Here is a 71,890-nt window from a genome sequence, read left to right on the forward strand (position 1 = left end):
TGATATCACTAATTTGGCAAGCTTTGATGGTATATTGCTCTTCGATTTATCCACCTTGCCTCATGGTATTGTCTTCACCTCTACAAAGTCAGCCAGGGCAGCCATGAACGTTTTTCTTCCATCATTTCTGGGCTTCTTCCATCATCATCAGACATGAGGTGAGAATTTTTGTTGTTGTTGGAGATCATTTTAAAAAAAACCTTTCAGGTTGCACATGCTTTCCCGCACTCTTTCTCTCTCACACACACACATTTTCTCACATGCCACCATCACATCTTCCTATGTTCAACTTTTCTACCTCCCTCTCCCTAAAACACAAAAGAACACACAGAATGTGTTTATGCTATTCAGTTTATAGTAGTGTGAAACCACTTTAACTGCCATGGCTCCATCCTACAGAGTTGTGAGATCTGTAGTTTAACATCGTACTTAGAATTTTCTGATAGGGAGCTCTGATCCATTCCACCTGAACATTCCCAAGGCAGCCTGACTTAATCTTTAGTCTCTCTTCTCCTGGCCCCTTAGGAATTGTGGATTAAGAGAAAGATGATAATGCACTTTGGGAGCAAATTCCAATTCCTTCACCAAATGACAAATCCCAGATTCTGTAGGGTGAAGCCATAGCCATAGTCATAGGGTTGCCATATGTTTTCTGAGTCATTGTACCTTCTCCATCACACAGTTCTGGTGCCACAATAAACAATTCCCAGGATTCCCTAGCACTGAGCCAAGGCAGTTAAAGTGGACTCAAACTGGATTATTTCTGCAGTGTGTTTGGACCTCTGACATCTTCTTGTTGCTGTTGTGTGCCTTCAAGGCATTTCTGACTTATGGCAACCCTGAATGTAAAAGACCTTAAGTTTTGTATGTATGTTACAGATTACAGAATGACAAGGCTGTTATTTTGAGGCTGAAGTGTTTGCATGTCTCTCTGTCAGTCTATGCCTATACATTTCTTTTCATTTCCCTCCTGCTGTTCCAGAGTGCCAACTTATCCCCAAGTAGTGTTGTTGTGGTTGTTTTAAAAGTAACAGAGGCTTTGGAGAGGCTTGCAAAACATAAGCTTGAAAATAATAGCAAAAATCTAGGGAAAAACAAGAGGACTGAATACACTCATGGATAACATCACCACCCAAATCACAAGCAAAGACTTCTAAAAATGAAATGAAATGTGCCATTCTTATGAACCACATGAGCTGAACAGCCTGGAAAATATTGAAATTTCTTAAAAGTCACTTGTTAGAGCAAGATGTCAGAAAATTAGGCAGATGCATTTGAAGAAACCTACAACTGGCACAATGTCATTTGGTTAACAGGGAAATGAGGCTGAGATTCTGTGAGTTGCCCAAGCTTATCCAGTGAGTTTGCATGACTGAAAAGGTGGTTAGAACCCCTTAGAATGCTATGAATAAAGCAACTCAAATGGTTATCTAGACAGAACTTTTTTTACAGTGTACTTGATAAAGCTGTCAAGGTTTTGGTTCCAGGACTCCCAAGGATACCAAAATCCATAGGTGCTCAAGTCCTATTATAGACAGTGGCATAGTACAATGGTGTCGCTTCTATAAAATGGCAAAAATCAAAGTTTGCTTTGAAAAAAAAAAACCCCAAGGTTTGCAACAACAACAACAACAACAACAACTAAATGGAATGCAGTAATTTACATTAAAAAAACAGTTTCAAGCCATGGATGGTTGAATTTATGGATGCAGACTCTGTGGATAAGGTGACTCTGTGGCAAAATGATTAAAGAATTACATTTCAGGAGTTGCTGAGTGCGATATAGAGAAATCTCCAGGAATTTCACGAAATCATGTACTTTCTGGTTGAAGTAACCATAATGATTTTACTGTTGTATCAAAATCAGTTCTGACTTATGGTGACCCTAAGACAAACATATTCTACAGTTTTCCTGGCAACATTTGTTCAGAGGGGTTTGCCTTTGCCTTCCTATGAGGCTGAGATTGTGTGAGTTGCCCAAGTTTATCCAGTGGGTTTGCATGACTGAGCATTCGAACGCTGATCTCCAGAACTATAGTCCAATCAATAATCAAACAACTATGCCACATAGCTTTTTCTTTCTTTCTTTCTTTCTTTCTTTCTTTCTTTCTTCTTTCTTTTTGCACAATATAAACCTCTCCACCACTTGAGGTGATGGCAGCGCACACTGATAGCATCCTTCTTCATCTGGAATAGAATACTCCACTGGGAATAACTTTAGGTCATTCATTTTATCTGACTGACAAAAACCTTTGAAAAGTTAAGGATTCTAGCAAAGGACCCTAAAAATCTCTCAATTTCCACGGGGGATTGAATGTCCCCAATAAAAAATTGGAGGGGAGAGATTTAAATCCCAATTCTATTGCAAGGTACATTGTCAAAGCAATTCCAACTCAATGCTCTTTAGAAGTATGACTTTTAAAAATGTTCACAGCTCTCTACTGCCCCCACCAGTATCAAGTTGGCTTCAAAGATAAACCAAAGGTCCAGAATTTACACAGACTTTTAAGCCATGCTGCTTATTGCCTGGTGAAGGAGAAAAGATGGGGGAAATGTCCTTTTGAGTTTCAACTCCTGAAGTCCTGGAAGGTGTACCCATCAAGGAATGGATACATATTCCTCCCTTTCCCACAAAACTCAAAGTGTGACATAGATACTTCATGTAAAGGTCTCTATAAATCAGTTTCATGTAATGTTTCTCCAAACCAACCATGAGGTGGATTTTGTGTAAACTGGATCACCAAATGGAACACATGTGCTTGGATTATGAATTTATCATGCTACAATTTTGTTGATTCATTGGTGAACATTTTGACATCTAGGGCCTCTTATGGTTTGGGATACAGCGCCTCTTCTCATGTAAAACAATGCAATGTTAACATCTTCATCACAGACTGTTCTCAGTAAGTGTGGTATGGTGGATGACCAGAAGGGAAACAGATTTTTTTAGTAATGCTCCTTCCACTGCGGAATGTGAAGAAGGACATACCTGGCATTTGGCAAGAAAATACCTCTTTTTGCACCCAGGCCGGGGGGGGGGGGGGGGCAGGGAAGAGGGGCCACCATTGGGTACATTGAGACATATCACCAATCTAGATGGCTTTAAAAAGGTCGTCCAGATGGATCTCTTCTGAGAGGCCTTACCTGACTGATCATCCCACTTCCACTGATATGAATTGCCCATGACTACCCAAGATGTCTCACCCCAAATATGACTGTATTTTATGTTGTTGTTATAATTATGTAGTTTAGTTTTAAGGAAGGGGTTAAGAGTTTATGTACTGTAATTTTATTTTGTTTCTAATTATGTAGTTTGTGTATTTTACTATTGTAACCCGCCTCAATCCTATGAGAGTGGCGGGATAAAAATAAAACTTATTATTATTATTATTGGTGATGGTTGCCACTATCCTGAAAATTCACTTTGCTCCCTTGGTAATGCGATGCTGTGGATTCTTGGGTCCTGAAGCATGCCACTGGGGTACATCCCCCCCTCGAATGTATTAGGAAGTGATATCATCTCTTATTTCCTGTATATGCTCAGTAGGATCACCCCAAAATGTTAGGACTGACTCATCACACTATGCAACAAGTGAAGTAATGCACACATTACCAACTAAAGAAGGAGCCTCCACAAAGACTATTATGTCCAAAGTCTAAAATTGCCCAACTATGCCACTCCTCAATACTATGCCTTGGGTTATGACCAACATATCATTTTTACATATCCCTCTGAAATGTGCCAAGGCATATCATCAGGACAGCAGATATGAAGAGAGATAATATTCTGTTTCCTATCGGCTTGGTTTTCTGCTGATGCTTTCCACTCTCAGTGCTGCGAACGTGCTTAGCTAGCCGTCTCCAGATTGTCTAGGCAGAAATGTTTTCCTATAAAACGACTCATCTCCATGCATTATATAAAGTTTTAAGTTGTGAAATGGGGACAGACTCATAAATATCCTGTTGTAATGACTGCATGTACAAAAGGGTACACGTGCTCAATAAAAAAAGAGGGGGGCATTATTCAGTACTTCCAGATAATGAGTACAATCAGGAATACTAGAATTGCCATTAAAGTCAGTTTGCCACTGGCTGTGAAGCAACACTGGAGGCACAATTTGTACAGATTAACACTTGTTTCTTTTTGTGTCATGTTTTTTGTGCTTGAAAATAAATGAGGACAAGCTTGACAGAATCTCAAAAGCAAAATGTTGTTTATTTTATAATACTGGCATATACAAAAAATACACACATTTCAATCCTAAATATGTCTCCTCAGACAGAAGCTCTTTTGAGTCCTAACATACTACTCCCAATTCAGTCTGTATAGCAGGGGTGAGGAACATGTAACCCTCCTGGTGTTGTTGAATTCAAACTCTTATCCCCCATAGCCAAGATTATCAGCCTCAGTCAAGGATGATAGGAGCTGATATCCAGCAACTGCGAAACGATGAGTGGTTTCACAGTTCTATATATATAGAGAGAGAACTGAGGTGTTAATAATGTTCTTCTAAACTAGGACAGATTCATCAAATTACCTAAATAACTACTGCTTCCATACCTCACAAAAATAAGATGTATACATATGAGGATTCCATACACAGAGAGTTAAATGTGCTTCCAAGTTTCACTGTTTAAAAGTAACATGACAAGTTAGCTGCAATGGCTAAGTCCCATTGACATTTGGAGGGTAACTTTTCCTGGGTGAGATTTCAAATGAATGAAGTGCTAAAAAAATCATGATAAGGATGCTTTTGGTGAGAGGAAGTGATGGAATCCATTCTGCAAAATGCTTGTATTAGTAAATAATTTCAGCCACCCCTGAAATATCAGGGATTTTTATTTCCTTTTAAATCAAAATCCACTGAAAAAATCCTTCACAGAATTGCCTGAGAATGTATATTTGGAAATTTCAACTAGCCACTTGATACAAAACATATGTACAGTGGATCCTTGTTATACGCTGGGGTTTGGTTCCAAGATCCCCCATGTATAACAAAATCCGTGTATGCTCAAGTCTCATTAAGTATAATGACATAGCAAAATGGTGTCCCTAATAAAAAATGGAACATCAAGGTAAATTTATACTTTTTTGGAACATTTTCAAACCCTGTTTGCTTAAATCTGTGTATAAAAAATCCGTGTATAAGAAGGGCCGACTGTAATTTGTATTTATTTATAGCCTACCTTTCTCCCATGTGTCAGACAGAACTCAGTTATTTATTTGTATAATAGTGTCAACAATATGAAAAGAATATATTTTCTTGCTTTCATAATAATTTGGGGTCATAGTCTAAAACTTTTTTTTAGCTATAATGTCAATGGAAGGAGGAACTCAGTTTCCCAAGATATATACTATACTAGTGGGCATGATCCAAAGCCGAAGGCACAGTCATGTCATGAAATTTTGGAGTCCTCCAGAACTCCAGAGGGCAGTAGGTGTGTCATTGCAGTCACCACTTTGGCATCCAGAAGTAATGACATGTCATTTCTAGTACCATTGAAAATGTGTGAAAATGGCATTGTTTTTTGGATGTAACCTTCAAAATGCCTGCCTCTTTGACTGGGGCTGCACAGCAACCACAATGAAAGTGGAAGTCCTGTGATGGTGAAGTGGATTATACCTCTTCAAACTAGAAGTGAGTGCCAGATAGGCAAGATATATTCATGCCATTAGCAATTATGTGAATGATGTCTTAAAAATAAAATGTAGTTGCAAGACTTCATCCAGATTGGAACCATGGAGGAAATCACAGGAAGGCTTTAACCCAATGTGGATCCATCATGAAATGTTGATACCATTCTTCTTTAAAAATGTGACATCTCACTCTGAAGAGGCACAATCTCTTCTGGAAGAATGGAAGAATCAGCCTGAAAGTAAAAAAGCACTGGAGCAACCTAGTAGAAAGCATTCAGCTGCAGAACATAGAAAAGTTATGTTTCTGGGCCAGTTCTCAAAGATGTAGTCCCAAAATGCCACTATTACAAATGCTGCTCTACCATCCATTATTTAAAGCAGTTGGAGGGGGAAAACACACATAAAGATTCCTTAAAGTCCCTTTGAGACATCAAGATTCCTTAAAATGATAAACACTTAAAGAATATAGACCAAGAATGGGAATAATGTGCCCCTCCAGATGTTGTTGGGCTACATGTCCCAGCATCCCTCATGAGGAATGCTGCTAGTTGCAGTCCAATGTTATCAGGACTCCATTGTCCCACCCAAATTTAGACAAACTTATGCAGATATCAGAATGGCTTGAATTTTCCTTGGTTCTGGTTAAGCTTTTGATGATTGCTTGAATTTTTGATTTTTGATTTTTTAAAATTTGTTCTTCTAAGTCAGATGGCTCTTAACATCCCAAATCTGACTATACAGTGGTACCCCGGGTTACGAAATTAATTCGTTCCGCGGTTAATTTCGTAACCCGAAATACCTTCGTAAGCCGAATTCCCATAGGCGCTAATGGAAAAATAGCTCTCTGCTGCCCTCCGGTGGCGGAAAATAGCGCCGCGGTTTTTTCGTAACCCGAAGAAACCTTCGTAAGCCGAAGCAATAAATCCCTATGGGATTTTTTCGTATCCCGAAAAATTCGTAACCCGGCGCATTCGTATCCCGGGGTACCACTGTAATATGAACTCAAAATGCAGTTGTAACGACAGAGCAACTGACAGTTATTAACTGAACTCCGCTGGGTGGTACAGCTATAAATCCATCCTTGCCAGGCTTTCCCCAGCCTCCCAAAGTTTTGGATTACCATTGCCCTAAACCTAGATAGCATGGCATATCTGTGGAAGGATGTACATGAAGAGGACTCCAAAATTATTTTCATTTTTCAAAGCATCAACTGATATTCCAGGTAGCACAATAGTGGCATGATGTGTGGAGTAAAAGAATAATCCCCAAGTTTTGCTCCCTATGTAGAGATCCTCACTAAACATTCCTTTAATGGAGGTTTCTGGGAAATTCTATGCTTTGGGGGATATTACTATAATGGGGAGATTGCAAATGATCATCATTTACAGAACATTGCACTGTTAATACATAAAACACATTCAAGGCTAAAAGGATGCAACTTTCAGTGTTGCAATCTGGACACTGTCTGCAGTATATGAGTTGCACCTAATTATACTACATAAATGCAGTATATGTAATAATCTATGATAATTACATTGGATGATTGCAAATGTCCAGTTTATGCATTACAGTGTTTTCATTATGTAAATTATATTTAATCAAACTGTTGCAGATTTAGAAGTGCAAGCATTTTTAATGGCAGTGGGGGTGTCCAAAGATCAGTATAAATACCTGCACCTCACAGCAGGAGAGGATCATACTCAGCTGGAAGTCTCTGATCATCTCTGCTGAGGTCCAGGTAAAGAACATACCCTGCAACCCTTTAGGTATCCTTGTGTTTGGTGATTTATCTGTTGATGCAAAATTAAATTTCTTTTATCTTAGGTACTTCAAAATTGTGTCATAGAGTGATGACTAGATTATTGCAGGGTGCATCTAACCTATAGTATGCTTCATGTCAGTGGTTCAAGATGTAAAAATAGGAATGAAAGAATGTCGACAGATTGTGAAGTACTGAATGGTTCTTTTCTTCTCGTAGACCTTGTGAACAACATCATGACTACCTTGTCTGAAGCCAATGCTAAATTTGCTATTGAGTGCTACCAGTCAATAAGGAAGGAGCACCCATGTGAGAACCTCCTGTTTGCTCCTGTGAATGCTACCTCTGCTCTGGGTCTGCTTGCCTTAGGATCTGGATGTGAACAGGCAGCTGAGATTGAGAAGGTAAGTGTCACCAAGTGGAAGGGACAGCGCCTTCAAACTGACTTGATTGAAAAACCAGCTTGCCACCATTGCTTATCACTGTATTATACTCTTTTTGAATTACAGTTTGTCCATCTTAGGAGTTTATCACATTACTTACCTTCCGCCATGCTTCCGTCACCCCGATCTGCAATGGGAGCCTCCTGGTGGGATCACGGATGGTGCTATTAAAGGGGAACACTTCTGTTTTCATCATGGAAGCGTTCTCGTAATTGTTTTAAAAAGAGCCCTTTTTAAAATAACAATTTAATCCACTTGTAGTCAGTATATGTATAAATATATAGAATATGCCCCCTTCTCCTATTTCTTACACAACATGGGTTATTGCTGGTAGATGTCTACCTTGCCTAAAGAGTTCTCCATCAATGTGGATTATCAAATTGGAATGATTCAGATCAAGTATCATAAACGTGTTGAATCATTCCCCAGGATTGGAATACTGTAGCATCCACTTTGTGGTTGACTGGAATAGCCACTTTTTACTACAAGAGAGATAGGAATGAAACAATCATATTAAGGTAACAAATGTTGTTTTATATGACTGGAGTTTCTGAAGCAATGTTACAATTTTAATCAAGGTTCTGCACTGGGATGAAGTGAAAGAGTGTGTTGGAACCAGAAACAGAAGATACATTGGAGCAGTCAGAAGCTTTGGACGATCAGCAACCAAACTAAAGGTAGCTACATGAAAGCATGAAAATAACATTCGTGTATATCATCCCTCCTGCCACCAACAAGCCTACTTGTGCATTATCATGTAACTCAGCATTAAACTCCATGCCAGTTGTGGAAAAATATATCTCATAGAAGGCAGAAGAGCCAAAATATCTTACTCAGAATGGTAAACATCATTTTGACTGGCATGTTCCCAACAAAACATTCATGTAAGGAATTGACTTGCCTGCCCTTTCTGATGCATGCATATTAGATGGTGAGGGTGCATTTGCATCCCTTCAGTTACATTATGCAGGGCACATATCAGACATATTAGATATTTTGAAAAAATAATGTTGCTTTATGCAAATAGGATTTCTTAGCCCTTTGCTTTAAACAACTTGAATTTTGTGCATCTATTAATTTCTATTAATATCATGGCAGGCACAACAACAGGTACAACAAAGAAGTGCAACCTGCCCCAAGGCAAGACCGCGTCCTGCTCAAGTCTGTCCTGAACCATGCCCCAGACCAAGACCACGTCCTGAGCCAACCTGCCCTACTGAACGGCCTTGTCCTGATAGAGTAAGTAAAATTTATTAAATATTTACTAAATGTTAGTAAACATATAGTAAACAGTAAACATTTAATAAAAGGTTTGGTAAGTTTAATGTTCAGATTTGGCCGTTCTCAATAAGTGTATCAAAAAGTCTTATTTAAGAGCTAGTTCTACCATGGGAAAAGGAACATCAAAGCATGTTTTAAGAATTAAATCATGTTTAAGAGCAATTACAGCTAACTTTTCCCTTTTCATTATTAGTGTGTTCCAGATTATGAGTGTGAGACACCTGAAGGAGTCCACACTGCATTCAGCAAAATCCTTGCCACTCTGAATGCACCCAGCACCAACTACACTCTGAGCTTTGCCAACAAGCTGTATGGGGACCATGATGTTGCCTTCATCCAGGTACCAGTCTGATTTTAAACTACATGATGGGTCCACTGCTGCATGCAGACCAAAAACATTGAACATAAGAGCTTGATTGAACTCTACTATCAGTGTGCTCTTCTACTTCCCACAACAAACACTTTATCTCATTCCCCAATATCACTGGAGCAAGCTATTAGTGTACAGTATTGTAGGAAACTAAACTGTACAGTGAATCTTTTTTCTACAAAGTGTTCCACCAGCAAAAGCTGATATTCTGAAGTCTTTTGGAAGATTAGTAGGAATCTGAGATAGTTAGAAAGTAGTCATACATTTTCTCTGGCTGCTCCTGCTTTCTGGAGCCCTCTGTCCAGAGAGGCCCATCGAGCTTTCTGGGCTTTTAGGAAGCTGACAAAAACACTTCTATTTTGCAAAGTCATTCGGAGCAGTCAGCTGTATTCTCAATAATTCTGAAGTCTGAGAGGGTTTCTGTATTTTATTTATAAATGTACTGATCTCTTTTCTCTCCCCCTCCCCTTCTCTCCAGAAATTCATTTACTGTGCTCTGAAACTCTACTGGTCAGAAGTAGCAAATGCTGATCTGAAGAATTCTCCAGAGGAAGTGAGGAGAATCATAAACCTTTGGGTTGAGATCCAGACACATGGTAAGAGCACATCATCCACTCACTGTTTCCTCCTGATGTTTAGCGAAATCTTTGAAAGAAAGATCTTTTACTGTACTGAGCTGTTTCTTAAAAATAAATAAATAATAGAATCTTTCCTGGAACAGAAACTGAAACAAAGACCAAGCAAATCATATATTCAATAACAGGATGTTTTCTGCATAAATCTAATGCAAGAATTCCTTGTGAAATGATCTACCATATATACTTGACTATAAGTTGACCTCATGTATAAGTCGAGGGCAGATTTTGGGGGGGAAATTATGGATTTTGATATGACCCATAGATAAGTCAAGGGTAAAACTTAAGGGTATGCAAAGAAAGAAGTAGAAGTTGAAGCAAAAGGAAACAATGCCTAAAAACTTACAAAATTCCAGCAGGCATAACTATTTGTGCTTATAGTAAAGGCTGGATGGTTGAGAGAGCAGAAGGGGGTCAGTCCTTCCAGGGCAGATTAAACTTGCCTTTCACCAGGGGATGGTTTTATGTGTGTGTGTGTCTGTGAGTGAGTTAAAGTACAGTACTTACATTGACCCATGGATAAATCAAGTCAGGTTTTTGGGTCACTTTTCCAACCTAAATTTCTAGACTTATATATGAGTATATACAGTACATCATTTTTCACCAACGAAGTTCCCCACACGATTTTGTTGGACGAAAATTTCCAACTCCATGCCTAGCACAATGTCTTGACTGAAGATGATAGTGTCAAACATCTCATGGGCATGAGCCTGATTTATGCTTTCCTCAAAACATAGAAAAGGAAAGTTAGTTTGATAGATTTGGAGTGATACAGCCCAGGTGTATGGCTAAAAATGCAGGAAACTAAAAGTGTTGTATTCATTTCTTTGCAAGGTAAAATCAAGAATCTCCTTCCCAAGGACAGCTTTGACTGTCTTGCTCAGCTCCTGAAAGTAAATGCTCTCTACTTCAAGGGACAATGGCAAGTGAAATTTGACAAAGAACTCACAGTTGAAGCCCCATTCTACCCACATTACGCAGATCAGGTGAGTTATATATTATGTATATGCATAGCTTTCATCTTCCAGTTTTGCAGAGCAAAAGATAATGTAATTGTAGCAGTGGTTACCTTGGAACAGGCATGCTTTCAGACCTTGTTGATATGGAGAAGCAACTGGATTTTATGCTTGGTTTATCAAACTCAGCATTTTGACCTATGACTCATAGGTTCATAGTCTCCAAAATAATACAGCTTGCAAAATAAATAAAAAAGCTGGCTCCCTTCATGCTACATTCATCTGTTTTCCCTCTAACTCTTTTCAGAGAGATTGCTACACTGTGCAGCTGATGAACAGGAAGGGGGTTTACAACACAGGCACCATTGATTTCTGTGACACTGAAGTGCAAGTGCTTGAGGTCCCCTACAAAGACAATGAATTCAGCTTCTTCATTCTGCTCCCAACAGACTGCAGTCCAGAAGCTCTTGAACAGGTAAGGCATCTTCTCACACTTCTCACTGTATCCATTTGTTGGGTTAAACTTTTTATAAATCCAGCCACTCATCTCTGGCCATCAAATAATCAGACAATGTTTTTGAAAAACTATTTCTTATCAGCTGTGGGTTGCAACCATCATTCTTTGAATCTGGGTCTATCTTGAGTTGAAATGTTCTCACCACCATTTTATGCTTGTTCTTCTAGCTGGAGGATGGTCTGAGCCATGAGCACCTGCTTGACTTGTCCTGTTATCTGAAGCCTGAAGAGGTGGATGTCTTCATTCCCAAGTTCAATGCAGAGAAGAGCTTTTATCTCATTGAATACCTGGATTTGCCTGATGTTTCCGATCCTGAAAAGGCTGATTTCTCTCAAGCAACAACCACAGAAGGAGTTGCTCTTACCCAGCTGGTCCATGATGCTTTCATTGAGATTGATGAGGAAGGTGGTGAGGAACCAGAGGCCCGCCGTTGTCCCCGGGATAGGCGTCCCCGTCGGGAGGCCCTGGAGTTTGTGGCTGACCATCCCTTCGTGTATTTTGCCCGCCACAATTGCACCCAGAGCATCATTGCTTTTGGCAGATTTGCTACACCACAATAAAGGGACCCTTGTGATCCATGCAATGAAACCAACGGAACATGTATACGGAAAACCTGTTTTTGAAGATTTCAGTACTCTGTATCTTCTTCCTCTTTGGCTCATTCTCTGGAATTCTGGTGTTTATAGAGATTGGGGCAAAGAGACTTTCTATTTGGTGGTGGGCCTGATTCTCAAGTCAGGACAAGTATGCTTTAAAGGCTTCATTCTTTGTCTGTCTACAATTCCCTTCTCTGACAATTTACTCCTGTTCAGCTTTTTAAAGCATAGCATTTCTCCTCACCTCTGAAAATGATGCCAGCTTTTTGACATGGCTGCTGACTATTTTTCAATGTTTGCAGTTTGAGAAAGAGAGAGAGATTCTTTTCCTTAAAGATAACTGAAGGAGGGCAATATCCAGGGATGTAGTTTTCCCTATTACTGTTGCCTAGTTCTGAGAGATGTGGGGATTTTAATTTGTCTTGGGATGAGATTGTAGTGAAATAGGAAAACTGATGTCATATGTCACTCACTCTGAAATCTTCTCCTCTGAATTGTACTGCTCTCCGTTGCCCAACTGCAATTTGTGTGTGGGTATGTGTGTCTTAATTCCTATTTTGGGGGAGTGTGTGTGAAATTCCATCCATCCTGGACCGTTAACTGCCCCTATGATTGCCTTAAGTCAGCATTAGACTGCTCTTAGACTGCCAGGAATAAGTCTGATTGAACTGAATGTGACTTTCTTCTCTATAGACATATATGTAATTGTGCTCTTAAGCTGTTGACTATAGTATAAATTTTTAACAGGGAAAACATCATCAGTGAAAATCTTTCTGTATATCAGGAGACTGTTGCTTTTCTTTGAAATATGTGAACCTCTATTGTCTCTCTCCCCTCTTCCCCCACTCAAACTGTATCTTACCAATAGTATCTTAATAAAGAAAGCATTTAATAAAATGTACAGTATGACTAGCATTTTTTGGTTTGCAAAGTAAGAATTCACAAGCATTCTACTAACAAGGCTGTCCAAGGAACTGAAACCATAAGTGAAGTGTCACCTTGTGTAGAAAAGCCAGTGATGTATTTAAGTCTCTCACATCAAGTCTCAAGTCTTCACCTTCAAATCTTGAGACTCAAGCCTGGGAACCAACTTTAACAAAAAAGGAGACAGTGGGAGTGGCAGTGGGAGTCCAGTTTCAATAACTAGGGGGTCATTCTCACTGGCAGGATTAATCACTTCATGATTCGCTCCTGTCCCAGTTTGGAAAACGATTTCAAAAGACCCCTAGTTCCCATTATGAAAGAGTTTTTCCCCCTTACCCTGTGTGATCAGGGCTTTTTTTTAGGTGATTGTGGTTCCCATTGGCAGCACAGCTTTAAACTCCCCTGTCAATCATCTGACGTAAGCCTGGCTTGGAAATTGGGGAGGGGGGGTGGAGTGTGAGAGAGTGTAAGGCTGAGATAGTGTGACAAAGAGGATGACAATGGAGCAAGGCAAGGCGGGGGAGAGTGGAGAAGAAGAGGAGGATGAGAAGGGAGCTTGGGGGCCGGGGAAGGGACATCACCAGGCTGGGAAGGGAGAAAGAGGAGGAGGAGGATGGAAATGGAGGGCACCGGGACCCAGGGAGGCTTGTGAGAAGGAGGGCAGGGCATGTTTTCTTTTTTTTTTTTCTTTTTTTTTGGGGGGGGGGTAAATACAATTAAGCGCTTAAGCGACAGGGTGGTTTGGCACCTTTGCAAGTAGTTGTTAAACCAATCTGTCGCTTCATTGCTTAGTTTTATTTTTATTTTCAGAAAAGAAAAGGAACCAGACATCACACCAATAATGACAAGACAGCACTGGGAGGGGGATGACATCTCCCAAAAAACGGGGAGGGATGGTAAACACCCCTCTGCCATTAGTCCCTCCAGAATGCTGCGATTCCAATCTTTTGTTCCCACTTGCTCAACAAGCTTTGGAATTGAGTTTTTTCAGAAGAACCTCTTTTTAGCTGGTGTCTGGGAAAACCAGTTCTTTTGCCTTTGCCTCACTTCATCATGACAGATTCGATCACATCGCGACAGGAACCGGTTTCAAATTGGAACTAGGGTCATTTAATTCACTCAGGAATCCGATTCTTTTTATAGTGGGAATGGAGCCTAGAAAATCAAGAAGACAAGTGCAAAGTTGGAGGATAGGAGTAGAAGGATCCTTCTAAAATTCTTTTTTTCTAGAAGAAGCAGCAGACAAGACTTGCCCCTAGAGCTTGGGGTGTGTTTGTTCCAGAGAAAAAGTGTTAGGCAATGGGCTGATTGAGGTCTACTTGGCAGCCTGCCTCTGCTTTGTATCAGAGACTGAAAACTTAAAAACTAGCTTTAGAGGGATCATCCTTCTACTTCTTTTTTTTTAAAAAAATTAAATTTTTATTAGTTTAAAACAAATGACAGACAGAACACACAACATACCACATACAGTCTTCCATATCAATCTTATAAACTCCCATCCCATGCTAAGCCCTCCATTTATCCCACCCAATAACATATTGTATCATAATACTTCACTTTTATCTTAACATTCTCGGCTTACTTATTCCCCTTACCTCTATAACCAACCACACTACCTCACACATTAAAAATGACTTCCACCACCTTTGCGTTATAAGAAGATCCTTTCTCTTCTACCTTTGAGACTTCATTACTCTATTTTCATTATCTGCTGTTTCTCTATCAATTAGTTCAAGATGTAAAGTAAAATTTTCCTAGACTCCAGATTATCTTACCAAGAAAAAAGTAGTAAAAAATAAGCAAAAAGGAAAAAAAGCCATAGCATTACCTTAACCCAGCCAGTTGAAACAAAAATTTACTTCTTACTATTATACCCCAAAAAAGGAGATCTGGAGTATATGTTCTCACTTATTCCTTATTTCCAACAGTTTATATCTCTATAACATATTAACAATGAGGAAAATGAAATACATGTAGCAGCCTGAAACGGAATCTATTGGTTACTCAAAAACCTTATAACATTATAACAGTGGGCCTGTACAGACAGGCCAAAATAAAGCTGCTTCGGGTCACTTTGGAGGTATGCTGTTTAAATTATGCATGTGCCCTAAGAGGCCAGAAGCCATGCCAAAGCCACGCTCCAGTCCTAAGGACTGGACCACAGCTTCGGCACAGCTTTTGGCCTCTTAGGACGCATGCATCATTTAAACAGCATACCTCCAAAGTGACCCGAAGCAGTTTTATTTTGGCCTGTCTGTATAGGCCCAGTGTATCACCCCACTTTTCCTTGATATAATTAGACAGATTGTTCCAATTTCTAGATACAGATTCCCAAGAGTTTCCTTTTAGCCAACAGGAAAGTTTATCCATCTGGATCATCTCATATAAGTATGAAGACCACTCCTCTGAGCTGGGTATATCCTTCATTCTCCAGTTTTTCACATATAAAATCCTTGCAATAGAAATCATATACATTAGGATTTTACCATACTTCTTATCTATGTGTTCTTCAAACATACCTAATAACATCACTTCTGGGGTTACTTTCAATTTAATATCTAAAATTTTGTTTATTTCCCCACTAATATTATTCCAAAATTCTTTAGCTTTTCCGCACAACCACCAGCAGTGAAAATAAGAGCTTATAGCTTTGTCACACTTCCAGCAGATATTGTTAGTATTTTTATAGCCAATTTTGCAGGAGTTAGGTGCCATCAATAGAACATCTTGTACCAATTTTCTTTTAGATTTTGGGCTGCTGTGAATGTTAGATTTTGTTTCCAAGCCTTTTCCCACTGGTCCAAATTTATATTGGGTCCACAATCTTTCGCCTATTTAATCATAACATCCTTAACAGTCTCTTCTTCACTATCCCAACTTAGTAATATATTATAGAGTTTACTCATTAGACCCTTCTGGTCTCCTCTAGAGCCCAAAATTTCCCCGATTTCTGAGATTTATTATCCCATCTCTTGATATCGTGTTGAGTTCTAGAGAAGACCTGATGATATTCAGTTTAGAGAAATACCCTTTTTTCCTAGTTCTTTTTGAGATTTAATTTCTACTTTTCCTTTCTTAATTTCTATTAAATCATCATAGGTGACCCAATCTCCCTCTCCATACATTTCAGTTCTGTAAATCGCTTCTAATGGAGAAGCCCATTTGGGTAAGCCAATAACTATTTTATCTTTGTGTTTTTTCCAAACTTTAAGTAGAGCTTGTCTAAAACAGTGGTTGTTAATTGCGAAGTCTGCTTTATCTTTATCATTTAAAAGAAAGCCATCAATTTCAAATCTTCACCTTCCAATTCCAGAGATTTTTTTATCCTGCAGATTTACCCACTTTTTAACCCAAAGTAAACAGTTAGCTTCGTAATAGATTCTGATGTTTGGGACCTTTAACCCTCCTCTTTCCTTAGCATCCTGTAAAACTTTAAATTTAATTCTGGGTTTTCCCCCCTCTCATATGAAATTCAGTAGGTCTTTCTGCCAATTTTTTAGAATCTTATCTGATATTACTATCGGTAGTGTTTGAAAAAGAAATAGTATATAGGGGATAATATTCATTTTAATGGCCACAATTCAGCCCAAAAGAGATAAATGTAATCTATTCCAGTTGTTTAGTTGTATCTTAATTTTTTCCATACTTTGCCGTAGTTATTTTCAAATAAATCATTCGTTTTATTCGTAATAATTAAACCCAAATATCTTGCTTTCTTTTTAACTTCAATTCCTGAGCGTTTAGGTAATTCCACTGTTTGTTCTTTGTTCATATTTTTAACTATGGCTACCGATTTCTGTAGATTTACTCTACAACCACTTATCCTCCCGAAATTTTCTAGAATCTCCAATAAGTACTCAATGTTATCTAAAGGTTCCTCAAGATTTATAAATAGGTCATCTGCATACGCTTTCAGCTTATGGCTATTTCTTTTAATTTTTATTCCCTTCAAGTTATTGTCCAGTTTGATTTTCCTAATTAATGTTTCAATAACTACTAGAAAAAGGAGGGGTGAAAGAGGACAACCCTGTCTTGTACCCTTTTCAACATGGAAAGGGGATGTTCTATCTCCGTTGATTAAAATACTAGCTCTTTGATTTTTGTATAGCTTTTTTATCCATGTACAGAAGTTTTCTCCTATCCTCATATCTTCTAGGATCTTGAGCAGCGTTTCCCAAATCACTGAGTCAAATGCTTTTTGAAGGTCTAAAAAAAATAATCCAACTTGTTTCTCATTATGTCGATGATAGTATTCTAATATATTAACCACATAACGCGTATTTTCATTCAATTGTCTCCCAGGGAGAAACCCTTTTTGGTCATCGTCAATTATTTTACCTTGAGTCTTTTAGCCAAAATTGATGTATAGATTTTATAGTCTGAGTTCAATAAAGATATAGGCCTATAATTTGTCGAATCATCATCTTTTTTTATTTTCTTTCAATATTATTACTTAATGCAGATTGGAATGTCTGATGGAGGGGTTGGCATAGTTCTTCACTAAAAGTTTTGTATAAGGATGCTGGAAAGCCGTCTGGCCCTGGAGCTTTATGATTTTTTGCTTCTCTTATAGCCTCTAAAATTTCATCCATGGTTATCTCTTTCTCTAACATATTAAACTGCTCAGCATCAATCTTAGGTATTATTTCCTCATTGCACCAATCATTAAATTTATCTGCATTCACCTCTGTGTTTTTATATACATTTTTGTAGTACTAAAAAAATTGTTTTATATCTTCATGTCTTGTTATAATTTCTCCTTCTTTACAAATCTTTGTAATTTGGTTTCTTTTCTTTTCTTCTTTTAGTTTAACCGCCAGCTATCTCCCCACTTTATTACCGTATTCAAAATAATTTAACTGTGCTTTTTTTGTTTTATCCCTTATTTCCTGAATTAGCTCCAAATTTAGCTGTTTTTGTAATAACTTTTGTTTTAATCTCTTTATTATTTGGATTCTTATTTAATTTCTTCTGTCTTTAATTGCAGCTGAACTTTTTATATTTTCTGCTTGTTTATTCTTCTTTAGTTTGTTTTGTTGAATGAAATAACCTCTAAAAACAGCTTTCGCTGCATCACAAACTATTTCATTGCTGACTTCTTTATTCATGTTTTCTTTAAAATAATTTTTTATCATTACTTTTGCCCCTGACACAATCTCTGGGTCTAACAATAAATCCTCATTTAATCTCCAATTTAAACTTCTATTTCTTTTTTTCAAATTTAATTTCAACATATTATGGTCAGAGATCGTTCTGGGTAAGATTTCCATATTTAGCATATTTCCCATCAATGATTTGGAAATCAAAATCATATCAATTCTAGCCAATGAGTTGTGTCTGGGTGACATAAATGTATATTCTCTTTTGTTTCCATATAGTTGTCTCCATGAATCCAATAAATTCAGATTATCAGTTAAACTAAAGAAGGATTTTGGTAGCTTCCCTTGCTTTTCCTTAATTTCCTTCTCCCCTTTCCTATCAACTTTTGTTTCCCAGACCCCGTTAAAGTCTCCTAGTATTATCAAATTATCACAATTGGTTTCTAGGATTTTAAGGTACAATTCTGTGTAAAAGTCACTCTTATTTTTCAGGGGACAATATACCCCTATAACTAAAAGTTTAAGCCCCTCGCTTATAACTTCTACCCCAACATAGTATCCTTCTTTATCAACAAAAATTTCTTTCGACTCAAATTGGTTCCCAACATACAATATTACCCCTCTTTTCCTTTTGGGAGCTGCTGCCACAAATTCCTTGCCTAGATTTTTCCTAACAATAAGCCTTCTATCCTTGCTAACAATATGTGCTTCCTGAATACAAACAATATCTGATTTCTGTTTCGCTATCAAATTAAATACTTTGCTTCTCTTGATCGCAGAGTTTAACCCCTTTACATTCCATGATCACATCCATATATAGTGATAAGGAATACAATGGCCTGGTATTCACTACTGTGTATATAATGAAAGGAATATTCTGAAAGATAGTTTAGAACCCAGGGAATCTGACTTGGTAAGTAGATTTATCCCTTTCACAAGTCAACTCTATCTGGCTATTGTTGACAACTATATGAAGCTCTTTGAAAATTTAAGGCAAGGATTTGCCTCTTTCTGGATCTTATTATATGCTATCCCACACCCACTCATGTCTAAATATGTTTTTGTCTGAGGCTTTAATACCAATTGGTGCTACATCCAAAGAGGTGGGTTTATGAAAGCTCACATAAAAATAAAAACCAGTTAGGAGGAAAGCTTTCCATCTTGTTTAAAAGAAGTGGTGGTACAACCACTTCTAAAAAGTGAAGCCTCTGGGCTTTAACAACTATAGGCTACTATTGAATCTTCTTTTTGGTGGCAATGCTATTAAAAGAATAGTCTTGGATGAGACAGGTTTTCTAGATCCATTTCAATCTGGCTTCAGAGCAGGATACAGAGTTGAGACCACTATGGCCATCTTAGTGGTTGATCTTCACCAGAGCATCAACAGGAGGAGTGTGCCCCTCTTGGTGCTCTCAACAGCATTTGATACCATCGACCATGGTATCCACCTGCAACAGGGGTTTGGAATTAGGGGCACTATGTTTCAGTGGTTCTAGTACTATCTTGTGGGTAGGTCCCAGATGGTGGTATTTGGGGAAAGCTGTTCTTCAAAAAAGGAGCTATTTAATGGCATACCACAAGGTGCCACTCTATCTCCACTGCTGCTTAACATCTACATGACACTGCTGGAAGAGATCATCTGGAGGCATGGGGTGGGGTGTTATTACTATGCTGATGACACCCAGTATATTTCCCAATCACCAATACTGCACTACAATGTTATAGTATTAGTATTCTACTTTAATTGCTACAGCTTCTTCCTGTGGAATTATGGGGTTTGTAAGAGCAACTGAAAATTCTAACTGCTTTCCCTTGGTAAAATCCCAGCGCTCTACAGAAGGCAGCCACAGCAGTAAAAGTGGAATAATAATGCTATAACAGTGTAGTGCAGTATTGTCGCATGCTTCAAAAATAGTCTCGGATAAGAGCAGTGTGTCCCTTCAGGGTCCCAGTGATTTTTAAATTCTAAAGATTCTTGCCCCAAGGTTAAATCATATCTACTGTACCTATAGAGATATACTTGCCTAAGGTCACCCAGTGGGTTTCAGGACAGAACTGGGATTTGAACCCTGGTCTTTAGAGTCACAGTCCAACACTCAAACCATTATGTTTTGCTAACTTTCTAACTTACATATCTTCCCCCCTAAATCCAGTTCTAGAGCCTTCTGTAGTTTGCTTTGATGCTTTAACAATCATTTCACAGGTAAAATTTCTTGGATAAAAACCAACTTAGATGATGTCATGTCATTATAGCAAAAGTTGACAATGAGGTGTCCAGCAACATTTTGTATATTTTTGTATATTTTTGCCAGTTTATTTGGTGTGAGATACCATCTCAACTGCATTTTACAGTTTTACAATTTGCTTGACCAGTTTACACAATATGATGAGGTTTCCTTTATTGTTGCTGCTGTTTGGTTGAGAATTAGAACTTTTGCAAGTATAGTGGTCCCTTTCCATCTACAGAGCTTTGGTTCTGCATCCCCCTGCCATGGGAAAAATGTGGACAGTTGCACCCCATATTATTGAGTGGGAGATGTGTGCATGCCCACATGAGTGCATCTGCTTGCATGTGCCACCAGTGAATAAAATGGCGTATGGTGAGCCAGAGATAGGGCACCACAGTAATGTGGTGGGCTCACTGTATTCTCTATATCTCTAATCCCTTACAGCAGTGATTTCCAAATTCTGGTCATCCTGGTCTTTTGGACTTCAGCTCCCAGAAGCCTCAGCTACCTTGACCAACGGTAGGGAATTCTGGGAAGTGCAGTCCAAAACACCCGGAAAGCCAAAGTTTGGGAATCACGGTTTTACATGGCTGCTGCAAAATAACTCAGTTTGCTTCAGATCCTAATTCTTGTTAACTCCGACACTCTATAGTTTTTTACAGTCCTCCCATTGCTCCCTTATTTTTTCAATGAGAAATAAAATCTGCTGTGCTTTGATTATTCTTAAATCTATATGAGGATGATGAATAACAGTTTAATATTGAATTTTCCCTGTGCAGGTACTGTTGTTCCATTCTTGCTTTTGACACTAGTTTAATATGCACCAACTGCCTATTGCAAATTAAGATTAGCAGCACAAGACACAATAAAATGTTTGTCCAGGGTGACAACTAACATTACTATCTCCCTACCTGGTCAAATACATACGTATTTATATTTTCAAGATATGTTAAAAGCAGTGTGTGTGTGTGTGTGTGTGTGTGTGTGATTTATCGTTTTCTGTGTGAACAAGAAATCAGTGTCTATGGGTCTTGCCAAACTCTCTGCCTCTCAGGAATTTAGGAATCTCATCAGTCATTTTAATGCTGTCAGTGTGACATTATCCCCAAGATCAGATGACTAGATGGATACATTTATTAGCCAACTACATCACAATGGAAAAATGACAACACAAATATAAAATATTAATCTTTTTTTAAAAAATTATTTTCTATTTTAAACACGGTGTAGAACGGTCACGACTATTAGTACTCCTACAATCTAATGAAACTTCTGAATACCATATTTACATATTCCTTCAACTGTATGTTGTTTCCTACTTGAGAGCCAGAGTGGCATTAGAGGTTTGAGTGTTGAACTGCGACTCTGGGGATCTGGGTTAGATTCCCCATTTGGCCGTGAAACCCACTGGATAACCCTTGGGCAAGTCAGACTTTCTCAGCCTCAGAGGAAAGCAACGGCAAGCCTCTCTGAACAAATCTTGCCAAGAAAAGCCCATGATAAGTTCGCCTTAGGGTCACAATGGCGGTTTACAGACCGCTCCTTTGGGACGGCCTGTACTTGCCCATTTCCCTTACGGATCAGGGCCTCAGCTGCCAGCGGCAGCCCTGAAGCCCCAATCTGCTGCTTTTCCAGGCTGCGAGAAGCAGCAAAAGTCCGCTTCCCTGCAACCTGGAAAGGGGTGTCCTTGGGGCTTCAAGCCCCAAGGACACCCGGACAGTGGCGGGGAAAAGAGAAAGGGGCCGCTCAGCCCCTTTCTCTTTTGTGTCACTGGCACAGCTGTGTAAAGGCTGCGCCGGCAACACAAATGAAGCTCCATTTCGGAGCTCCTTCCTGTGCCGCGGAAAGGGTGCCACAGGTGCCCTTCTGCGGCGCAAGGACATCACGTCCGCACCTCTCCATTTGGAGGCAGTGCGGCCGTGATGTCCTAATGACAGCGCCCATGTAGAATGGGCGCCGTTATTTTGTACGTGCTGTGGACATACTTGAGTTGGGGGAGTCTGAAAGAGACACCCCCGGGCAACCCTAGTACGTACACAGTACGTACTAAAAGGCCCATGTAGAACGGGCCCATAAGTCAGAAACCTATTGAAGGCACACAACAACCACAAATTAAAAAAAAGATGTCAAGAGCTGAATCCTTCAGAATGAATGCCATGGTACGAAGAATAAACTGAAAAAGGTATAGCTTAATGTGCTTGCTATTTGCTGGCATTTAGTGGACACGACTTGACAACCTTTTAACATGCTATACAGTATTTCAGGTAAATAATGGGGCATACAGTGGTATGGCAAATGTTAAAGCTGCTGATCACATTCCTTTGTGGTTAATAAGCAGGTGGCAGGGAGCTGAGGTTGCCTCAAGAAGTTCCAAGGTCAGTCTTGCGAGAATGCAGGTAGTGGGAGAAGAAGGGGAGATCCCAAGGGAATGGGGAAAGAAAAAAATGTTTTGCGTATGTAACAAATGAGATGGTAGGTCACTAAACTTTTGAAATGGTGTATGCTTTAACTATGCTTGGCTAATGCTAGTTGGTTAGTTCTGACAGCAAAGGTCTATGGTGAACATCTGAATAAAGATTTTCTGAGTTTTCACTATTGAACCCTGGATTTCTGTACTAAGAGGTTCCTGGAAAAAGTAACACTTATATAACTAGTCTCTGTCTCCACAACAAAGGCTTTACTTCAATCTTTTCCAAGCTCTTTCAGACTCAAATCCATGATTTTGGAGCCTTGTAGGATTATTAATATCCTAGTGATATATGCCCCTACCTTTCAGGAGTGTTGTAAAAGGACGTTTTTGCCAATGATCTTTGCAAATCTCATGTCTGGAGTTTTTCAACATCACTCTAATTTAAAGTTTTCCTTTGTCACTCCTCTCATAAACCACAGTGCTGTGAAATTTTAAAGCTCTACCAAATCTTGAGTGCAATTCGTAGGATTAAAGGAAAAACCAACTGAGGTGTTTCAGCTTACTATATATAAAGCACTTCTCTCTTTTTCTTATTATAAAGTCATTTACTTCAAACCTTTGCTTGTGAAACTGAGGTCTCCATCTCTTGATATTCTGGGTTTTCCAAGGAATGTTCTGGATCCATGGGTGAATATGGGAATATAATCCAGTGAGTAGAAGAGAGTATTACCCTTTGCCTGAAGTTCCCCCCCCAAATGCTCACCAATGTGTTCTGGGTGAGATTCACAGGAAAGGTTTCTACAACCCAGTGGAGGCTCCAGAGTCAGTGGGGTAGTGAAGTTAGTTCAAATAGTCCAAATTTTATATGAGCTAGACAACCTATTTTGAAGATATGGTTAAGCGCCTTGGATAAACATAACCCAGGGCATATTCATCACTGACATTGGAGGCTGCATTCCCATGCTTAAAATCAAAGCCCCCAAGTCTTAGATGGCAATGTCCCCAACACAAAATGACTTTGTTCCATGCTAACCTCCTGTAATGTTGCTATTGATACTAATTGATATTTCAGCTTCTACTGATTGGAGAACCTTGAAAATTCATGTTCCACTCTCCTCCCCCATCCCACCTTCATGTCCTGAAAACCATAGAACCACAGTTTTATTCAATGCTTTGTTTATTGTGATATGATGGAGCAACAGTTCAGGTAAAGGCAAAAGATAAAGCAGAGATTTCTGTCTTGAAGCAAAAAGCAACGGTCTCATGAGACACATAAAGAGGGTTTTTTTTAAAACTGATGGTATTTTTCCTTTGAAAGAACCACGCCATAGTTTATAATTTAACCATAAAACCTCATACATGTCTACACAGAAGAAAATTCCACTGATTTTAGAGAGGCTTACTTCCACTTAGTAGGTAGGATGGCATCATCTTGTTGACTTTAGACAATGGATTACTTAGGCAGGTTGTATCATGGTGCACTAGGAAGATTGATATTAGGGAGGAGATTCCAAAAAGAGGGACATATGACACCAAATTTCATATTCTGTTGCATTTTATTTCCTCACACCTTATCACAAAAGAAAACATTTCCTCTTTAACAGGCCAACGTAAGTGAGAAGTGACTGTTCACCCAAGACGATGTTACAGTAGCAGGGAAAAGTACACCGAAGAAGCTCTCTCCCACCCCGGTAGTAGACTTTTAAATATAGTGAGCAGCCATGTGAAAAATCAGGATCTCAAGAGCTGGTACCATTTACAGAGGTCAGGGGGAGGGTATCCTTTAAAAAGCTGAAGAGATAAAAGTAGTCACAGAAGGAAATGGCAGAAAGGCAGAGCATCAAGTCTTTAAAGCATCCTTGTCCCATTGTGAGAATTAGGACCACCACCAAGTTTCTTTGACCTATATCTCAGTAATGATGGACACTCCAGAGAGCAAGGCAAAGAGAAAGAAGATGCAGAAGACTGACATCTTCTAAAAAAAGGGTTTTCCATATTCATCTTCCATTGATTTCATAGCCTGGATCACGAGAGTCCATTTATTCTGGTTCAGCAAACTTGCCAAAGACAACAAAGCTCTGGGTGCAGTTGTGGTAGACAAAATATAGGAAGGGATGGTCAGCCACAAACTTCAGGGCCTCCTGACGTGGGCGCCTATTCCGGGGCTGTGGGGCCTCCACTTCTTCACCACCTTCTTCATTGATCTCAAAGAAAACATCATGGACTAGCTGAGTTAGGGTCACTCCTTCTGTGGCTGTTGCTTGAGAGAAATCAGCCTTTTCAGGATCAGAAAGATCGTGCAGATCCAGGTATTCATTGAGATATATGCTCCTCTCTGAGTTGAATTTGGGAATGAAGACATCCACTTCTGCAGGCTTCAGATGAGAAGACCAGTCAAGCAGATGCTCATGTGTCAGAGAATCTTCCAGCTAGAGGAACAAGCACAAAATTGTGGTTAGAAGAACATTTTAACTCAAGATCTCTCTAGAATCAGATATTGCCCCAAAGCAAACATTGCTCCAACCAACAGCTAGTCCAAAATATTTTAGCACCAACATTATTTCATTATTTAGGTGGCCATGTTGGTTGAAGTGGTGAAACAGATATGAAAAATGTCTTACCTGTTCAAGAGCTTCTGGGCTGCAGTCTGTTGGGAGCAGTACAACCAAGCTTAGTTCATTGTCATTGTAGGGGATTTCAAGCACCTGCACTTCTGTGTCCCCAATATCAAAAATGGCTGTGTTGTAAACACCTTTTCTGTTCATCAGCTGCACAGTCTGGGAGTCATTCTGAAAACAGAATATGGGGAAACAGTCTAACATTTAAACACTGAGATGGAGAACAACCATATTGTCTTTGCTTTTGGAAACCATTTTCCCTTTTCATCACCATAGATCCAAATTCAAAGTTCAAACAGTGAGACTAAAAACCAAATAATCATCTAAAAAAGCCCATATCCCAAACTAAATAATCATAAAAAAGGGAGAACTGGAAAAAAAGTGGCACAATCATCAAGTCCATTTATAACAAGCCACAACTCTTCCCCACCCCATATGAAAGATTGCAAGCAAGGTCTGGAGGCTTATGTCTCTTCTGAATTAGCAAAGCATAAAAAATTTTTTGGTTAACAGATCTTAAAAATCTTTGGCAGGGAGTAGTGATCTTTATTGTTCTTTGCACATTTAAATGAATTGGTACTAACAGGAATTCCTACAGAGAAAAAAGTGGGGACAGACAGCCAAGTTCAGTTCTCCAAAAACTGAGAGCTAGGACTTACTTTCAGTCGCTAACTTCAGCCCATTGAATCCTAAGGTACTTTAGCATAATTAACTTCAGTCATATAGGGTCACCACCATTGCCAGCCAAAAGGAGTGACTGATCAGCATGGCATTCTTTGCATCATGAAGTTGGAGCTGACTTGCGCCAGCAGAACTCCTTACTGGGGCAAGAGATCTTGCATGTTTTCCACAGGGAAAGCTGGTGAATGTGGCAAGTTTACCATTAATTTATATAGTTTCCTTGCCTGAGTGAAACAGGGAGGTGGCTGTCATACATCTTTGTAACTTACCTTAGCTGCATAATGTGGATAGAATGGAGCTTCTACTGTAAGCTCTTTGTCAAATTTCACTTGCCATTTTCCGCTGAAGTAGAGAGCATTCACTTGCAGCAACTGGGCAAGACAATCAAAGCTGTCCTTGGGGAAGAGATCCTTGATTTTACCTTGTAAAGAAATGGACACAACAGTTTGGGGTTTGCTACATTTTCATCCATTTGATTATGGCTGATCCACACTGTAGAAACAATTCGGTTTGAAACCATTTTAACTGCTGTGCCAAAATGCTATGAAACTCTAGGAACTGTAGTTTTGTGAGATATTTAGCCTTCTCTGTCAGAGAGCTCTAGTGCCACAACAAACTACAAATCCCAGGATTCCATGCCATGTCAGTTAAAGACACCATCTTACAAAATCATGGGATTTGTAGTTTTGTGAGGCATAAGCACACTTTGGCAGGAAAGGCTAAAGACCCTATAAAACTACAAATCTCAGGACTTCGTAGGATGGAGCTACAGCACTTAAAGTGGTAACTAAATGCATTATTTCTACAGTGTAGATGTAACCAAAATACAGAAATAATCCAGTTTGAGACTTCTTTAATTTCCCTGGCTCAGTGCTAGGGAATTTTAAGAGCTGTAGTTTTGTGAGACATCCAGCCTTCTCTGTCAGAGAGCTCTGGTGCTACAGTAAACTACAATTGCCAGGATTCCCTAGCACTGAGCCAGGGCAGTTAAAATGGTCTCAAACTGGATTATTTCTCCAGTGTGCTTTAGACCCAAGTTGATTCACTCAACAATTGCTCAGCTGATTGCTGCTTTTTAGAACAACCAACTCAAGACCCACCATAAGAGATCTTTCTGCCAGAAGGTTTTACTAAAGATCAGAAAGAAGCAATGAGTGGATGGTGTGCTCTTACCATGTGTCTGGACCTTAGCCCAAAGGTTTATGATTCTCCGCACTTCCTCTGGAGCATTGTGGAAATCTGCTCCCTCCACATCTGTATCATACACTTTCAGAGCACTATAAATGAATTTCTGGACAGAGGAAGAAAATTCAGATCCAGGGATCAGTACATTTAACAATAAAAATGAATGTGAATAGTCAGAAACACTTCTCTAACTTGGGAATTATTCAGAATATTGCAAACTGCCCTGAGAGAGTGCAGAATAGAAATGCTTTCATTTCCTAAAAATCAGGAGAGATGGGCTTCTTTGGGCAGAGAGTTCTAGAAAGCAGGGAGAGAAGAGTCTTCTTTATATAACGTATCATGATAGTGCTTAAGGATCGTCCTAGAAGGCTTCAATTCGACTTTTGCAGGTGAACACGTTTGCTAGAGAAAGAGCATCACGATGGTAGCCTAAGATGTTCCTGGGAGATGTTCACGGTTCAGTTCGAGTTCAGTATAGCCCTGATTACTTTTGGCCCCACTGTTGCAAGAGAAACCTGTCACAATGGTTCAAAAATTTGAGTTACCTGATGAAACAATGGCTGGTGCGTCCATAAAGGTATTGGCCAAGCTCAAAGTAAGTTGTTGCGAGGTGTAATTCGGTGGCAGGATTTTTGCGAATCAGTTGGACTCCTCGTATTCAGATTCAGAATGTGGAACATCTAATAATGAAAAAAAGAAAAAAAGATTAGTCTAAATAGCTATAGCAGCTTCGATGTTATTTAGATTTCTCTTCCCTCCCAGGGTATATGTGACTGACTCGTTAATTCCTTTCTTCTCTGCTTCTTCTTTCTCTTCTTGTTGGCTGTGTGCCTTGAAGTATTTTGATTTTACAACCCTAAGCCAACCCTATCATGGGTTTTTGACGGGGGTGAGGGTGTGTGACTCACCAGGGCACCCAGTTGGTGTTCTGTGGCACGAACTGAACCTCATCTCTGGAGTTAAGCCCAGTGTCGCAAACCACTACAACCACTGAGCTCTTCTTAGATAGTTACAGTTAATCGATCGAACTGAACCAATTTTTCGTTCGTCTGTAAATGCTGGTTCTAAATTCTCCTCCTCCTTTGCTATTAATCTTGGTTCGCAGGCGGTTTGTCTGTTGTTCCATTAGTCACCTCCTGCATACTTGAGATTTTGGCTAAGAGTTAATGAAGATAAATGGATCCTTGGGAGCTCCAAACTAGCGGCTCGCGCATAATGGTGGCTGAGTCGTGCCTAGGGGTATCGAACGGACCGAGTGTTCAAGGTCTGTACTTGAAAGCCGTCGAATTAATTGCGACGGGCTTCATCTGTTAGTCAAAGCGGAAGAGGGAAGAAATTGGGTGTGGTGTACGGGATTTTGAAAGCATTCAGATGGATTCATGAAGCTTTCAGTGTTAATTTGTTGGTCTTCACTAATTATATCTGAGAGGCGGATTTAGGTGAACAAGAAATTTGTTTTTGCCCTCGGTCTGGAAATTAGGTATGGGGTTATGCTGTGGGTTGGGTGTGTGGATTGCGGGGGCGACTGTGTGCTCCTGTGGTCATAATCCTAGTAATCTAAGTCGACGTGGCCGTCAGTAATGATCCTACTATGTGTGCGTTTGTGTGTGATGTTTAGTGGTGGTGTGCGTTCAGAGATTCGGGACGAGTTGGGGTTTGTCTGGGGGACAACGTAGGGTACACGTGCTCGAAAGGCTTGTATTATAAAAAACCATGTACGATGTGTATGAAGGTGAGTGTAACAATATAAACGGTAAGCGGTGTAGGGTCACTCGTGGGGCCGGGAGGGTAGAGAGGGCCGGATCCAGAGTATGTATTCTGTGCAACGCATGTGTGGATTAGCTCGAAGTATTCGGCCACTGCAGCGGAGATTTTGGGTGGTAGGCAGGGGTGCCGGAAAATTTGTCTAGGGGGCGTGATCCTAATTGATCTAAACCATACATCCAGTACACGTAATCTCCGAATAGCGTTTACCACATTATATGCTGATTAGTATAAGGAGGTGATGTGATGGTGTGAATATGGCATAGGATTGCAGCCGACTGAGCAGTTCAGTACGTTGCGGTAGTAGAATCTCTGTGAATGGGAAAGGCTCGGAACTTCTTTGCGCGTTAGTGAGCGGGATGGAAGGTATGAGTAGGATGATCAACAACCCAACCATAAAGGCTACATATCCGACAGGGCAAAACTCTACCCTACACATCACCAATATGCCGGCAATTCTCCGTTCTCTGGGATCTCTACTCACGAGTCTCTCTCTAATTCTACTGTTACGAGTATCGTGTGGTCGCTCTTCTCTATTGTTGTCTGACCGTGGAGGATGCTGGTCTCAGGTCCCAGTAGAGTGTCAACCAGAGGCTTGTGCTGTGCTTTGTCGTGCCTACTCGCATCTTGTGGTTGTGCGGTCGTACAGATTGGCATCTCAGCCAGAACGAGAGGCTTTTCTGTAGTGTGTGGTGCTGTGTGAATGAGCCAATGTGGACAAACTACTTACTCGCTATTAGGTATCTGTAATAAAATAATGGTTGTGTCATGTGCAGTACCGTGTGATACGAGGTCGTGGTAATCTGTTGGTAGGTTTGGTTGGTGATGGTTCCGCCGTGGTATTAAAAAACAAAAACTCAGTTTAGTGTGTGTTGAAAGAAAAGACGCGGGTGGGGTTACGAGAAAGCGGCGGTGTCCCCAAGCGAATAGAAGGCAGGGGACGCGTGTAATCGGATGGGGCGCGGGGGGGTGGGTCGGTTGGTCGGTCGCGGCAGGAGGCCCCTGGGAGAGGCGCATGAACTGAGGCAGAGAGTGATGTTGCCGCATGCGCTGACGATAAGGAAGCGGGGCGCGGACGGCACAGGCGCCGCGGCACGCAGGCGATGGCAGAGGGCGGCCCATGCGCCCGCGCGCGACCAGACGGCGCCGCGCGCCAGGCCGAGGCGGCAGGCGCAAAAGCCGGCGAAAGGCAGGCCGGGGGAGTGCAGGGCGCAGCGGCACCGCGTCGGCGCCCAGTGCGCCTCCGGCCTGGCCGAGGGCGCAAGCGACGGCCGGCGGCGGCACGCCGGGGAGGGCAGAGCACGACAGGGCGCCCGCGCCCCCAGACGGGCGGCCGCGGCCGGGGGCTAGGCGCAGCGAATGACCCCTCGGCGAGCGTCACGCCGGGGTGAGCAGAGGTGCGGCCGCAGGTGCGCGCCCTCGCGCGCCCAGGGACGTTGCTCCTCGCCCTTCCTGGTCGCAGGCTCATGACGGCCTTCTCTCACGCCTTTGTGGAAGGCAGATGTCTGAAGCCCTCTCGGGCGCCCAGCGACGCTCCTCCCTTTTTCAGGTCTGCAGGCTCAGACGGCCTTCTTCTTCAGCCCTTTTGATTCAGGATGTTCTCAGCCTCGTCTCCCTCTGGGGCCCAGGACGTCTCCTTGCTCTGCCCTTTCTAGGGTCTGCCAGGCATGGGCCTTCTACTTCAGTCCTTTTGATTCAGGATGTTTCGAATCAGTTCTCCCTCTCGGGCGCCCAGGACGTTCCTCTCGCCCTTTTCTTAGGCCCTGCAGGCTCATGACAGCCCTCCTCTTATCCTTCTGATTCAGGATGTTCTGCCTCGTTCTCCCTCTTGGGCGCCCGGGACGTTCTGCCTCTGTCTTTGTCCAGAGCCTGCAGGCTCATGGCAGCCTCCCCTTCTCACCTTCTGATTCAGGATGTTCTGACTCAGTTCTCCCTCTCGGCGCCCAGGACGTTCTGCCTCGCCCTTTTCTAGGGCCTGCAGCTCATGACAGCCTCCCCTCTTCACCTTCTGATTCAGGATGTGCTCCGCATTCCCCTTGGGCGCCCAGGACGTTCTGCTGCCTCGCCTTTGTCGAGACCCTGCCAGCGCATGGCAGCCCTCCTTCTTCGCCTTCTTCTTCAGCTCCTTTTGATTCAGGAGTTCTGCCTCAGTTCTCCCCTCGGTGCGCCATGACGTCTGCCTCTGTCCTTTTTCTAGGGCCTGCAGGCTCATGACGGCCTTCTTGTTCAGCTCCTTTTGATTCAGGATGTTCTACCTCAGTTCTCCCTCTCGGGCGCCCAGGACCTTCTGCCTCTGCCCTTTTTCTAGGGTCTGCAGGCTCATGATGGCCTTCTACTTCAGCTCCTTTTGATTCAGGATGTTCTGCCTCATTTCTCCTCTCAGGCGCCCAGGACGTTCTGCCTCTGTCCTTTGTCTAGGGCCTGCAGGCTCATGGCAGCCTCCTCCTTCTTCGCCTTCTACTTCAGTCCTCCTTTTGATTCAGGATGTTCTGCCTCAGTCTCCCTCCGGGCGGCCAGGACATTCTGCCTCTGTCCTTTGTCTAGGGTCTGCAGCTCATGACGGCCTCCTTTTCAGGTCTTTTTGATTCAGGATGTCTGTGCCAGGTCTCTCTTCTGGGGCGTTCTGACTCAGGAGGGCCCGTGTTGAGATTCATCTGATTCAGGGTGTTTTTGCCTCAGTCCTTGTTCTGGGGCGTTCTGACTCATGATGGTCTCCTTCTTCATCCCTCTGATTCAGGATGTTCTGCCTCAGTTCTCCCTCTCGGGCGCCCAGGACGTTTCTGCCTCTGCCCTTTTTCTAGGGTCTGCAGGCTCATGACGGCCTTCTTCTTCAGCTCCTTTGTGATCAGGATGTTCTACCAGTTCTCCCCTCTCGGGCGCCAGGACGTTCTGCCTCTGCCCTTTTCTAGGGTCTGCAGGCTCATGACGGCCTTCTACTTCAGCTCCTTTGATTCAGGATGTTCTGCCTCATTCTCCCTCTCGGGCGCCCAGGACGTTCTGCCTCTTTCCTTTTTCGAGGGTCTTCAGGCTCATGACGGCCTCCTCTTTCAGCTCCCTTTGATTCAGGATGTTCTGCCTCAGTTCTCTCCTCGGGCGGCCAGACGTTCTGCCTGTCCTTTTTCTAGGGTTCTGCAGGCTCATGACGGCCTTCTTCTCAGGTCTTTTGATTCAGGATGTTCTGCCTCAGTTCTCCCTCTCGGACGCCCAGGATTTTCTGCCTCTGTCCTTTTCTAGGGTCTGCAGGCTCATGCAGCCTTCTTCTTCAGGTCTTTTTGATTCAGGATGTTCTGCCTCAGTTCTCCTCCTCTCGGGCCGCCCAGGATGTTCTGCTCTGCTGTCCTTTTTCTAGGGCCTGCAGGCTCATGACAGCCTCCCCTTCTTCACCTTCTGATCAGGTTGTTCTGCCTCAGTTCTCCCTCTTGGGGCGCCCAGGACGTTCTGCCTCTGTCCTGTCCAGGAGCCTGCAGGCTCATGGCAGCCTCCTCCTTCTTCAACTTCTTCTTCAGCTCCTTTTGATTCATGATGTTCTACCTCAGTTCTCCCTCTTGGCGCCCAGGACGTTCTGCCTCTGTCCTTTGTCGAGGTCTGCAGGCTCATGACGGTCTCCTTCTTCAGGTCTTTTTGATTCAGGATGTTCTGTGCCAGGCTCTCTTCTGGGGCTTCTGACTCAGGAGGGCCCGGTGTTGAGATTCATCTGATTCGAGGGTGTTTTGCCTCAGTCGTTGTTCTGGCGTTCTGACTCACGATGGTCTCCTTCTTCAGCTCTTTCTGATTCACGAGTGTTCTGCCTCAGTTCTCCCTCTCAGGCGCCCAGGACGTTCTGCCTCTGCCCTTTTCTAGGGTCTGCAGGCTCATGATGGCCTTCTACTTCAGCTCCTTTTGATTCAGGATGTTCTGCCTCAGTTCTCCCTCTCGGGCGCCCAGGACGTTCTGCCTCTGTCCTTTTTCTAGGGCAGCAGGCTCATGACGGCCTTCTACTTCAGCTCCTTTTGATTCAGGATGTTGCTGCCCATTCTCCCTCGCGGCGCCCAGACGTTTCTGCCTCTGTCCTTTGTCTAGGTCTACAGGCTCATGACGGCCTTCTCTTCAGCTCCTTTTGATTCAGATGTGCTACCTCAGTTCTCCCTCTCGGGGGCCCAGGACGTTCTGCCTCTGCCTTTTTCTAGGGTCTGCAGGCTCATGACGGCCTTCTATTCAGCTCCTTTTGATTCAGGATGTTCGCTTCAGTTCTCCCTCTCGGGCGCACAAGACGTTCTGCCTCTGTCCTTTGTCTAGGGTTTGCAGGCTCATGGCGGCTTCTACTTCAGTCTTTTGATTCAGGATGTTCTGCTCAGTTCCCCTCTCGGGGCCCAGGACGTTCTGCCTCTGTCCTTTTTCTAGGGTCTTCAGCTCATGACGGCCTACTTCAGCTCCTTTTGATTCAGGATGTTCTGCCTCAGTTCTCCCCTCGGCGGCCAGGACGTTCTGCTCTGTCCTTTTTCTAGTGTCTGCAGGCTCATGACAGCCTTCTTCTTCAGGTCTTTTTGATTCAGGGTTCTGCTCAGTTCTCCCTCTCGGGCGCCCAGGATGTCTGTCCTCTGCCTTTTTTCTAGGGTCTGCAGGCTCATGACGGCCTTCTCTTCAGGTCTTTTTGATTCAGGATGTTCTGCCTCAGTCTCTCTCTCGGGCGCCCAGGAGTTCTGCCTCTGTCCTTTTTCTAGGGCCTGCAGGCTCAGACAGCCCCTCCTCTTCACCTTCTGATTCAGGATGTTTCTGCCTCAGTTCTCCCTCTTGGGCGCCCAGGACGTTCTGCCTCTGTCCTTTGTCCAGGGCCTGCAGGCTCATGGCAGCCTCCTCTTCTTCGCCTTCTTCTTCAGCTCCTTTTGATTCTGATGTTTTCACCTCAGTTCTCCCCTTGGGCGCCCAGGACGTTCTGCCTTTGTCCTTTGTTCTAGGGTCTGCAGATCATGATGGTCTCCTTCTTCAGGTCTTTTGATTCAGGTTGTTTCTGTGCCAGGCTCTCTTCTGGGGCGTTCTGATCAGGAAGGGGCCCGTGGTTGAGATTCATCTATTCAGGGTGTGTTTTTGCCTCAGTCCTTTTTCTGGGGCGTTCTGACTCACGATGGTCTCCTTCTTCAGCTCTTCTGATTTACGATGTTCTGCCCTCAGTTCTCCCTCTCGGGCGCCCAGGACGTTCTGCTCTGCCCTTTTTCTAGGGTCTGCAGGCTCATGATGGCCTTCTACTTCAGCCTCCTTTTGATTCAGGATGTTCTGCCTCAGTTCTCCTCTCGGGCGCGCCCAGGACGTTCTGCCTCTGTCCTTTTTCTAGGGTCTGCAGGCTCATGACGGCCTCTTCTTCAGCTCCTTTTGATTCAGGATGTGCTACCTCAGTTCTCCCTCTCGGGCGCCCAGGACGTTCTGCCTCTGTCCTCTTTCTAGGGTCTGCAGGCTCATGACGGCCTTCTACTTCAGCTCCTTTTGATTCAGGATGTTCTGCTCAGTTCTCCCTCTTGGGCGCACAGGACGTTCTGCCTCTGTCCTTTGTCGAGGGTTGCCAGCTCATGGGGCTTCTACTTCAGTTCCTTTTGATTCAGGATGTTCTGTCTCAGTTCTCCCCTCTCGGGCGCCCAGGACGTTCCGCCTCTGTCCTTTTCTAGGGTCTCAGGCTCATGACGGCCTTCTATTCAGCTCTTTTTGATTCAGGATGTTTCTGCCTAGTTCTCCCTCGCGGGCCCCAGGACGTTCTGCCTCTGTCCTTTTCTAGGTCTGCAGGCTCATGACGGCCTCTTCTTCAGGCTTTTTTTGATTCAGGGTGCCTGCCTCAGTTCTCCCTCTCGGGCGCCCATGACGTTCTGCCTCTGTCCTTTTTCTAGGGCTGCAGGCCTCATGACAGCCTCCTCCTTCTTCACCTTCTGATTCAGGATGTTCGCTCATTTCTCCCCTTGGGCGCGCAGGACGTTCTGCATCTGTCCTTTGTCTAGGGCCTGCAGGCTCATGGCAGCCTCCTCCTTCTTGCTTCTTCTTCAGCTCCTTTTGATTCAGGATGTTCTACCTCATTCTTCTCCTCGGGGCGCCCAGCACGTTCTGCCTCTGTCCTTTTCTAGGGTCTGCAGGCTCATGACGGCCCTTCTACTTCAGCTCCTTTTGATTCAGGATGTTCAGCCTCATTTCTCCCTCTCGGCGCCCAGGACGTTCTGCCCTCTGTCCTTTGTCTAGGGCCTGTAGGTTCATGACAGCCTCCTCCTTCTTCACCTTCTGATTCAGAATGTTCTGCCTCAGTTCTCCCTCTCGGTGACCAGGATGTTCTGCCTCTTTCCTTTTTCTAGGGTCTCCAGCTCATGGCGCCTCCTCTCTCTTCTTCAGGTCTTTTTGATTCAGGATGTTCTGTGCCAGGCTCTCTCGGGGCATTCTGACTCAGGAAGGGCCCCTGGTTGAGTTCATCTGATTCAGGGTGTTTTGCCTCAGTCCTTTTCTGGGGCGTCTGACTCACGATGGTCTCCTTCTTCAGCTCCTTTTGATTCAGGATGTTCTGCCTCAGTTCTCCCTCTCGGGCGCCCAGGACGTTCTGCCTCTGTCCTTTTTCTACGGTCTGCAGGCTCATGACGGCCTTCTACTTCAGCTCCTTTTGATTCAGGATGTTCTGCCTCAGTCTCCCTCTTGGGCGCCCAGGACTTCTGCCTCTGCCCTTTTCTAGGGTCTGCAGGCCATGAGCGGCCTCTAGTTCAGCTCCTTTTGATTCAGGATGTTCTGCCTCAGTTCTCCCTCTCGGGCGCCCAGGACGTTCTGCCTCTGTCTTTTTTCTAGGGTCTGCAGGCTCATGACGGCCTTCAGCTCCTTTTGATTCAGGATGTTCTGCTCAGTTCTCCCTCTCGGGCGCCCAGGACGTTCTGCCTCTGCCTTTTTCTAGGGTCTGCAGGCTCATGACGGCCTTCTTGTTCAGCTCCTTTGATTCAGGATGTTCTACCTCAGTTCCTCCTCTCGGGCCCAGGACGTTCTGCCTCTGCCCTTTTTCTAGGGTCTGTAGGTTCATGACAGCTTCCTCCTTCTTCACCTTCTGATTCAGGATGTTCTGACTCACTTCTCCCGTCGGGCGCCCAGGACGTTCTCACCTCTGTCCTTTTCTAGGGTCTGCAGGCTCATGACGGCCTTCTTCTCAGCTCCTTTTGATTCAGGATGTTCTGCCTCAGTTCTCCCTCTGCGGGCGGCCAGGACCTTCTGCCTCTGTCCTTTTTCTAGGGTGTCCGGCTCATGACGGCCTTCTTCTTCAGTTCCTTTTGATTCGGGATGTTCTGCTCAGTTCTCTCTCCTCTCGGGCGCCCAGGACGTTCTGCCTCTGTCCTTTGCTGAGGCCTGTAGCTCATGACGGCCTCCTTCTTCAGGTCTTTTTGATTCAGGATGTTCTGTGCCAGGCTCTCTTCTGGGGCGTTCTGACTCAGGAAGGGCGGCTGGTTGAGATTCATCTGATTCAGGGTGTTTGCCTCAGTCCTTGTTCTAGGGCGTTCTGACTCATGATGGTCTTCTTCTTCAGCTCCTTCGATTCAGATGTTCTGCCTCAGTTCTCCCTCTCGGGCGCCCAGGACGTTCTGCCTCTGTCCTTTTTCTAGGTCTGCAGGCTCATGACGGCCTCCTTCAGGTCTTTCTGATTCAGGATGTTCATGATTTCTCCTTGGAGCCTTTTGCCTCAAAAGGAAGTTTGATGTGGGACCTGTTGTTGGGGCAGATATCAATTTTTCTTGTCTCTGCAATTACAAAAATCTGTATTATATGTAATTCAGGTTATTTGGAGGTTTTTTTTTAAATCTGTGCAATCCTACCTGTCTAAAGCCTTAACTTTTCAAAATAAGTGGAATATTGTCTGTCAGATCCACTGAATTTTACAAAAATAAAATAAAGAGAATACAAATAACTAATCCATCTCAATTCAGTGTATGCAGTATATTCTTTATCAATTTTTTTGGGATTGTATATTAATAAAAACTGTTTCTTGATTTTTATACAAACTTTGACTGAGAACTCATTCCTCTGATCCTTTGCAGACTTATTTTTCTCCAACTTGAAGAAGTTTCACATTCACATAACCAAAATAATTAAAACTACAGCTGAATCAGGTGGAGGGGAGGCCATCTGTGGACTTTTTTAAGTTTTCCTGTACCTACCTTTCCTCTGACCGCAAATAGTTCAAAGCTTTGAGCTGCTTCCAAATACTTCTGTGTCTAGGTGCGTCACTCTCTTTCATTCATCCCAGTGCAGGACCTTGAATCAAATTGTAATATTGCTCAGACACTCCAACCTTAACATCAATACTTTATTACTTGTTATTCATGGCCTGGTGGGTTCCTGAGTCTCACATACCACAAAATGGTATGTGCAATCAACCACAAATTGGATATTCACCTATATCCCATTTTTGAAAGATCAGTATGTCTAGTACACTCTTCAATGACATATTAAAGATCCAGTATATTTTTAGGTGGAGTGGGAGTTAATTGGCCCTCAGATGTGTTGGAGTGCAGTCCTCCATATCTTGGTATTAAGCATGCTGGCTATGCCTATGAGGCTTGCAGACCAAGATTTAAGTAATCTAGATACTATAAGCAGCAAATTGCCTTGTCATAAGAGTACTGTTAAGATGATTTTCTTTTTTAAAAATTAACCCAAATTAAAAGATCAAAACAACAAATGATTGGAACGGGCTAAATATATGAATAAATTAAATATATATGAGAGCTTAGGCTTGTCTTTAAGTAAAAATGCATATAGGAAAAAAGCAGTAACCAATATCAAAGCTTTGTACAAGGTGACAAAATACTGTAGAAGAATGATCAGGAGGTGCAATGTACCATGAACCTGTGGATGGGCTTAAATAAAAGCATTTCAAATAGTGCAGTCATAAATCTCATAAATTCATAATCTCACCACACGGCTGAGAGCTCTATACAGTGTTACTACTATATTATAGATGCTGATAACATTCTTGGGCTTTGTGTCTTAAAGCCTTTCTGTGGCAATAAAACGCCGGTCAAGTATTGTCCACACTGTATATTAGTCCTTTTCTTATTTAGGCACATTGCGATGGATAACTGTTTGATTTAGTCAAATACTGACAAAGAATAATTATGATAAGAAGAAAAATAATGGCAATACAGTGAGAAGCAGTTGATGGCAAGCCTGTAACAAAGGAGTTGGTTTCAAGGCTCCATCCCTTCTACTGTGTGATGCCTACCTGCTCAATCTTTGCAGCCTGTTCATTTCCAGATGCCATGGCAAGTAGCCCCAGGGCTGAAGTAGCATTCACAGGGCAAAGAGGAGGTTCTCATGTGTGTGCTCCTCCCTTAACTTCTGGTAAATATCAACAGCAAATTTAGCATCGGCTTCAGACATGGTAGTCATGGCGAAATTCAGAAGCTCAAAGAGAAAAAACAAAATCAATTCAGTCTATAAAATATATTTTTATCCCTACTCTACTCAATATCAAATCACTGAGAAATTTTAAAGTGATGTACTGCAGAGACACAGTGACAATCACTCACTCACCCAAACTCCAGTTTTGAAGCACTACCTGAAATAAGGCCCATCACCAGACACAGGCTACTGAAAGAGTTGTAAAGAAAGCTCTTTACCTGGACTAGCAGCTATAGTCAGGCACTGCCAGTGAGTGTCATACTCTCCTGGTGCGAGGTGCTGGTATTTATACTGATCTTCATACACCCTCATGGCAATTAATTAAGGCTGGAGTTCTAAATTTGCAACAGTTTGATTACCTGTCATTTACATAAAGAAAACAGTGCAATGTATAAACGGACCTTTGTAATAAATATAATTATCAATATTATGATACTGGTCTATGACCTTGTATAATTATGTATTGTTAATAACTGCAGACAGCCATGTGGGTTATGACATTAAGAGGCATGTCCTTACAGCCCAAAAGATGCCTGCATATTGCCACGCTATTCTAAGACAATTTAAGATTGCTTTAAGCTACACCGCTAAAGTGAAAACATTTTTAAAAGACTCTACAAAAGAGCAGAGACATTTTAAAAGAAAAGGGGAAAAAACATGTCTGCTGTCCAGGTGTTACAACAAAAGGAGGCCCTGACACCACTTGTACATTCCTCACAATCACTTGGGATGCAGGAAGTGGTGTTGGGTATTAATTCAGGGCTTTAAAAGTTGGTCATGCATTCCAATCATGGTCTATCTATCAGCCATGATCATGAAACTGAACCTTTACATCCGACAGTACAATTTGGAAAAAATGCCGGGGTGGGGGGAGGAAGGAACTTATGCCCCCCTCCCATATGTTTCTATTGGAGGGATTTAAACAAACCTTTAACATCAATGAATGGAATCTGATAGTAGACTGGACCTCAGCATTTGGTAGCTCAGGGCTCCACCATCAACAAGCCACGAAACAGCTGCTGTCGGTCTCTTTGGAGGTATGCTGTTTAAATGATGCATGCATCCTAAGAATCCGGAAGCTGCACCAAACTGCACTCCAGTGCTAGGAATGGAGTGTGGCTTTGGTGCGTCCTCCGGACTCTTAGGACCCATGCATCATTTAAACAGCATACCTCCAAAGAGACCCGAAGCAGCTTTATTTGGGCAGTCTGTAACAGGCCATAGAATTCCTGCAAAATCATAGTGACATATAACTCACAGATACAGAATAAACACTGTTTCGAAATAAGTATGTCACACTGGTTTTTGCACCTTATTTTAGTATCTAAGTGTTAACTTATCCACAGAACATATCAAGATGCTTTGAAACATTGCTCAGAATGTTTTGTACATGCTTAACTTGAAATTAGACAAGATTTTTTGTGTCTAAACAAACTGCTTTATTCAGTGTGGCTGGGCATGACCTATGAAGCCCTATGTGCCTTAGGTCCAGCTATCTGAAGACCATATCTCCTCATATAACTTGCAAGAATCTAAGATCTACAGGGATGTTTCTCCCCTTTCAGCCACCATCCAGGTGTGTTTGGTGAGGCGAGATGGACCTTCTCGTGGCGTGCTCCCACCCTCTGGTCTCTGCAGGACCTAGGTTGCCCTCCCTCCCTACTTTCCTTTCACTGGCAAGCAAAAACCTTTTGTTTAAGCAGATTTTTAAATGTGTAACTGTACCAGGGAGATTTTTTTTTTTAATTCAGCTGTGTAGTTCATTATTGTATTTGTATGTTTTTAAAATATGTTTTATTGTTTTCAATTGTGATTATTCAACTGTTTTTAAATTACATGTGATATATTTTAATTGATTTCTTTCTTTAGTCACTGGATCCCACTCCAGAGAAAGGCCAATACTATAATAATAAAGAATAAAAAATCTTTAGCAATTGCCACTTTCTTATCTATCACTTCACTGCTGTCCTTCACCTTTGGTAGGCTGACTGAGATTGATAGAAGTAGTATCCAACAAATCCAGAGGCCTACAGATCACCATCTAGGTAGTACAGATGCCAAGGATGAGCAAAAGGGGAGCATTATTGCAGTTTTGCTTCTGTATAATGTTTAAGAAGCGGATGGGCACTGTCTGACTACATTAGGCTTCCTGGTATGCCTGCACCTCACACTGGTTCAAGAGCAGGGCTCCAGGGGAGGGGCTTCTGGAGGGACAATGCACAGTGTCTCTCAGTGCTGCCCATCCCTCACCTGCATAGAGGTAAAGGGATTTCAGAAAGGAATCTAAGAGTCCTAGTAGACCACAAGTTGAACATGAGTCAACAGTGTGATGTGGCAGCTAAAAAGGCCAATGCGATTATAGGCTGCATCAATAGAATATAGTGTCTAGCTCAAGGGAAGTCATAGTGCCACTCTATTCTGCTTTGGTCAGCCTCATTTGGAATATTGTGGCCAGTTCGGGGCACCACAATTCAAAAAGGATGTGGACCAAGCTGGGAGTGTTTCCAGAGGAAGGTTAACAAATGATGAAGGGTCCTGGCACCCATGCCCGAGAGAGGTACTTGGGACCTGGGATTGTGAAGTCGAAAGCTTTCATGGCTGGCATCCCTAGTTTTGTGGGTTTTTTGGGCTATGTGGCCATGTTCTAGAAGAGTTTCTTCCTGACGTTTCGCCAGCATCGTGGCGGCATCGCCACATGCTGGCGAAACGTCAGGAAGAAAATCTTCTAGAACAGGCCACATAGCCCAAAAAACCCACCAAAATATCAAGCTGGGTATGTTTAGCCTGGAGAAGAAATGGTTAGGAGGCAATATGATAACTCTGTTTAAGTATTTGAAAGGGTGTCTACTGAGGATGGAGTAGTTGTTGTTTTCTGCTGCTCCAGAGACTAAAACACATGAACAATGGATGCAAGCTACAGGAAAAGAGATTCCATCTCAGCTTTAGAAGGAACATCATGACAGTCTGAGCGTTTTCGACAGTGGAACACACTTGATTCTATAACCCGGCAGGATTTTTATTATGTTGACATAACATACTATCATGTGTTATTTGCTTGTTAGTGCATTTTGAATTCACAAAATATCATCAGCCTTGGGTTTCCAAGATAATTTGTCTTAATACAACAATTTCTAAAATATATCCAGCATTCAAACAGGCATCAGATGGATACCAAAAATGTAGATATAGTGATCCTTCCACGTTGCCTGGGTAGGGGTGAAGGACCCCCATGAATGTGGAAAAACTGCAAATTAAAAAAAATCTTTTTACCTAAAGGAACACCTCTCTAAGAATCTCCAGGTCCTCCAGTGCAACTCTATGGTCAACATCTGCAGGGCTTGATCATAGAATCATGCTGAAGGACCTATACATGCCTAGAGGAGTGTTTTCTCTGGGAACATCTGGTAGAGTTGCGCTGGAGGACCCTAGAGATTGCTAGGGAGAACATATTAATCAAAACTGGAAATAATCAAATTCGCAAAAGTCAAGGCCGCAAGCACGGAGGGCCAACTGTAATTCACTTTGATGGTTTGAAGACAGAGTTGTAATAGGAGTATGTTTTTGCAAAGGACTGTTCTTATCTCCTATGGGGTTGTTGGTGGTGATGATTGCTGCTCTTGCAGATTTTTATTTCTGGGCAGATATACATGAGCTGCCTTATCTACTATGTTATTTTTCAATGTTTCTTATCTGTATAGTATATATGCAAAGAGGTGGTTGGTGAATGCTCTGTTGACTTTTAGTTTTGCAACAGTAGTTGCCGCTTCTACATTAGTACATTACTGCATCTCTGTATTGGCCCAATCCCAATTCTCCATCCCTCCCCCCCCCCCCCCAAAACACCAAAAAATTCCATGCCCACTGATCATCCTCAGAAATTGTTGGGCTGTTTTAGGGGTTTCCCACTAGTCCCACCCCCATTTATCAGAAATATGGTCCTGGAAAAGAAAACCAAGGTTTTTTTTTAAGGGGGGCACACTGTCATGTGAGTGTGCACAGGATTACAACTTTGCTGCACAGTAACTTTACTATGAATAAACTCTTTTACTTACCATTTTTTATAGGCCTGAACTCTTGGCTGAAGGAATGCATGCCTAACTTTGGTGAAGTTATTCTTGCTTGGTCTTGCTTGCTGCAATTTATATTTATACTTAATATTATTTGCAAAGCCTTTCCCACCTTTGTGGCTGCATACACACTGCAGAAATAATCCAGTCTGACACCACTTTAACTGCCATGGCTCAATGCTATGGAATTGCAGTTTGTTATGGCACCAGAGCTTTCTGACAGAGAAGGCTAAATGTCTCACAAAACTACAATTCCCAGAATTCCATAGCCTTAAAACATGACAATTAAAGTGGTGTCAAATTGGATGATTTCTGCAGCGCAGATGCAGCCCAAGTTATCATTATCAGATGGATAGTGATGTCTGAATTTGATCAAATATTGTATTGATATTGCTTGCTGCAGCTAATTCATATGGCTGTGTTCTCGTTTGTAAACCTTTTCCGAAAGTGATATTGTGCTCTCATGACCCTTTCAATGGCTCCAATTGCCCTCTCATTGATATCGCGTTGGTATTCTTCTAGCAACCCTCTTTTTCCCATTGTGTTGTACAGTCGGCCCTTCTTATACACTGATTTTTTATGCATGGATTCAAGCACCTACGGTTTGAAAATGTTCCAAAAAAAGTATAAATTTCAAATATCAAACCTTGATTTTTCATTTTTTATAAGGGACACCATTTTACTACAGTGGTACCCCGGGATACGAATGCGCCGCCTTACGAAATTTCTGGGTTACGAAAAAAATCCATTTAAAAAAACTGTTCCGGGTTACGAAGGTTATTTCGGGTTACGAAAAATTTTTTGGTGCTTTTCGGCGCTATTTTGCACGAAATCGCGGCTTTTCCCCATTAGCGCCTATGGCTTTTTCGCCTTACGAAGATTTTCGGGTTACGAAAGCGGCGGCGGAACGAATTAATTTCGTAACCCGGGGTACCCCTGTATGTCATTATATTTAATGGGACTTGAGCATCCATGGATTTTGTTATACACGGGGGATCTTGGAACCAACCCCAGTGTATAACAAGGGGCCACTGTATTTTGGTCATAACTTTTTCAGTTAGTTACATTCCATAAAATTTGTGATGCATTACTTAAGCCTCTTTATGATGTTTACAATAGCGGAGGGTCGGTAGCAAAGTAGATTTAGCTGGTACCATCTCTGGTAATTCCGCCTTCTACTCCATCACTTCCACTGGCTGCCACTAATCCACAAGCACAGAAGTAAAAATTTGTACAGACTGATATATACATAAGAACCTTGTTGATATGAGACTTCATGTGTGCTTGAAACTTGCTTTCCATCACACCTAAAGGAAGCAGTGTTGGGTTCACCTTCTTTTGTTTTAAATGCTCCCTGAACTCCTCCCTCATGGATAATTTCTTCCAAGTCTTCAATATTTCATTTTGGACACAATGCTCAAATGTGTGGAAGCATCCCATCTCCACTTGTAATGGGTGACAGAGATTACAGTGCACCCTTTGTTTATGCGGGGATCTGTTCCAGACTCCCCTGCATAAAACAAATAATGTGTATGTTCGAGCCATGGGCACACACCCCATTCATCCCTATGGGACACGCCGCCCCTTCCTCCCATACACTGAAAGCCACATAAAGTGCGCCCGTGTATGATGTGGGCGCACTGTATTTTATTTCAGTCCATTTCAATCTATTTTGTGACCTGGTTGTGAAATTTAGATTGACCTTTGATGGATAATCTACTTCAGGAACTGGATGGGGAAATGTTTCACACTTGGTTCTGCTGCAGCTTTCAATGCATTAGTCATTCTTCCTGGCCACCAGACTAGAATGGATTTGGGATACAATTTTCTGTTTTCGTTACAATCCTTCTTAGAGGGCAATCTCCCAAGATCGTCCTGCTCAACTTCAGTTCAACACCTCTGCAGTTGATCTATGACTATGTTGCTCCATATTTCATGGTGTCCCTCATTCTGTTTTTCATGTGCATGAAACCACTGAGGGGTGCCCTCTGGAGTGTGCAGGTTTAATGTCACCAAAACTGATGACATCCAACTCTATCTCTCCTTTCTATCTAAATTAAAGAAAGCTTTCCATGTTCTCAATCAGTGTCTGATGTCAGTAATGGACAAGGTTAGACCAACAAATTGAAAAGGGGTGCTCCTAGTTATTTGAAAGGCAGATCAAGGAAGAGTGGTTCAACCTGTCTTGGGCAGGGTTGCACTCCCCCTTGAAGTTGCTATCTGGGTGTAGTGCTTAGTTCAGCCTCAAAGTTGGATACCTAGGTTTTGGCAGTGTCCAGGAATGTTTATCCATTGCTAAGGTTAGTGCATCAACTGTACCTGTTGTCTGACATACTGTCTCTGGCACAATGACACATGCCCTATTTACATCTCATTTAGACCATTATAACATGACTTACGTGTGGCTGCCTTTGAAAAGTGTTTGGAGCCTCTGCAGGTTTAGATAGCTGTATCCAGACTTGTAAGTAAACAGTAATTGATCCTGAATTGTAAATACATTGTAAGTGGTTTTAACTGGTTGTTTTTATTAATTTGATTGATGTTTTGTTTTGACTTGATTCCATTATTAGCTTTGTATTTTATGGCTGTGTTACTGCATTTTTATTATTGGCATTTACTACTTTCTGTATCCTTTCATGGAAAGGAAGAATATACATTTAACAAACAAGGTCACATGGTATCTTAAAAATAATTCAATAAACAAATCCCTAGGATTGGGAACAGACCAATAAAAATTCATCAAAATATAGCATAGCATAAGGACAATCAAGCTAGTCCCATTTAATCAGTTCAGTATTTCAAATAATTAATTTAACCCTTGTGCACTAGGATTAAACAAAATTTCACATTGTGTAAGTTCTGGAGTATTTTCTGACCCCCCAAAAAGAATCCCAATGTGATGCGTGCTAGGAGAAAATGGTGAAGTATTTGAACACCCCTCCCCCACGTTCCCTCAATGCAAGAAATTTTTGGCTTAGATCTGGCATTAGAAGACATATTGTAAGTACCCTCCACATTTGTCGGTTTCAGTTTCACAGTTTTGACTATTTGTGACTTTGTAACTGCTGTTTAACAAAGGGCCAAAACAGACTGCCTGGTAAAGCTGCTTCTGGGTGGCTTGGGAGAATGGTGTTTACACATTGCATGCCCCCATGACTTCCATAAGTGGCCCTGGCCGTTCACATGTGGGTGGCTTCCAGGCGCTCTGGGGGTGTGACATTTACATGCCAAATGCTGCTGGGGCATCTGGAAGATGGATTGGGACTGCACCAGGGCTGCCAAAGGCGGCCCTTTCCTGACCCAAATAGGAGCCGGAGTCAGGGCGGACTGGAGCATGGTGTGTGTTTGTCCTGGCTCTGGAGAGACCAGTTCCAGGGCAGCCCCAGTCCATGAACTGTTTTTGATGCTGCCTGTTTTGCCCTCTTCATCTCCTCCCTCACCTTTCCTCCCAATCAACCAAAACCAACACTTTACATTCCCTTGCTTTGCCAAACTTTGCATCCTCCTCATTTCCAAAGACCATCCCTTTGAATTCAATGTTTGCAGGCACTCACAGGAGGATCCCATTTCTCTCCCCTTCTCCATTCTCCCCTCTCTCCCATCCAGATAAAAGCAACACCATACCTGGAAAGAGTTTAGAAATGAGGAGAATGCAAGGTTTGTAAAAGTGGGAAAGATACAGTGTTGCTTTTCCCCAGTCAAAAGGGAGAGGGAGGAGGAAGGGGAAAGGAGAGAAGGTGGATCCTTTGGAGCCTCAGCTGCTGACATCAGATTGAAAGTGAAAACATTTTGGAAATGTGGGGGAGACTATGTGTTTCGAGATTGTAAAGAAAGTTACAGGTGGTGCTCTTGGTGGGAGAGGACTGTTTATCATTCATTCTGGGGAGGGGGGAGTGCTAAAATATTTGTGGTTTTTCCACTTTTGCAGGGGTCCTTGGCCTCTAACCCCTGCAAATGTGGAGGGGTGACTTATACAACACAGGTGGAACTATGGTACATTTTGCCTCTCATTTCCCCTACAAGACTCACTTTTCAGCTGTTGCAGCCTTCACTCCACAGGGGTTGGTAGGCAGTGGAGAGTATCAGAAAATTGTCAGGCTATGATCCTACAGCCAGATGCTGAATGTTGACACCATCTTCCAAGACCTCTTGGGGTCCCTTTCAGTGGAAGATGTTATCATTCTACATCTGGCTGAGAATTGACCAACAGATGGGAACAGACCAGGGGAACTGGTTGCCAACCTGTTTGTACAGTTTTCATACTTATTGGGAGGGAAGATGGATCACACCTTTTCTTTGTTCGTCTCTTCACTTTTTTTTGTTTACCATACAGATATATAACCCTTGGGAATCCATCTTCCATTGCTGTCTTCCAAAGGGGGCACCTGACCCAGGGATCTTGTTTAGCCAGCCTTAAGGAACTAGAATACTAACTATGGAATAGCATGGGCAGAATTAACTGCTTAGAGACCCAACTCTACCAAGAAAGATAATGGTATTTCCTTTCTTTATTAAAAAAAATGGTTATGATAAAACAGGAACAAAGTCAAGAGCTTTTGATGTATGATTATGAATGCATAATTGAACATGATGGCTAATCTCACGCTATCTGAGTACGACCACTAGTAAACTTTTGTAAATGGTTTATTCTCTGTGCACCAGAATGACCAGATAGCAATTATACTTTACACAAAGCAACAATAAGCCAATTGGGTGATGAAATTAGCGTTTCTCTTTTTTTAATCCACAAAATTTCTAATAATACAGGTTATGTCTCTCTTATCTGAAATGCTTGGAATACCTGTATTTGCACATGCATACACAGTGAGATATTATGTTTCATATACACCTTATATATTATTTTATACCATATTTTAAAAACAATTTTGTTCATGAAACAAAATGTATGTGCATTGAACAATCAGATAACAAAGCTATCACTGGCCACCCATGAAAACCATTTTGGATTTTGGATTTCGGAATGCTGGATTAGGGAGACTCAACCTGTGCTATCAAAAACAATTTCTCTGGCAATTTCTTGCTTGATTCATTACTCAGTCTTGCTAAATCAGCAATTTGGGACTGAAACATGGTAGACCTTCAAAAAAAATGTATATGTTTTAGTTTGCTAAATATCTTTTTATTTTCAGACAGGAGCCATCAGAAATCCATGGGCCTCTCCTTGACTCCCTGGACCCCAGACCAATGAATCAGTATAACCCTACTCTTAGTCTCAGGATTTCATGGGATGGAGCTATGTCAGTTAAAGTGGAATCAAAGTGCTATAATTGGGTAGTATAGATATACCCCAGTTCTTTCAGTCAGTGTAAACAATGTCAGTATTAAAGGGACTAGGGAGCAAGAAGTAAACTCAAACCTCCACACCTCTACAGTCTCAGACAACCCAGTACTCTTATTTGTGGAACGGATGTGAATTCATTTCCTGTTGTTTGTTTATTTTATTCATTTTACAGATGACTATATTGCACTTTCATCACCAAAGATCGCAGGGTGGTGTGCATAAAATTATACAAGGCAAATAATATAACAGTGTATAGCAACAACGCAGTCTAGACAACAGGAGGTGCTTTAAAAGACACCTGTATATCTAGCTATCAGGTAACCAAAAATCTAAAAATAAAACTTGATTGAAACTGAATTTACATTTTTTAAAATATTAAAATTTCACAATATCATAATTTTTAAAATTACAAAATCTTCAGGGAATCAGAAATATATCAATTTGACACCAAAAAGAAAACAGATTCAGCCTCGATCTCAGGAAAGCATTCCAAAGATAGGCCCCCATAAATGTACAGAAGGCACTCTTGTAGATGTCACAAGTAGTCACAAAATGTAAGTCCCAAAGTTCTATGATTCTCCATCACTTTGGGTGAGTTTCCATCAGTTCCCATCCAGCTAGCTCAAAAAACGAACAGAGGTATTTATTCCCAAATCACTCACCAGCTTAGTTCATTGCTGATTTCAGTCACTTTCTCACTGATAAGACTGCCAGGTGTCCCTTATTATAAGGCCTTATTTGAGGGCTGAAAAGCTTTTCCTTTTGTATAGACTATGCCAAAAAATCCCTATTTTGGAGTCAGAATCCTTCATAAAAATAAAAATGTGTGTATCATGTAATTTATGAATGCGGACAGTATGTCAGCTTTACAGAGAACTACATGGCTAAGTGAACTGAAATTAATACTTTAATTTGTCATTTCGGTAGTTTGCAGACTTGTTAACAACTGCTTCCTAATTGTTGACTCTGTATGTCATGAATTTTGGCTGTCCCTTGCTGCTGTTTTGAAAAGCTGACAATGCTACTCACTGGTCTTGGTAGTTTTTCCAAGATATATAATTTTTTGTTTTTGATACAGGTCTATTTTGAAGAACTCTTACCGTGGAAAATGGGGGTAAAGGGTAGGATGTGAAACTCTACGCCCCCAAGGAGCTCTTTTTCCAAGAATCCCTTCTTAGGCCCCATTCCCACTGGGTAGATAAAGCGGCTTATACTGGCGCAATTCTGACTCGGATTTCCCCCCGGGTCTAATTCAAATCTGTTCCTTCGTTACTATTATGAAAGGGCGCAAATTGACTCAATTTATTTTTACCCCTGTTTCTGTTCCTATTGGATTTTCCCCTGCTGTATTTTAAAGTGGAGTAATTTGCTCCTCATTCCCATTGCCCTTCCTGAACATCTTTTTTTAAAGCAGCTGTCAATCAAGCGCTTAGGCGATTAGACGTCACAGCAACACCAGTTGCTTCGAGCATTTTGGCAGGAGAAGGAGCCTCTATGCCCCCAAATCCCTTTCCCTCCCAGGCTGTCTTATGTCTTCCCAAAACCCCTCTGGGGAAGGGAGAAAGAGCATCCATCTCCCCAAATCCCTTTCCCTCCCAGGTTGTCCTATGTCTTCTCAAAACCCCTCTGGGGAAGGGAAAAGGAGCAGCCATCCCCCCAAGTCCCTTTGCCTCCCCATTGCTCCCTGGGCTGTCTGGGAGGCGATCTGCTGCTCAGGTGCTCAGGCATTCGGGGGGGGGGGGGAAAGAAAAAATAATAGTTAAAAATGGTGTTCAATGGGTCTCCTCACACGTTGGTCTATGAATGTGGAGCAGGGAGGAGGTTGCAGGGGGGCTTAATGTGTTTACTGTATTTGGAGGTCAATGTAGCAATTTGCTATGTTTGGACACCCAACAGAGCGCCTGGGTGAACGAAAACTTATTTTTAAAAGAAATACATTTGTCTACACATGTGATCGCCTTACCCTGCTTCCCACTCCACCGGGGGAAAGGCTAGGTGAACGGGAGAAAATGGCATCAGCAATGCAGGAAAGAGAACAAGTGGGTGACACCCCCAGGCCAGCCCCTTGAGCCCTACTCCTCCCATCCCCAAGTTCCCGAATCAGACACTCTTTCATTCCCATTTGTTTGCTCCGAATGAGATACGCGGGGTCCAGGAAAAACCTCTAAAAATATGCACCCTTTTAAAACCGGTTTATTCACCACTGATTCGGGTTTTCCAAGGAAAAATCGATTACATGGGGATCAGATCCGAATTCCAATGGGAACGATTTCGGCGCAATGAGGATCGAATGCGCGCTCAAATGGGAACGATGCCCCATAATCTGCATCTGGATCTGCTTTATAAACCAGTGGGAATGAGGCCTTTGAGTGGGTTTGAGATTCCACCCCTAGTTTTGCCAGAGCACTTTTTTGAAGCAGCCTCATAACCAAGCCCTGGAAACATTTCATTGTGGCTTTGCTAGGGGACAACTGTGAAAAGTTACAACAAGACTACTGGAAAAGGGGGGGGGGGAGTCCATGTCCTAGAGAGAACCTCTTACCTCTGGGTATGATGGTGAACTGTGGAGGCAGATGCCATTCCAAAACTATCAGAAGCATCCCCTCTAGCAAAATCATGCAGAAAGAGCCCCCTAGAAAAACAAAGTTGGTTTATTTTGGTTTGTTAGGGGTCTGCTTAGAAGAATCAACCCCAGAGTAATGGTTATCTTCTGGAAGAGCATTGTAGGGATGGGCTTGTTTTCTCATTTCCAGTTATCAGGGAGTCAATACTCTATCTGGGAAGTCTCCTCCAGCTCTGAGTTGAAAAGTTAAGGGCTTCTAATGCTTGCACTCATCTGAGACCACCATGATTCAGCCTTCTTCACTGCTAAGCTTTGCTTTCTATCGTAAAGATGAGATCATTAAAAAAACTTGGGTTTTCAGTGGTTCAATTGAAGAAAATACTGAGGAGCTCTGAGGATCTATGGACACCTAACTATGGTGGTGCACACAGGCACAAATATGGACATGCACACACTCTTACTTTTTGTTTACTGTGATGCTATCAAAACAGAAATGCTCCCAGGAAGATGAGGGGGGGTGATATAGAACATTGTTCTCCCAACCTCCCCAATGTTTGTTAGCATTTGCAGCTCATTTGAACTCATTTTCCAGTTGCAAAATGAGTGAAGAAGTGGGTGGTGCATTTGGGTCACTGCCTCTGAGACTCTGGGCTTTATCACAGGCATGGAATGGGGTAGATTCCCAGTTGGCCAGGCAGCACTGCTAAGCTGCTATAGCATGAAGATGGCATTCCAACAGAAGAGCTCACAGGCCTGAACAACAACAGCATACACCGGTTTCTGGAAGTATTCTAGGCTCCTCGTTGCCTTTTTAAAGCCTTCGATCCTCTTTCTTAGCTTCTTTTCCAATAAGGTACTCTCCTCTGAGGAGATAAAATATTTGGGGAGGGCCTTTATTGGTATCCTACAAGATGGGCACAAAGGGTAACAAGATAGGAGAATGGAGGAGAAAAACATGCATCTCTTGAAGTATAAACTCAAAGTGTCAAGAACTGAAGTGTCAGCAAAATTTGTCACATATTACATTGGTACCAAATTTCCCCTGGTCTGAATGAGTGGAATCTGGCAGAATCCTTGTGATGGTTATATGGCTGGCCCTTGCATCTTGGGTGGGAAGGATCTGCAGCCTTCACATTTACATAGATATTTACATATAATTTTTGTGAGAAATAGTGTATTGAAAATTCCCACACCTTGGGAGGGGAAGCTGTTGTTCTTGTTTATAGCTCATGTTTTTTCCCAGTCCAGGATGCAAAGTGGCTTGCAAAAATTAGAACACATGCAACTTAAATATTTACCTCATACGAAGTTTAAAATATAATTAAACTATGGCATGGTACAGACTGTGCAAGAGCGCCGTGCTGGTGCCAATTCTAGGGTTAGGGACTGTGTGGTAACCGCACAGTCCCTAACCCCGGGCACAGTGTGGCACTGTAACAGTGGCGGTGTCCCATGTACACGGGGCCGCCTTTGTTACATAAGCACCATGCAGCATCCGCACGTCATCACGCATCGCTTATGTAATGAGTGCGCCAGTGGCGCACTCATTATGTCGGCCCTACAGCACAAAAAGGATCTGATTTTTCCAGGTCTGTTTTCTGCAGAAGGAAGCCATGTGGTTTGGCAGCTGCAGCTTTTCTCCGGAGGAAATTAGGCCGCCGGCAGGCCACCCTTTTCAAGCGATCTGTCCCGTGCCTATCATAGAATCATAGAGCTGGAAGAGAACATAAGAGCCATCAAGTCTAGTCTCCTACCATGCAGGAATACTCAATCAAGGCACCTTCAACAGATAACCATCCAGCCTCTGATTACAAAGCTCCAAAGAAGGCGACTCCACCACTTTCTGAGGCAGTCTGTTCCATTCTCAAACAGCTCTTGCCATCAAGAAGTTCTTCCTAATGTTTAGGTGGAATCTCTTTTCCTGTAGCTTGAATCCATTGCTTTGAATCTATTGTTAGTTTCTGAAGCAGCAGAAAACAAGCTCGCTCCTTCCTCAATATGAATCCTTTCAAATACTGATGTCTGACAGACTGGGTAGTAATTAGTTGGGTCCTCTTCCCCCTCTTTTTTTTTTTAAAGTTTTGAAGATGGGGACAGCATTTGCCCTTCTCCAGTCTGCTGGGACCTCTCCTGTTCTCCAGGAATTCTTAAAAAATATTGATATTGGTGCTGAGATTACTTCTGCCGTAGTTAATCTGGCCATGGAGATTTGAATTCATTTATACTGGTCATGTATTCTTGTACTATCACTTTACTTATTCTGTGCTGCATTTCCCCTATTGTGTCCTCTGATCCATTCCCCCCAACTTGAGCCCTGTTTTCCTTTAGGGAGAAGACTGAAGCAAAGAAGATGTTGTGTTTTTCTGCCTTTCCTCTGTTGCCTGTCAGCATTTCACCATCTTCTCCAGCACCCTTACTGTTTCCTTCTTCCTTTTGCTATAGACATTACAAAAAGAGACCTTTTTATTGTTTTTAACCTCTCTATCAATAAAATTGAATACAGTTGTTGTTCTTGTTGATTATTTATTTATTTACCACTTTTTTCTAAGATTGGGAGTCAAAGTGGCTTACAGAAATTTAAAAACATTATTAAAAACCCACAAAATACAAAACTTAAAAACCAATTAAAAATCAGATTTAAAAAAAAAAACAGGCTAAAAGAAACTATTAAATGCGTGCATGTACACACACACACACACACACACACACACAAGCATAGCGATTAGCATAATCCAGCACATTGTGTAAGATGGGTCTTATATCATTACTAATCAAATGCCCATAGGAATAGTAAAGTCTTTGCTAGTCTGCCAAAAGAAACTAGGGAGCTTGCCAGTTTTACTTCTCTGTCAAAGAAGTACAAGAGCCTGTGGGCAGCCACTGGGAGAATGGTTGGACAGAAAGGAGGAATTCCCCAGAAGATTTCATATGGTGGGCTTGTTTGTAAGGTGAGAACATGGTCCTTAAACATGACAATTAAAATTAAGAACAAATATAAACAGCACAGCACATAAAAGGCCACTTCTCTCTGAGTAGCTAGCTCTCAAAAGTCTGCCGAAACAAAAAGGCCCTCACCTGCCTACATAAGGATAGCAAGGAGGGTTCCATTCCAACTTCTCTAGGAATAATAATAATAATAATAATAATAATAATAATAATAAAATTTTATTTCTATACCGCCCTTCTAGAAATCAGGGCGGTGTACAACAAAGCAATCCATACAGTCAAACATGATTCCAGATCCTGAGAACAAACACTGAATTCCAGAACATCTCAAGACATAGGCAGGCTTATATTGGGAGATATAGGGGTTCTCCAGATTGCCCCAAAGTGACGGGCTGGAAGCTCCCAGTTTTCCTCCAGACCAAAAAGAACCCAGAAAAAACAGGTTCTTCTTGGCACATGCATATGCCGTCATCAGTGCGCCATTGGCGCACTGTGATGTGTCCATGATGGAAGCATGGCGCCTGGAGGTGTGGCCACAGTGCCGCACTTGTGTCATGCACACACACCCCGTATGGACAACGCTATGTAAAGATGGTACTGCCTATACGTGGTAGGGTTCCAGAGGGTGCGGATGCTGAATCCTAGAATTGGTCCCAGGCCGCTGCAAACTGGTGGTCTGTACTGGGCCATAGTCCTTCAGACAACTGGAACCTGAGCTGCTTAGGGCATCGTATGTCGTAACCAGCATTTTGAATTATGCCCAGAAACAATTTGGGAGCCAGTGGAGCTATTGCAGTAAAGCAATTGTTTCAAGAAGCTAGAAGTGAATCCTGGTTAACATTCTGGCTGCAACTCTTTGAACTAGCTGAAGTTTCTAAACTCGCTTCAAAGGCAGTCTTACATAAAGTGAGTTTGTATTGCTTGTCACAAGCCTGACTATGTGTTATTCTTCATTTCACCACCCTCTCTTCTGATCTACAATGAGATGAGATGCAAATAAAAGACATAACATTAAGAAGCACCCTTCTGTGTACATGTTGAGTATCTTTTATCCAGAATACCTGGAACTAGAAGTGTTTCAGATTTTGAAATATTTACCTTTACATAATGAGATATCTTGGAGATAGGACTGAAGTCTAAATATGAAATTCATTTATGTTTCATAAACACCTTATACACATAGCCTGAAGATAATTTTATACAATTTTTCATTAATTTTGTGTATGAAATAAAGTTTGTGTTCACTGAACCATGAGAAAGCAAAAGTGTCACTATCACAGCTACTCGTGTGGACAATTTTGGATTTTGGAGCATTTTAACTTTTCAGATAAGAGACACTCAACCTGTATATAAATGGGTACAAACCGAAAAATATGTATTATTTTGGGTATTATTTGCATATACAGTCCATTTGGGGGGGATCTGGAAATATCATTTTGTGGATGGGAGAGTGAGTGAGAGAACTTGACCTGCTAAAATACATGTGGAGTAGATTAGATGGAATATGCAGTACAGCCCTACTCAGGAATCCCTGGAGACTGAGTTACAGGTCTTTGAGTCTGTGTGTGGCTCCTCTTTGTGGTGAACCACTGAGCTACATGCCACAGTCTTTGCATGCGTGATTAATATTCTGAGGATGATTACTGGAGCTTCCTGGTCAGGAAAGAATATAACAGCATTTTCAGTTCCAATTCACTTTTGCTTGAGAAACTTCCAGAGCTGTGGTATCGTCTTGTCAGCTTTGCTTGCCTATTGGTCTTCTTGATGTCTGACATCTTCCTCAAGAGAAAAGGGAGAGTTGTCTCAAGATGCTAGAAGATTGTCTTTATTAGCTGAAAAGCCTGGCATGTTCTTTAGGGGCCTAAACAAACAAACATCTTTGAAGTTGCCATCCATAGATACAGGTGAAACACCATTCTTCGAGAACATGGCCACATAGCCTGAAAAAACCACAAAACACTAAAGAAACAAAACCCAGAGAGGACAACACTTAACTACATATGTAACACCATAAACAGTGAAAACATTACTATATTTTCACATTTCTTATAGCCTGCAGATGGAGGATTGGTAATCTAAACTGAGAAGTCAGCAAATATTTGTGGACAGACTGAGAACATGTTGGGGCCATTTGGGAGTGAAAATTGACTGAAAATTGGCTCTAAAAATAGAAATTTGGGGGATAGTTCTTGGGGACCCCTGAGAGCCCACAGAAAAGCAGGATTTAGGGTCTGCACCTGTGGCTTGCACTTTCCTGACGCTTGCCCTATAGTTACCTCAGACGTTTTCATTACTTGGCAAGCAATAAGATACTGAGGCAACAGGAGAGATACGTGAAATCATGCACTGATGGGATATGAATTTGGCTGAAGGAATATGACTATGCTAGGTGTGGAGAAATGCTATACATAGAACTATCTGTTCGTGATGCAAGTCATTATGTTGCAGTCTGTATGGTGATTGCTATGTTGTGAGAGATTCAAGGTAATCACCAAGTAGCTAAATATATGACATATTATAGTTGCACATTGAACAAATATTGTCATATATTATATAAGTGATATATCCAGTATCTATCCATTTCAAATCAAAACCAAAGTTGATCTCTTCTGTACTTAAAAAAATCTGAATTGTATTCTGTATAAAGTTGCATGTTACCATCTTAAGAATTTAGACACTGAAAATACTTCATATGGTCATTTTCACTCCTTTTCTAAATAATAAAGACATCATGAAGTGACCTGGTGTCATCCAATAAGTTGTTCAGTAAAAACACTTTAAGGACAAGATGAGGTATTTATTTATTCATTTATTTATTTTATTGCATATATTCCACCTTTCTCCGAACATGAGATCCAAAGTGGCTTACAAAATTTAAAATACACAAGTTTAACTAATCACAATTCTGATTTTAAAAAGCACTAGATAGAGTGTCAACCAATGTGGAAGGTGTCACCTGGGAAGGGCATGCATTTGCCTTTCCTTCTGCTCTGCTGCCAGGCTTCCACTCCAAGGAAGCAGCCCAGCAACAGAAGGGGAGAAGGGCTCAAATGGGTGTCAGCCCTCCTCTTGGGTATCAATTGCAATCTGCAATCCCCATACCCCCCCCCCCCCCATGATGCCACTGCCAAAGTAAGGTGTAAAATAGTCAAAGTATTTTCCTGAGACATTCTACTATAAAACGATGTCACTATGGTTGCCAGATGAAATAAGTCACTGCTCCTATATTTTTAATGGTTCTGTAGAAGTGAAATTTTCAGCTCGTATTCCTTGTACTGTACAACCAGTAGTACCTATTGAAATCCATTCTTTTACGCAACTATTAAAGGTACATTTTCCCTATCCCTTACTTCACCTGGCAACCCTAGATGTCACACCCATGGTGACTACAATATTTCATCCCGCTCCATCGTTGAAGATACTGCTTTATTAATGAAATATGAAAATCCCACATATAAAATAGAATTGGAATATAAAAGATTTTTTAAACGTATTCCACAAATTGGCATTGGCTCTAGCACTGGTCTACAGCCTGATACAATGGGCCAACTGGCAGTGACAGGAGAAGTTAATAATTTATATATCTTTTGTGAAACATGACAAGCAGATTCAACAACAACAGCAAAATTTAACTTCTGACATATAAATAGGATGTAAGCCTTCTTCCAGATTTATTTTAATTATTTTGCTAATAGCTTCTATGTATTGTCTTTCCATAAATTATATACAGATCTGTCTGAGTACAATGAAGAAACACTGAAATTGGGCATTCGGGCTCAGGGCTGAGCCCAGAAGGATTCTTAAGCAGAGATTCAATTTGGCTTTCAAGGTCAGTGTTATCCCATCCAGTATAGATTGAACTCCTGCACCCTAGTCAATCTTTTCTGGATTAATTCAATTTGTTCACCCTCAACCAGTCCATTACTGGCACCAGACACTGGTTTGGCACCAAAATGGCTTCCTTTGAATTTGATAGAAAAGATAGAATTTGGATTGCTTTTAAGAAGCAATTGGTTGCATGGATAAATGAGAATATGGGTGAGACCTGTGAGTGTTGTTGTTTGTTGTTAGAACAATGTCTCCTAAGCCCTTCATCTAGTAGTACTGCTTCAGCTGTCTGCTACCTATCAATCTAATTGCCTGGCTCTTGATTCCAGTGCTGAAGTAGCTTCCTGTTGTCAGTATTTCAACCCATTATAATGCTAGACAGAGCAAACATATTGTACAATACCATCCATAGTGATTCAGAAAGAGCCTTTCTTCCTTATTGTTGTCACCTGTTCCTGTAAATATTTCAAACTTTTCCAGATACAGATTCTTTGAAATTTGCTTTTGATCTGATCAAGTGTGAGTTATTGAGATTGGGACAGGGCAGTTGTAAGGTTAAATGGTTCATATGACTTATTTAAGGGTGTGCTTCCTTGTAAGTAATTATGATTTTCCTGACTTCAGCTTCATACAGTAGGCCTTCTTGTTGTTCATTGCTTGTGTGTTCTGATATAGTATGTATCTGAAGTAAGTAAGAACTGCCACCAGATTCTACCACAGAACATTTGTTTTCCTGTTTTGATAGAGGCTTTGCAATAATCTATATACATTGCTTGCAGATATAGATCTTTAATTTTTGAAGTTTTACACAGATCTTTATACTTTTAATAATGACATTCACCAACAGGACATGGAGACTTTCTTTTCTTATACTGACTTTTCCCATCTTAACATATAACAGCAACACAATTTCTTTCAGAACCTTTACAGTTAGAGGAAAAATGTTATAGCAAATATGAGAAATAGGTAGTCTCCTGGCCCTGATGGGTTTCCAGTTGAATGGTACAATGCTTTTCCCAGTCTGCTAGCACCAGGTGGATTTTTTTGAATTTTTTTTATTAATTCTTCATATAATCAAGCACTGTTATCAAATACGATTACACTGTTAATAAAAATGTAGTCACAAAGCTTGTCCTATTAAACAGCTAGAGAAATCAAAATCAGATTACAGTGGTTCAGTCCAAAATGCCATTTAGTTCAACAGGGGTCCATGGGCAAAGTTAATTTCTGAAACAAACAATAAAAAGCTATCAGCTGGTTTCAAAATTATCCTCTATAATTTCTCCTCCTTTGTAAATCAATTTTCCCTTCAGAGATGTAAGGACAGGTGGTAGAATATATATCAGATTAATTTTTCAAAGAAAAAGAAGAACTTAATGAAATGTAATCATTTATAGATGAATTTGATGGAAAGAATACAAGAACTTTGTTTAATGAATGCCAAAGAAAGAGACATTGGCAGGATTGATGATTCCTAGCTGAGGTCTAGAGTCACTTGGGAAATATTGCAAACATTTGGCAGGACGGAAACCTCAAATCCTGCTCACCTAGCATGGCCTTCATGAAGGAGTCAGCGAGGAGGCTGGAAGTAAGCTTTTGCTTACTGTCGCTTTTGGTGCTTGTAGTGATGTTGCCATGTTGGCTAAATTTCAGCTTTTTTGTTCTTTTATTTTGCCAAGAGGAAGAAGATTTAGAGGATGAGGATGAGGTGGTTTGAGCATTGGACTATGACTCTGGAGACCAGAGACTGGAGACAAAAATCCCGGCTTGACCATGGAAAGCCACAGGGTGACCTTGGTCAAGTCACACTCTCCCATCTTTATCGAATGGCAATGGCAAATCCCCTTAGAAGAAACCTGCCAAGAAAACCCCATGATAGGTCCACCTTAGGGTCACCCTAAGTTGGAAAGGACTTGAAGGCACACCACAGCAACAAATAAAGTGAGCAGGTGGCACAAGTCATTTGCTGACAGTTGTGAGCTGTTTTGGCTAATTTTCTTCCTAGAGCTTGATATAGTAGTGAGCTTTTTTTTGGACCTCATCCCAGAATCCCCCTGCCACCATGGCCAGTAGCTCTCCTAGTTGGAAAAGTCTGGGAACTGTAGTCTAAAAAGCTAATTTCCCTGATTATAATCAAATCATAAACTGGAGATATAGCATAAAAGCTGTAATCCTAAATTTATGTGAGAACTAAGGCTTTCAAAACTGAAAAGATTTATTTCAAGGAAAATATGTTTAGGATGAGAAAGTTAACGTGAAATATGCTACCAATTCTCTCTGGGAAATCATATGAGGGATGAGAATTTCCATCAGCCTCTCTCTGCCTTGAATTTTCCCCTTCAGCATCACAGTCACTGTGCTTTTTTGCCACCTTGGTTCTGTCACTGCTACAGTACATTTCCCTTGGTATTTCTAGATGTATTCTAAAAAGACACTTGTATTAGGAAATCTATGTTCCAAGTGAGATTCCACTTATGAGGGGATTATACCTCTTCTGAAATTACAAATTATAACTCGTTTGTGTTTGCTTACAACATCAATTATACCACATTGCTTGCCTCATCGCTTTGGGGTTCCTGGATTCAGTCACAATAGCCTGACTAATTGTTGCACAGATTCATTTGCATTTTTAGGATTATGTATCCAACTTCCAGGAACTTCCAGAACTGTGTTTGTAACAAGCTAAACTTTATGCAAATTTATATCTTTAAATATCGATGCTCAGAAGAAATACACCATATCGGCTACATCCTTCTAGTAGAGTTAGAATCTCTCCCATAGAATAAAAGGTAAGTTTCATATAAACTTTTCTTTCTTGTGTTACATGAGGAAACTCTGTGTGTGTGTGTGTGTGCATGTATGTGTCTGTGAACAAACCTCTAATGGGGGTAGCTGTTGGGCAGGATATTAGAAAATGTAGAATTTTAGAAATAAAATAGAGAGGCAGTGTTCATAATCAAGACTGACATTATCAGAATATTTAACAAAGAATGTGTATAACATGAACAAGCATCAGCTAAAATGAATGAGTCGTCTACAGAACTATATCTACTCTCACTTTGCAAACATTAGCTTGTGCTAACTGCAACCTTCAAAACAGTGTTAAGAGTTCTTTTTAGTTCAATAATAGTTATTGCTATCATGGTAGCTTTGACTTATGGTGACCTTCTGTATGAGAGACCTCTATGAACCTTGGTCAGCAAGGGCCCTTCTCAGCACTTGCAAAATGTGCGCCATGACTTTCTTTATTGAATCAATCTCTCTATAATGTTGTCTTTCTCTTTTTCTCTTTTTCTCTTTTATTTATTAATTTATTTCCAAGATTTATATCCTGCCTTTCTCCCACAGTGGGATTCAAGGCGGTTATTTTTCTACCACCATCTGCTTTACTGAGGATAATTTTATTTTCCAATAATTCGTGATGGCTCATGATTTGTCCAAAGTACAATAGCCTCAGTTTAATCACTTTGGCTTCTAGTGAGAGTTCAGGCTTGATTTGCTCTACAATTCATTTATTTGTCTAAATAAATTGTTAGTCTCAACTAGTGAAGGCTCACTGAATCATAGAAACTTACATAAGTGTTGATTTACCAAGTCTGCATAGATTTATACACTATTTGGGATTAAGAAATTGATTAAGTGAAAGGTGGGAATGTCTCACCATTGCCTATACTGGCTATGGTTGCTGGGATTTGCAGTTTAACAACATGCAGAGGGCTACACAGTTCCCACCCTTTTTTCATCAGTTTCATCCGTTTTCATCAGGATTGTAACGCACAGGAAGAATTTATTTGACTTTTTCTTCCTTAAAAATAATCCCCCATGATGCTTTTAGTTTGTGCATGTGTGGCTAGACACATACATACTTTCTGATGCTTCATTTTCAAAATAGATTCAACTAACTCAGCGTGAAAAGAGTCTTAAGTCAGCACAGGCAAAAAGGCCAATTTCCCCCCTGTTCTGGCATTGTCCTGTTCAGATAATACAGATCCCAGCCCCCAGTTCTGATGTGAGCAGTCCAGATGATGTGTGGCATGTTCCACACCAGAACCAGAGCATAATATCCTTACAATGATTTTTAAAACCTTACTTGTTGCTCTGGATCTTCTGGGAAGATCCAGAGCTCTCTATTCCCACACTGTAGCATAGCCGTGTGCTGAGCCACCCAGTGCATCTGCTGCTACTATAGGTCATTTGTAATGAGGTCAGGATGAGGCTCACAACCACAGCAAAAGTACTGGGCAGTTCAGCAGACAGTCACTGTAGCAAGGGAAGGAAGGGCCAGATAACCAGGGCAGTGAGATTGGAGAAGCTGTGGTGTCAAGATACTCCAGGCTGACCCCAGAGTGTCCTGGCCAGTACAGACAAATCCACACTGGGAAAGAAACTGTGTTTCCTCAGTCAGATAGCATGTGTTGATCAGACAGGCAAGAACAAGTCTATCTTCTTTACCTCTAACGAAACAGGACAGCATTGCTACACTTACCCAACCCAGCACGTTTGCTGAGTGCGCTTGGTTGCTAAAGATTAGCAAGTGCCCGACTTTTTATTTCCTGGAAAGAATATGCTTGACAGTTAAGGCTTCTGCTCTCAATAGCCACATGTGGATGCCTATAACTCAGATGGATGAAACCAAATAGCAAATACTATCTACCAAATACCAAATAAAAATGAGATTTTTGCCTGGGCATGCTGCCACTTTGGTCTTCTCTTCAAGGTTCATCTCAATTCAGAAAAACTCTGTCTCTAATTAACCATGGTTCCCTGTTTTATCCAAACGTTTTTACTAGTATTATTATTATTAAAATGCAATATAATATGACAATTACTTCCCTCTGTTCCATCCAATATATTTCCATGCTTTCTAATGAGATTATCACATAGAGAAAAACTGGTGGGAGAGACACAGTATCTAAAAGACAAAAATGAGTTTTATCACATTTATCCTGTGCCTGAACTGTAGACAGCCCATTTCCACCTGAGGATCCCATCTACATCCCAGACTTCTCCCTCCACTTTTTCAAAACCGGGAAAATCCCATACTTGAAAAAGCAGCAGGAGAAGTCTGGGTTGTAGATGGGCTTCCTGGGTGGATACAGGCTGCCTATAGCCCAGTCATAGGTAAATGCAATAAGACCTGTTTTTGTAATTTAGATCCCGTGTCTCTCCCACCAGTTTTTCTGTATGCAATAATCTCTTAAGTAGCAACATAGGTCAAAATCCCTTATACTTTTGGCACAACAAAAATATACATCACTGCAGTTTAAACTGAATCCCACAGTTTTGTAACTCATTGCTCAGTGGGTGCCAAGACTTTGAGTTTATCCATTGTCCAAGGTTCAAATAGCTCCCCATCTACCAACTAAAAAGTGTATGAGAAAAGATGTTGTATGTGCTTAGAGAGTTACTGGCCACACTGAGGACCACATTTAACATTACCTCTGAAAAAGTGCAACATCTTGCACAATTGTTTTTGCACTAGTGTAATGACTCAACAGGATTCTGGCCATGAGAATAGGCTGGAGATGACTGAAGAGTCTGGCTTATTCTGCAATTGACTGGGAAAATGAGAAACCACAGTTAATTTAAAATTTACTAAAGATTGAAAATAATTAAGTAAAGATTAATTTTATAGTTATTCAAAAATTTCTGAGCTTATCAGAAAAGGCTTTGGTTGCTAGGGAAATATTTAAAATATCAAAATGTGTTTTGAATCAACTTTCAAATGTCTCTACCAGGGTGCTGGTATTGCTGATATGACTTCCAGGCCCATGTTCTATAACTGTTGGTGATGTGCCTTTCTTCCATGCTTGGCATGTTTGGTGGTAAATGCTGGGGTATGTGTAATAAACATCCTGCAAAATGAATGAAATGCCCTTTAAAATTCCTAAATAATTCCATTGCTGTGCATGAACATTTGCTTGATGGTACCATTGCTTTCCAAAATTTTCAACAGTACATTCCAAATGTTTTGGACTACAGCTTCAGTAGTACCTGATCATCTGTCATGCTGTCAGAACATATGGAAATTGCATTTCAAAGCATTTGATTACTATCTTAGTTCTAAGGAAGGGTGGACAATCTGTGACTCCAAATTGTACTGGCTGCACTTTTTCTTACTCATCCTTCACCATTAACTATCCTGTTTGGGGATGATGGGCATTGCAGTCTAACATAGGAGGTCCATATATTTTTAATGTACTGTATATACTCATATATAAGTCTAGAAATTTTAGTCAAAAAACTGATCCCAAAAACCTGGGTCAACTTATCCATTGTAAATAGTCATATAAACTTACTGTATATAAAAGGGAACTATCCTCTGGTGACAGGCAAAAGTGTGATGTGTCCTGGAAGCAATGACCCCCTCTCTACTTTCTCATCCATCAAGCCTTTAGGGAGAGCACTGCCATAATTTTGTAGGTTCTTTGGCATCATTCTCTTTTGCTTCATCATTTAGATCCATTGTTGAATGCGCCTAAGTTTTAACCTCGATTTATCCATGAGTCATATCAAAATCCATAATTTTGGCCCCAAAATGCCCTCGATTTATATATGAGGTTGACTTAGGGGATTATCACATGGAGGCTTACCATGCTGAAATCGTTGGCTAAACACTTCAGAAACGCAGATGTGTGGTAGCTGGTCACGCTTCTGAAGCATCAATGAAGTGCATCCCCTCTTCTCTCCTGTCGATGAAGCATTTGCAGAGCAGCCATTTCTTTAATAATGGAAGTTCGCGTTATTAAAGAAATGGCTGCTCCACAAATGCTTCATCAATGGGAGAGGAGCAGGACACCTCACTGATGCTTCAAGAAGTGCGACTGGCTACCACACCTCCGCACTTCTGAAGCATTTAGCCAATGATTTCAACACGATAAGCTTCTGTGTGCTAATCCCCTTATAGTGGAGTATATAAGGTAAAATCATAGAATCATAGAGTTGGTATGTTCGAATAATTTTTTAAATTAAATTTTTATTGATTAAAATAACATATCACATTCATCATATAAAACAACAAACAAAGCAGGTCTTTGATGTATTCATAGAGGTTAAGAAGACAAAAAAGTAAGTTGCCTCTGTTGCTAAGTTTTCTTCTTATTTTCATATTCTGGACATCTTATGCACAGTTACTAGTGTCTCTTTCATCATCTTTCTTCATCTTGTTCGAATAAATTTTTAATCAACCAAGTGATTTATCTGTGCCTGTTTACATGTTATTGTGCAAATCAATGCTACATATATATTACACACCAGTGTCTTGTGCTATGGCCACACATGAAATTGGAGACATTGTTCCTCACAAAAATTTCAAAAGATGTGTTCAGCAGAGGTTTTCATAAGCTGAAATGGTTTTAGCTGAAGTGTTTTCATTTCAGTGGTTAAGTAATTCCTCTTTCAGAAAAAATACCTCTTTCTCTTACAACCAATATCCCGGCTTGTGGTTACACATGGAACATGGAAACCATAAGTCATAACAAACTTCATGGTGCCGACTTGTCAAAGCATAGGTACCACCCCTGTTTAGGTAGTATACCGAAACCCAAATTTATCCATTCTTAGGGACAGGAGTCTTTCAACAGCAGGGTAAGACCATATTGTTCTAACTATATTTTCAATATTACAAGAAACTATTACTTATAGCACCAAGAATCCTCCAGCCAGCATAGAGAGTATTGTAGTTACCAAAAGAGTAGCTTTCTCAAATGTTGGTTATAACTCTTGGCTGTATGCCCAGTCTGCTTAAAATAAGAGAAAATATAATCTACATTTAAGGAAGAACATTGTGTGAGTGAATGGATTTACCTATAATGACCTGATTCAAAATTGGTTACAGTCCTTCTCACAGAAAATTCAGCGGTGCCTAGAGGACAATTAGCCTCATTCAGCAATTTTCCAGGGCAGTCTCGAAATTGCCATGTCAGGTTGGCCTGTGCTAGTGTAACCCTGTCAAATTCATATCATTGCTTGATATCGGATCAATATTATGATGAAATTTTATGGTAATAATTTGATTAGTTTGGTTTTCCTTTATTACAGATGTTAATCAAAAGGGAGATACACTGATGTCTCCACAATTCCGTATTTTACCTTTGGCCATTATTGTGTTGCAAGATATAATGTATTGATAGAGGCATGATTTTTGTATTGATCGCTTGTCTGGTATGCAATGCATTATCACTGTGTATGTGCTTTTTAAATTACTTGGAAGTTTATGTTATTTTTTAATAAAAATATTATGACACTGGGAGCATCTATACATGTTAAGATTCAAGTGGCATAGAATTCTATATCAGGAAAATTATTTTTCAGTGTGGTTTGCAAATGTGCTTTGTCAGCTCATAATAATCAAAAGACAAAATCTTCTCTGTTGTCAGCTCTTATGCCACATTGACCATTAGCAAATTCTAGACTATGATATGCATATACATATCTCAGTCTCAGTACAGACTCACTGTCTCTTACTGAGAAAAAAAACCCAATAACAGTGCCACAGCAATTACCCAAAAAAGAGGTGCAGTTATATATACGTTTTTCCCCTTGAGGTAAAAAAAAGATTTATTTATCAAATTACTTAATATTGATTAATATAACTCCTGTTGAATCAAGGCTATTATAAGTGATTGCCTAGTTTGGAAATAAAGCTAACCCAAAGTTAAGCAGTGTATGTCCAGATCACTTCCCACATTTTCACACCTGAAGAAAATTGGAAATATCCACTTTTCTTTTCAGTAAATTAGTTCTGTGTGTCATTGAAAAAACAAAATGTGGTTAGTTGTTAACTTTAAGCCGAATAAGCCTGTCTCATATGCCTCATATTGAAGCTAGTTCACTTCTCCTAAAAGATATGCTGTTGTGTTGTTGTTATTATCACAGGTATAATTAGCTACACCATGGAAACCCTCATTGATGCAAACACTGAATTTGGTATGGATCTTTTAAAAACACTGATGAAAGACAATCCTGACGGAAACATCTTCTATTCTACATTGAGTATCGCTGCAGCTCTGAGCATGGTCCTTCTTGGTGCTAGACATAATACTGCTCAGCAGATGGAAAAGGTAGTTGTCCAGTCACAATTCTGTTCAAGAGAATCATAGAATCATAGAAGTCGTGAGACAGTATTGTTGCTACATATGTTCCCAGCTGTGTGGAAATCACTAAGCAATGTTCCCCACTGAGACCTGAAGCACACAACTAAGAAAAGTGTGTTTGAAATGTCTGGAAATATATTATGGGAAGAAAATACAAAGTTTCACAGCCCATACAAAACAAGGATGGGAAGAAAATGCAGGTGTGATTCAAAGAAAGTCAAATCAAGAATGAGAGATTTTGACATTGCTTACTCAGAATGAATGGCAGTCAAACTCTGGGATACTATATGCACAAGAAGAAGAAAGCACATATGTAGTTGGGGTTCAAGGGGAGCACAACCCATAAGTCCCAAAACCAACAATACAACTCATTACAATGGTTTTCCAGCTTTGTTCTGACAAGCTGTGAAGCTCTTTGGCACTTCCATGAGGCAATAAGTGAGGCACACCTCAAGGCACAGGGAGTGGTAGCAAGCTGTTGAAAGAACAGAGCTATGTATGTCAGACAGCCTGTCCTGCACCCCTAAAATCACCTGCTCCTTTTAGGTGTATTGGAGAAAGCTCTTCCTATTGTTAGTGCTGAAATGAGATTCAGCCAGTAGCCAGGTGTACATAGAATGAAGGGGTAGAGTCCCATCTTGTTCTTCATTTCATGCAGCAAAATGTAAGTAGGTTTCCCCAAAAAGAACTTGTCTATCAGTAGTTTTCCATTATAGCCACAGGGGAGTTGTCTTCCAGTGCATACTGTCTATTCACAGGAGTGGGCGACCTCTGAAGGGCACGCTGGCTGGGGGTGGCAGGGGTTGTGGTCAAATACGTCTGGAATATGTAAGATCTATTTGGACACAGTTCCATCAAGCATTGAGTCGTCTCTTTTGTCTCAGCTACACATGAGCACTCTGTAGGGAATAAATGCATGTGTTCCCCCCCCCAGTAGAGCTCATGAAAATATGTATGCCATGATTGCATAGAGCACAATGAGGAATTTCTCATTCTATATTTTCTGTTACAGGTCCTTCACTTCACTGAGATCACTGGATCTAAATGCTCTAAGGACTCTCCTGTAAGTGAACTATCAGATGTAGCCTATCTCTTTCAGCTATTCAATTAAGGAAGAAAAAAAATGCAGATCTAGAGTCAAAATACAGGTAGTAGAGAATCCCAAACTAGAAACAAATCCAATAGCAGTAATCTGCTATCTTTGAACACGACCTGGTGTAGTAACTAAGAAATTTGAGCTGGAAGATATCCTGCATCAGATAAGCCAATTAGTTATTAAGTGCCTGAGCCCTGAAGTCACCTTCTCTCAACACCAATGTATTCCATCTGCAACATAGGGTTAAATATTAACCTACCTTATAAGGCTATTGTGCGGATTAATGAAATGATCTGTGTAATGGGATCTGAGCATTTGAAATGTGCTACAAAAAAACCCCAAAATAATACTAACTTGTTTACCTCTTACCTTTAAGCCATTTGCCATCCTGAGTATAATACACACCTTTTCTTTTTTGTGTGTAATATTTTCAGTTAAGATTAAAACTATTTTACTATCTCTCCAAGAGCATTTTAGTGAGGCATTGTCATAAATATGTTGTTGGTTATTTTTGGTGTGCATAAGTGTGTGTTTTTTAAACCATGTGTAGTTAATAGAGTAATGCAAAGCAGACCTTAGAAATGATATTTTTTGGATGGCATCTCCCAGACCTCATAATAATAATAATAATAATAATAATAATAATGTTTCCAAACTCTTATGCAAACCCTGATTTGGAGTATATGCCAAACTATTTTCACAAGAAAGCAGTTGTCCTGTTTAACAGCTTTTGCTATTTGAAGGTTTCTGGGACGAAGTGTGACAAACCTGGAGGACCGCATGAACAGTTTAAGACATTGTTATCTGCCATCAACCAACATAGCAAAGATTATGCTTTGAGTATGGCCAACAGGCTGTATGGATCAAACACTTACAACTTCCTACAGGTAAGAAATCATACTTTCCAGGCTTCTTCACATATCAATCCAATTTTGAACGGTGAACAACACACACCACATGAATTTGGCAAAAGTGTTAATAGTCAATGGTCCTGAGAACTTTGTCACAGAAAACTGATTCTGGTTATTTAAATGGAACTTTGTGAACCCATTAAAATCAATAGGTCTTATGTTATCATGACTAATTGTTCCATTGATTTCAGTAGGTACTTGGATGTGAGATTGCCAGTGAATACCAGATGCTGTAGTCTATATTTCAGACCAAGGAACTGGCAAAGCAATCTCTGAGTATTCCTTGCTTAAGGAAACCCTATGAATTTCAACTTCATTGCTATAAGTTAATAAGTGACTTGGAGGCACATGCAGTACCTTCAATTCTAATCATGACAAAAAATAGATTCAACTCAGGAAAAAGGTATTTAGTTGGATTGGAACCTACATGGACTAATCACTTCACTCCGGTTAGCTTTTTGTTGTTGTGGTGTGCCTTCAAGTCATTTTTATTTATGGCGATCCAACCTTATCATGGGATTTTCTTGGCAGAATCTGGTAAGAAGGGGTTGCCCTTGCCTTCTGAGGCACTCTGAGAGACTGTAACATGCTCAGTAGGTTTTCATGGTCAAGTGAGGACTTGAACCCTCATCTCCCAGGGCCTTAGTCCAACATTCAATTGACTGCTGGTTCTTCCTGTTAGCTGTATTTCTTTTTATAAATATGAATTTCTGTGTGTAAGCCTGATATTGCCATCATTAAATACTATCAATTTGAATTTGCTCTATAACAGGATCTTGCTCTAACATTAATCTCATTGGACCTAAGCTTTGAAAGCTTTGATATTATGAAGAAAATGAACGTCATCTTAAATCAGGAAAGGCACAAATTGCACTTTGCAGAAATGGGTTTAGAACAGAGCTTGTAAAAGTTACTATTGTGCAAATTACAAAATTAGTACCTAAATTTGGGCATTTATCAAATGTATAGCCTGCTTGGCAGTACTGTATTACCTTTGAAGTACAGTATAGGTAGTCATCATGACTGTTGCTATAGCATCCAAGAAGAGTAAAAAAGGGGGGCTTTTCACCAGGCATAGGTCTTTGTCTTACTTGCCCAACAAATATGCATTACAACAGGGAGAGATCAGTTAAAAAAAGGAAACCTTCTTTTACGAAACCTTCCAATTCTTTGCAACTGTCTGCACTAAAGAATAATACTGGGGAGATGCTGGCCTGCCAGATGTTTTTCAGATTAACTCCCATAATTCATTACCAATGACCATGCTGGCTGGTGCTGATAGAAGCTGAAATCCCAAACATCTAGAGGGACAACGATTTCTCAGTTTAGTTTTAATTAAACTGTCAAAACAGTGGGAAGTCAAAATGAGGGAACACCAAAGTAGAAATTCCCATTTGGGAATGAAAATAATAGTTACCTTATTATCTTTAATTCTGCATAGCAATACCTAGATTGTACAAAGGAGCTGTATCATGCTGAGCTGGAAAGAGTTGACTTTAGGAATTCAACAGAAGAAGTTAGAAAGAAGATTAATTCTTGGGTTGAAAGCCAAACAAATGGTAAGAGAGCATCTATTACTCCTTACTTATTTTGCATCCAATCATTTTTTATGTTCCTCTCCACTGTTTTTCAAAACTGGTTTTAAAAAATGACTGATTGACACAAGTTTTCAATTATCTGAAGATAATTTTTTCCCCTTAACATTCATTTTCAATAAGGCAAAATCAAGGACCTCTTTGCTAGTGGAAGTATTGACCCAAGAGCTGTCTTGATCTTAGTGAATGCCATATATTTCAAAGGAAAGTGGAAGGTGGAATTTAATAAAAAGGACACACATGAAGAACCTTTTTGGACTAGCAAGGTACGATGTGTCTAAAAGCTTGCAGAGATGGAAATGTATCTATTACAATCTGTTCCACCATAATAACTGACCATTTGTACATGGTGGCACACATATTTAGAGCTAGGGAACATGATATTTGTTTGGCCTACAGCTCTCAGAACTCCTTGGCCAACACTGGTTATGTTGGCTATGGAAATTCTAGGAGTTATAACAATAATTGTTAGTCCCAAGTGGAAGAGTCCTGTTGAATCAGCGTGATTTATGTAAAAGTTCACTCATCAAGTTCGTATTCATTTAGTGGGTTTGCTCCAGTTGGGTTTAGACCTCCAAATGTTTCAAAAATGTGCAAAGATCAATTTTGGGCATTCTCATTATCCTGACAACAGATGACTTGCTGATTTAAAGTTTTGTTGACACTGGAAATTATGTCAGCTATCTATCTATAGTCAACATTCATGTAACATATGCTGTCACCTATTCCGCCACCATGGAGTAGGAGTAATGTTCAATTTTCGCTTTATTTCTCAGAACAAGAGCAAACAAGTACAAATGATGTTCCTGAAGGATAAATTTAATCTGGCTAAAATAAATAATCCATCTATGGAAATCCTTGAGCTTCCTTATCATCGGGATGAACTAAGTATGTTTATTCTTCTGCCAACTAATAAAGAAGCTCAAGACCAGGTATTTTGGATTGATTTCTAAGATTGCTAGCAAAGGAATTCAAATGAACTAATTTAGATTTAGATGAAGTTTGTAGTGAACATTTAGAATATTTCTGATAGTCTAAAACATGAGAAGAGTAAGGTGACTAAAGTCCAAAACACACTGCAGAAATAATCCAGTTTGGGACCACTTTAACTGCCCTGGCTCAGTGTTAGGGAATTCTGGGAACTGTACTTTTGTGAGTCATTCAGCCTTATTTGTCAGGGAACTTTGGTGTGAAGACCAACTACAGTTCCCAGGACTCCCTAGCATTGAGCAAGGACAGTTAAAATGGTCTCAAACTGGACTATTTCCACAGTGTGTTTTGGAGGTAAGTCACTCATTCTGCGACCCTTCCTTCCCTACATTTAAAATAGCATGTGATATTTAAATTGCTGTTTTTAGTGTTAAATATCTCACCAATGTCAACTTTCATTTCTGGGCACAGTCATCTGATAGCCCCCAAATGCCAGCATCTGTTGATGCTGAAGTGTCTTTGATTTCACATATCATGAATAGATTGATAGAGTTATCAAACCATTCCTTATCTGTAGTGCCCCAATAAAGAAATAAATACACAAACCAAAAAAATAATGTATTTAAAATGTTTATTGCATTTTGAAATGGCCCAATTTCCTTTGTCTGAATTTTATGTCAATTTACACAACAGTGTAGTGCCACAGGAATAAATGATGATGATCCTTGGGGTTATATACCTCCTTATCTCTCTCCTTCATGACCACAAAAAATAATACAGACAATTTCTATCCCACTTTGATTAACTGGTGGATGCTGTGCCACTAAACCTAGAATTGTGGGTAATCTTAACTGTGGTTTATTTAAACAAGCCAGCTTTAGACAATTGGCTCCAGACAACTCTCTCTTGGACCACATGCTGTCAGTAGGTGGGGCAATAACCCAAAATGAATGGAGCCCCTCTATGGCTGGCATGCTGCTTCTCCCCCACAAACACATTATACCTATTGTAGAGAGATCTTGTAGCACTTTTGAGACTAACTGAAAGAAAGAAGTTGGCAGCTTGAGCTTTC

The 71,890-nt window shown here is 41.2% G+C and overlaps 3 protein-coding genes across 3 annotated transcripts in view; 2 read left to right on the forward strand and 1 right to left on the reverse strand.

Moving 5' to 3' along the window:
• The first annotated feature begins 7,354 nt into the window (after positions 1 to 7,354).
• LOC121927695 (serpin B3-like) lies at positions 7,355 to 13,092 on the forward strand. The gene is made up of 9 exons (XM_042461531.1): positions 7,355 to 7,404; positions 7,617 to 7,801; positions 8,419 to 8,517; positions 8,939 to 9,079; positions 9,315 to 9,461; positions 9,970 to 10,087; positions 10,961 to 11,112; positions 11,390 to 11,557; positions 11,767 to 13,092. The coding sequence occupies exons 2-9, from the start codon at positions 7,634 to 7,636 to the stop codon at positions 12,157 to 12,159; spliced, it is 1,386 nt and encodes a 461-aa protein (XP_042317465.1). The 5' UTR covers positions 7,355 to 7,404; positions 7,617 to 7,633; the 3' UTR covers positions 12,160 to 13,092.
• Positions 13,093 to 24,393: 11,301 nt separating this feature from the next.
• Positions 24,394 to 31,316, reverse strand: LOC121929089 (leukocyte elastase inhibitor-like). Its single transcript, XM_042464405.1, has 5 exons — positions 31,005 to 31,316; positions 27,329 to 27,446; positions 26,425 to 26,576; positions 25,478 to 25,645; positions 24,394 to 25,285 (listed from the first exon to the last, which is right to left on the reverse strand). The coding sequence occupies exons 1-5, from the start codon at positions 31,314 to 31,316 to the stop codon at positions 24,896 to 24,898; spliced, it is 1,140 nt and encodes a 379-aa protein (XP_042320339.1). The 3' UTR covers positions 24,394 to 24,895.
• A 28,542-nt stretch (positions 31,317 to 59,858) lies between these two features.
• LOC121927904 (serpin B3-like) overlaps positions 59,859 to 71,890 on the forward strand; it is a 15,396-nt gene continuing 3,364 nt past the window's right edge. The window contains exons 1-7 of the mRNA XM_042461936.1: positions 59,859 to 59,980; positions 66,069 to 66,253; positions 67,299 to 67,349; positions 68,126 to 68,269; positions 69,735 to 69,852; positions 70,012 to 70,154; positions 70,665 to 70,820. Coding sequence (XP_042317870.1) covers positions 66,086 to 66,253; positions 67,299 to 67,349; positions 68,126 to 68,269; positions 69,735 to 69,852; positions 70,012 to 70,154; positions 70,665 to 70,820 — 780 coding nt within the window. The 5' untranslated portion in view covers positions 59,859 to 59,980; positions 66,069 to 66,085. The remainder of the gene's footprint in view (positions 59,981 to 66,068; positions 66,254 to 67,298; positions 67,350 to 68,125; positions 68,270 to 69,734; positions 69,853 to 70,011; positions 70,155 to 70,664; positions 70,821 to 71,890) is intronic.

This window comes from Sceloporus undulatus, chromosome 4 (assembly GCF_019175285.1).
Source record: "Sceloporus undulatus isolate JIND9_A2432 ecotype Alabama chromosome 4, SceUnd_v1.1, whole genome shotgun sequence".
Taxonomy (NCBI): Eukaryota; Metazoa; Chordata; class Lepidosauria; order Squamata; family Phrynosomatidae; genus Sceloporus; species Sceloporus undulatus.

Coding starts and splice junctions, on each gene's coding strand:
- LOC121927695 (XM_042461531.1), top strand. CDS start 7,634: ATGACTACCTTGTCTGAAGCCAATGCTAAATTTGCTATTGAGTGCTAC. Junction 9,462..9,969: donor ATGATGTTGCCTTCATCCAG/GTACCAGTCTGA, acceptor CCTTCTCTCCAG/AAATTCATTTACTGTGCTCT. Junction 10,088..10,960: donor GGTTGAGATCCAGACACATG/GTAAGAGCACAT, acceptor TTTCTTTGCAAG/GTAAAATCAAGAATCTCCTT.
- LOC121929089 (XM_042464405.1), bottom strand. CDS start 31,316: ATGAGCCTGCAGGCCCTAGAAAAAGGACAGAGGCAGACGTCATGGCGC. Junction 27,447..31,004: donor AGAACATCCTGAATCAGAAG/GTGAGAAGGGGA, acceptor TCCTCTGTCCAG/AAATTCATTTATAGTGCTCT. Junction 25,646..26,424: donor ATCCACATTATGCAGCTAAG/GTAAGTTACAAA, acceptor TTCTGTTTTCAG/AATGACTCCCAGACTGTGCA.